Source organism: Pelodiscus sinensis, chromosome 1, assembly GCF_049634645.1.
Source record: "Pelodiscus sinensis isolate JC-2024 chromosome 1, ASM4963464v1, whole genome shotgun sequence".
NCBI classification, from domain to species: Eukaryota; Metazoa; Chordata; order Testudines; family Trionychidae; genus Pelodiscus; species Pelodiscus sinensis.
In genome coordinates, this window is record NC_134711.1 from 259,850,301 (window position 1) to 259,922,389 (window position 72,089).

General features: G+C 41.9%; 1 long non-coding RNA gene across 1 annotated transcript; it reads left to right on the forward strand.

Moving 5' to 3' along the window:
* Window positions 1–24,891: 24,891 nt before the first annotated feature.
* Window positions 24,892–49,038, forward strand: LOC112544045 (uncharacterized). Its single transcript, XR_003087362.2, has 4 exons — window positions 24,892–24,914; window positions 29,277–29,365; window positions 29,705–29,747; window positions 48,894–49,038. It is a non-coding gene; the product is annotated as an uncharacterized LOC112544045 (long non-coding RNA).
* The last annotated feature ends 23,051 nt before the right edge of the window (window positions 49,039–72,089 follow it).

A 72,089-nucleotide genomic window follows, 5' to 3' on the forward strand; every position in this document is an offset into this window, starting at 1 on the left:
GTCCCGCTCACATTTTTTTATACTGCATTCTCTAGGGCTTGAGCTGATCAGTCTCAGTCCTTCTTGCATTTGTTTCTTCTTCAGAAACAACTGGGTCCTGGTGTGCCACCTGGCATATTCTGCTCCATCAAGCAGCCTGCACAGGACAACCTGCCATGGCCTGCACATGTCCCTCCAGGCTTCTGCCTTGGAGGGACAGACCCTTCCCTTTTCCTGCAGTGGAACCCAGGAGACCCCCTCCTAAGATAGATGAGTGCCAGCAGTCAGTTTCCATCAGGGTCCCGTACCTATAGTCCCCCAATACTTCACATCTCCCCTTTCCATTGCCTTTTCTTCCTTCTCCCAACAGTGAGGGATGTATGAGTGAGGGAGGTGTCTTTACCACCAGGCTCTTGGCTAGGGGGTCAGCTTTAATCACCATTATCACCCCCAGCCTCAGGGTCCTCATTGCCTTTTTCAGCTCTCCAGCATCAGGCTCCAGCTTTAGGGTTCCCCTCCCTGTAGTACCAGGACCTAGGTTCCCACACACCACCTACTAGGGCTGGCAAATTGCAGACTCATAGACTTTAAGGTCAGAAGGGACCATTATGATCATCTAGTCTGACCCCCTGCACAGTGCAGGCCACAGAATCTCACCCACCCCCTCCTAGAATAATCCTCTCACCTATATCTCAGATATTGAAGCCTTCAAATAGTTTGAAGACCCCAAGATGCAGAGAATCCTCCAGCTGTGATCTGTACCCCATGCTACAGAGGAAGGCGAAAAACCTCCAGGGCCTCTGCCATACAAATAGCAGGGGGTTTCCACCATTTTATGAGCTTTAAAACTCAAACTTTCTAAGTTCTCTAAAATCTGAATGGTTACTCTGATTGCTTAGACATCTGCCTCCTGGGCATGCAGAGTAACTCTAGTGATCCAAATTAGTTGTCATTTGACCAAGGGACCCTGAGTTACAGGCTGCTCCCCAAGCCAGATTCCTTTCTGTTCTGTTAAACAGAGAGGGTGCATTTACACAGCAGTGCTAAACTTGAAATAAGCTACACAACTTGAGCTATGCTAATTGCATATCTTAAGTCAAAAAAGCTTATTTTGAATTTGGCACTGTCTACAAAGCAGTTATTTCGAAATAGAGCACTCTTCCCCACGACTTCCTTTACTCCTCATAAAATTAAGGTTACAAAAGTCAAAATAACTGCTTGCATTGTGTGCTTGTCATGTACTGCTTGTAGACTATATTATTTCAGAATAACGTTAGTTATTCCAAAATAATATTGTTGTGTAGTTGTACCCCATGAAATGAGGTTTATAGAAGTCAGAGTAAGAAGCCCGTTATTTCAAATTTATTTCAAAATAATGGGCTTGCTGTGTAAAGGTGCACTACCTTATTTCGGAATAACTGACTTTTTTTGAAATGAGGCTGCTGTGTGGACATAGCCGGAGTGAGGTCCTATGCCTTGATGAATCAAAGACAGATTTTACTGAGATAGATGGTGTCAACTCACCCCACCCTCAGTTAACATAACTAAGGATAAGTCAGTCACAATCCATTAGACAAAAGGAGTTTTGCAACTGACGCAATTTGTTACAATTTACGAATCACGAGTGGTGGCAATTTGATTTTGATGAGAATGTAATCTGTGTTGGTGGGGGGGGGGGGGGTAAATTAGGACTGTGATTTCTTCCTGGATAGGGACCAGTATTTGAAGTCAGAGGAGTAGAGAAATTAGAGGAAGAGTGATATGGGGTAAGGAGAGAGGAGATTGTGGGAGAGAGATAAGTAGGGATGAGTGGGAGGACCAAAAGACTGGTGAGGACAACATAGCATCACCCCATCTTCCAGTGCACCCCCAGATGCCCATATTCCTCATGCCTGCACTCTGCTGCTCTTCCAGTGCATCCAAGCTCTGCACTCCAACACACCTGCAGCTAGCACACAATAGCTAGCACTAGCAGGCACAGAGACAAATGGAGGAAACATAGCTTCAGGCGCTACAAGAATATTCATCCCGAGAAAACATGAATTGCATTTAAAACCCTTCAATTTCTTAAATCACTTTACAGTGCCTTCCCAAACACAGTAATGGCATAATGAATTTTGTTGACAACCCTAATCACAGTGGCTTCAGGGAAGAAAAGTTTTTCCACATTAAAATTGTTAAGAAATACCTATAGCCAACTATGTCTCAAGTGAGGCTGGGTGGACTTGACATTCTGTCCATTGATAAGGAAGTAGCATCAAACGTGGTTTACCATGATTGATAGCAGAGTTTGGTGCAAGGATGTCTAGAAGGATGGATTTCAGAATGTGGTTGTTATGACACTGTGATCAGTCGGGTTTTTTTAATTGTACAAGCTTCATTATAATTGTAAAGAGGAGGTAACGTATAACAATATTTTAATTATACAATTTGGGATTATGAGTATTTAACCTGCAGCTAACAGTTGCCTTTGAAGTTCACTGCAACTAGATGTCACCTGTATAAAAATGTTAATGATGTGGGATGACTTGCCCCAGACAGGACACCATCCCCCACCCCCCCAGGGACAGCCCTGCACACAGGTAGCCTAATGACTGGGTTGGTAGTTAGGAAACTTCAGCATCCTGGAGTTTGGTTACAGAGTAACTGGAGTAAACATATGATTTTCTTACTCTTGACACAGGCCTGGGAACAGTGCTCCCCTCCTGCTTCAGGACATTTAGCTGATATTTATATAGTGCTGAGACTAAGTAAAGGAAGTTGAGGAGGCCATTCTGTGGTGGTAGTAGCAGGAAGAGGACTGACCATTTAATAGCTTCTGAAGGTAAAAGACCCAGCCTCAGCACAGAATTAGTGGCTTCTCGGTTGAGATGAATACCAAGTACAAGTTTCCTGGACTCTTGTTGAAGGAAGAGAGTAAGAGATTGCTCCTCAAAACCCACTGTGGCTGCATTGTATTGAGTTGATAGAACAAAGCAACAATAATATCAGCTTAGGTGGCTATTTAGGAATTCATTGTGAATAAGCTTCAGAATAAAACCCTTTGGTCATCCTGTATATGGGGTACTGCAGGAGAAAGAGAAATTGATCATTCTGGCTATGTCTAGACTGCCACTTTCTATCGTACCTTTTTTTGATAGTTTTGTTGAAAGACGCTTTTCTGAAATTTGGCCTGTCTACACTGGGCCAAATGTTGGAAAAAACTCCTTTTTCAGAAGAGTCCTTTTTCCTCATGAAATGAAAGAGTGCTTCTGCTCTTCTGCAAAAAATATTGGAAGAGCAGACCTGTTCCCTAAAAAAATTCTGTGGTCTATTTCTATGCCCCAATACTTCCTGGCTCCCATAATTGTTTCTTGGATGTTCCATCAATGTTATTTTTAAAATAGCTAGAACAGGTGCTTAAAAGCCATTAAAAGTGCTTTTTCTCCCCTCATATTTTGGTGCACAATTTGTTACCCTGACAATGGTTACAAACTCTGCTCCCTAGCAAAAGGCAACATCCCACTCTGCAATCTCATGTTCAGATTTAAATTTTCCACCACAATAGTCTACAAATAAACCAGCAGATCAGCAGACATAGAATATGGAAGACACAAACTTCTGTCATTCAGCATATATACTGTGAATAACATATATGGTGAGGCATACTCATTGCTTTTTCTATCAGAATCAAGGCAATTGTGAAAAGATGGCCATTTTATAGTCTATATTGCATGAATCTATGTGGGCCATAACTTTCCTTGTACTATATTACCTTTCAGTGAAATAGAATATGCTGAATAAAGCAAAATATGTCACTTTTCAAGCAGCAGCTTTTGTGGTGAATTGGGATATGTATTGATTAATGATTTGCATGAATGCTTCTAAATTCCAATTACTTTAGATATACAAATGGCTTCTTTGTTTCCTTAATGACAAGAGCGGAAGTGTATCCTTTCCTTCCTAATACAATGAGATCACACAAAATGCATAGATAGATAGATAGATAGATAGATAGATAGATAGATAGATAGATAGATAGATAGATAGATAGATAGATAGATAGATATTTCATTTGCCATTGCTACTCCCCAAAGAGGCAATGAGAACAACAAAACAAAAAAGAAAGCCTTCCTAATCTGGTAGCCGTGAAAGCCTGAGTATTACATTTTTTCTATAATTTAATTTGTAGAAGATTTTATTTTTATAAAGAAAGATCATGTTCCCTTTATAAACAAGATAACTGCAGTCCCTAAAAAACAAAGTTAACTATGAATATCAGTTATAACTCTCAAATGCCATATAATAGGTAGCCTCAGCAGGTATGAATGAAACAATTCAGTTGTGCACAAATGTTAATTTAACTAAAGAAGGTAATTGTTATATACATTGTAACTCTTTTGCAATGGTCCCGTTCTGAGTGTATGATCAGTTGGAAAAAAAAATACAGTTTCCAAGGCCTGTGTGATTTTGATCAGTTTTTATTTAGTGACAATAATCTGGCATCATAGACATTATGTAGGTTTCTAAAGGGATTTAGAATCTTCTATATATTTGAGAGAGTTTCTCTATCTATAAGTGAGTGAGTGAGTCTGTCTGTCCATCCGTTTGTGCTAGGACTACCAAATTTGGTATGCAACTTCCTCTTGTCATAAAGCAAGGTAAGGGTTGGTTGTTTCAGGACAATGGGATGTGCCTGGAATGTGATTGTTCCTTATTAGATGGGAAGGGAGGACTCTGATGGCAGGGACAGCTTTACTGTAAAATAACAACAGGGGGCAGCAAAGGGCCAGAGGCGGGGTAAGGCAGTAGGGGGTAGGGTATGAGAAAAGGATAGATATCTAGTATATATTTATGAGAGTTTGTTTGTCCATCTGTCTGTCTGTCCCCAAGCTGTCCTTCTCACCCGGTCCTAATACTGTGGTGAGAGAGTTAGGGTAGTCCTCTCTCCCTGGGGCATCCTGGATACTGAACCCCTCAGCTGAAGCCCACCCCCAGCTTTCCACCCGCAAGGCAGCCTTCAGACTCCCCCACTCCTGATTTGCAAGGTATATGTCTGGATGCAACCATTCATCAGGGACCCAGAGGACAGTGAATACTTTGCTACATTCCTCACCCTGTCTGGGGAGCACAGGGGACAGATGAACATAGATTTGCCTGTTGGGAGACATGCACTTCCCTGTTGGGAGACATGCACTCCCTCCTCTGTCTGTGTCCACGCAGCCACCATGGAAAGGTGCCTCTTACTTAGCCCCAGGCTGCTATAGTGAGAGAGCTGAGGTAGTCCTTTCTCCCCAGGACAGCCTGCATACTGAACCCCTCATTCCCAGGCCTACCCACGCCTCTCAACTCCGAGGAAACCTTTTAGGAAGGGTAGGTGCCGAAACTTTCCCCCACCCCCAATTAATATGGGGACATTGCCAACCTGAGAAACACTGGGCATATCTTCTCATTAATATAAGGGAAAATATGTATCCCATTTGTGGGATTTAAGCTTTTTTCCCCAAAAAAGATATGAAGAAACTAAGACAGAACCCTTCCTTGGAAAATTACATATTACTCTTTTTTCTGGTCTGTGTTTAGTCATTTAAGTTATATCAGAGGCTTGCCAACAGCAGATAGGGAGGGTATATTTATTTTAAAAATCCTGATTGTGTGATTACATTCTGCAGTAGTGAATGGCCTCCACTTTATGTAAATCAATATTCTTATTAAATTCAAAGTATTGCCATTTTTAGATATTTTTTACTTTTTTCTGATGTCTTCATAACATAAAGTGTGGTATCATTTACTTAATATGCTCCTTTTCTTTAGAAAGTTATATGCCTAACAACAATAACTATATATCATACTTCTAGTATGAGGCAATCAATCCTAAGAAGTAATGACTCCAAAAAACACTAGGGGAATAATGGCACATAAATATCTGAGCATGTGCTCTGAGTGAAATTAAACAGCAGTTAACAAGAGTAGAAGATCAGGTACTGCAATACATTAACTACCCTTAAATGAGACAGAATGTGTATTGGTTTCAGGGTAGAATCACTCCATTGAACACACTTCTTCCATGGGGGAAAGGATGAGAAAAACAAACGTGAAAAATGTACTACATCAAGTCAGTCAGACAGTATGAAAATGAGTACAATATAAAAACGTATATAGACCAGAATATCATACATTCCAATATCAAACCTGGTCTATTTTATGTAGATTATTTTTCATTCATTGAGTTCCCCGATGTATTGCAGTATCAGAGTTTAGCATGATACTTTCCCTAGAATCATAATATTTTATGTTCCATAAAACAGAACATTATTTTTCCATTTTTATTTTGTGTTTCCACAATTATACAGGGAATATGATTACTCATTTTTACAGTTTTAAATTATAACCAACAAAATCAGTATTTTTAACACAATTACAACATCCAAAAAGTACTATTTTCCCCTCATATTCATCAAAAGAGATATGTTTTTAAGGAAGCTTACTGTTTATAACTTTTAAATGTGTGGTACAACACTTATGACACCTTCCAAATCTATTTTCTATGTTGCCTTGATGGTAACATGCTCTGAATTCTTAAATGTTTAGACAATACTTTCCATTTTATAGCTTCAAATCTTAATGCAAAACCATTAATAAATAAAAGATTTAGCTAAAATAATTAACAAAACCAAATGACTTGTTATATAATATAATTATTTTTACAATGGAAGTGCTAGTTTTGTTACTATCTTATCTCAGTATGTAGAAAATATTTTTTCCATGTTGATTAGGTGAAAGAGTGTGAGCTCAAATTAAAGCTCCTTGCAGCTGTTACCTTAATTATATTAAAATGATTAATTGCTAAAGCATTTGACTCTTAATTTTAATTTATGAATGTCCCTGGAACCTGTTCAGGGAAAAATAGAGTATGTCCAATTGTAATATGTTTTATTTTGTCTTTCTTCTCTAAAAATTACAGATGGTGTTAAGATAGCCTAACCTCAGTTCCTCTCAAAGATGAACCAGACAACAAAGCCATGTGATCGCATTCTCAGTGTTAACTTGTGTTTCCGCAGTTCTATTGGCTTCCATGCTTGGAAAGCTTTTGTATGTTTATTTGTGTGGTTTTTTTTTAGACTCACTGCACATCCTGAATCATTTAAGTATGGGATGGAGAGCAAGACTGGTCGGCAGAAGAGAACAGATTATCAAGCTCTGCGTCATTCATTCTCTGTTCGGTTCTAAAATAAAATAATATTACTTTGATTATATGAAGCCTTCCATGTGCTAACTTAGCAGTCCTTAATCTGTGGGTTTGGAATGCCAACATGGCCTGTGACCTAAGTTCCCTGTAAGCTGCTCAGATTCCAATATGTGCGTGTAGGGTTGTGGTGAAGACTGATGTTGCTTCCCCACTATGGATCTGTTATGTAGGTGCCTCTCCTCACCTGCCCAAGTATGGACCTTCCACATCTGTGGACCTCACCACGGAACTCAGAATTGACCCATTTCAGTGAGGAGATACCCCCCCTCTATTATCCCCAGCATGGACCATCCCCAGATCCACTGTGGCAAGGAGAAACACCCCTCTCCTGGCCTAATTGCAGCCCAGCATGGACCTGCCACAGCCAGAGGAGAGGCACCCTTTCCTGGCTCTCATACAACTGTTTCTGAGGGAGATGCACCTCTCCCACCTCAGCCAAGGTGCTGCTGCAGAGAGTGAGAGATTGGGGGGTGTCCTCTTTCTCCACAATTGCCCCCGAGCAATCTGCACAGCAAACTTCTCATCCCCGGCCCCGGACTACATTCTACACCCTCAGGCAGAGGCCTTTCCCCCCCTTCCTCACATACACTCTTCAACCTTCTGCTCCTGGCCTGAGCTCCCGTCCCACACTCCAAACTTCTCAGCTCCACCTGACCACATAACTTTTGATATGCAACTTTTTGATTCCAGATCAGTGCGCATAACAATATTCATTCTGCAAATGTTGAGAAAAATTAAAGAGAACACTAGTCATAACCTCATTTTACTTGGGTCACCAGGGTCAGCATTAGACCCAGGGCTGAAGCTGTAGCATGAGATCTACCGTCACCAATAGTGGGGTGGGGTTGGGCTGTGCCTCCTCTCCCTCCCCCACTTAAAGTGATCTTCACCCTCCCTCCTTAGGTCAACAAGTAACTTTGTTGTCAAAAGAGATTCGCAGTGCGATGAAGTTTGAGAACCCCTGTGCTAGATACATCATCTCTCTGGAAAAGTGCCAAACATTTTCTTCTTGCTTGACAGTGCTTAAAACAAGGATTCTTTTTTTTTTTCAAAACTTTCATATCCAAGAATTTTGGCTTCACATTTGGAGGATTTAACATGTTGGCAATAATTGTTTTGCTTTCCCTCCTGGATTAGTTTACTTGGATAGAACAATGGACATTATTTATTGTGTGTGTCAGAAATACAAAAAGCTATACATGGTGTTTCTAATTGGTTTGTTTAAGGCTAAGTATATTAGCTTCAAGCATGTTAGGTCTACTATTTGATCTTTTTGTCCATTTTCTAAATTGCTTAATCAAGTGTGGGTTTCAAAGACTTTCTCTTTCATAGTTGTGGTTGGTTTACTCAGAGTAGTCATTTATGTTTAAATTCTACTACTTTTCCATAGCTTCTATCAGATAATTAAGAGAACTGTTATATAAAGGAAATTAAAATAGATTTTGTGTAATTATCAGATGTAATGAATTAAGTGGGTATAATTATAGGATGTCCTACAGTAATTCCCTGTATATGAAGGAATATATCTTCAACAACGGGCTGCTTTTGCAAACATTACCACTGACCAGAATTGCTCCATTTAGGCCCCCCATATGTATCTAGGTTCCTAACTTCCTTTGAAATAAGCCCTTTTTGCAGCAATAATTTCCCTTACTATGTATTTCCTGAAGTCACACTACAGCACACACAGAGTTCCCTGAGTGAGTATATAAAGTGTGTGTATATTTGAACCAGAAGTGTCTGTTAAGAAGGAAGGTAGAGACTAGGCATTGAGGAGAACCTCAGAAACACAGCAGTAGATGGGGTTTCAGGGAAGTTACTCCATGGGGCTGTGTCTACACTGGGCCACTTATTCTGGAAAATCAGCCGCTTTTCCGGAATAAGCTGCGAGCTGTCTACACTGGCTCTTGACTTTCCGGAAAAGCAATGATGCTCTACTGTACAAAATCAGCCGCTATTCTGGAAAAACTATTCTGCTCCCGCTCGGGCATAAGTCCTTATTCCGGAGTATTGTTCCGGAAAAGGGCCAGTGTAGACAGCCCAGTAGTCTTTTCCGGAAAAAAGCCCCGATCGCGAAAATGACGCTCCTTTTCCGAAAATGCCAATGTAGACGCTCCTTTTCCAGAAATACTTATAATGAAAACTATTCTGTTTTAAGCATTTCCGCAAATCCATGCCAGTGTAAACACAGCCTATGTACATGTTGGTGGAGAATAGAGGACCAGGAGACAGATTAGATAAATGGGGAAGAATCTAAAGGGGAGAACAAGGTAAAGGTGTGCGGCAGGTCCCATTCCCAGCTCCAGCCACCAAAACAGGTCCCAGCTCTGCTGCCACGTAGCAGCCCCGGCCACTGGAGCAGGCCTCCCCCCCCCCTCCACCACCACCACATGGCCCAGGAGCTCCCTCACCTGCTGTGTGAGTTCTGCTGTGTGGCTCTCTGGAGGAGGTGGCCAGAGGAAAAAAATTTTGTCCACGACTGTGCAGGAGTACATCTTAGTGGGAACTATGCTTAGCACCCTATAGTATATATATAACATCCCTGTGAAGTAGATTTGTATTAGCAGCTCCATTTTCCAGGGAAGGACATTTTGGCACAAAGAGATGCAACTTTAAATTTTCAAAAGAAGAGACAATTTCATGGGTCTCAGTTTTGTAGTGCCCAACTATAAGATCCTTGTGTCATGATGTGCAGGTCACTAAAATCCTAATGAGGTAAATTAGAGCTGTGGGAGCTAGGCTCCTCTAAAAATCAAGTTTCTCACTGGATGCCCAGAATTATTGGACATCAGAAAATTTGACTCTCAGGGTATATCTACACAGTACATTTATTTCAAAATAAGCTATTCCGGAATAGTTATTCCAAAATATCTTATTTTGAAACAGCTCGTCTACACCACAGGGAAGCCTCAAAATTAGTCTGAGGCAGGTTTCCCTAATGTAGATGTGCTATCTTGATTTAGTGCCCTAGAAGATGTAACAATATGGGTTTTCTGTAGCCATATTGGAAGGCCTGTAGCCATATTGGAAGGCCTAAATTAAAACCTTCTTCTGCAGCCAGAGGATATGTCTAGACTACATGGCTCTATCGCCAGAGCCATGTAGTCTAGACATACACAGATGGAAGAACAGCAGCCATTAGCTGTAAAGCCTGAAGTCACACACTCACATTCCATCTAAATTGCATTAAAATAGTGTCACACTAGGCTGTGAGAAGTGTATCCTATCCTAACTGCACCCACTGTCACCAAATAAAGAAACAGATATCAAGAGGGGAAAAGAAAACTTAATTCACAGCATTTAATCTGGCAAGGAACTGTTTTCCAATAGTTGAGGCTGTGGAATCCGCATTCTATGATTATTGTCCTCTCTTTCCTATTGTTTGTCTGTGTGATCTCTCTCTGGTTTGTAACTGTTTCCGTCTGCTGTATAATTAAGTTTGCTAGGTGTAAATTAACTAAGGTGGTGGGCATAGGCATGCACAGCACATTTCATTAGGGTGTGCACCCAAAGAATTTTTTAAAAATGTACTTTGACCTCCATTAGCCACACCCTTGGCCCCTGTTAACCATGCCCCTGACCCCCATTGCTCACACCTCTGGAGGTAACACTCTTGGGGCAAGATGGACACATGACCAGAAGTAAAAGGTGTCATGTGACTCCCCCAAGGACTTTTCCCACCATCCCCCTACCAATAGGGATTTGTTTGGCCCCCACCAAACCCCCCTCATGCAACTATCCTGCAATTGCATTAACCCAATGTGTGTGACATTAACTCAGGGATGGAGAGGCTAGGAGAAGTGTTCCCTCTAAGAGTTTCCTCCCATAAGCAGAATGAATTTTGTGTTGTGCACTACTCCTGAGTTCATGTGGTTTGTTTGGGTGTGTCACTGTGGCACCCAAGTTATTAATACATATCTCATAAACCTCTACCTTTTCCCTCTGCTGCCATATCTCCTCCCCTTGCTCCATCAGCTCCCCTGGTGCCTGCTGCCCCCCAACCCCTCACCCTCCGCTGTCCTGACTCCTGCCCTTCTGATTGACTTCAGCCTTCCTGAGACCTGCCCCATTCCACAAGCCCTTCTTTCCCCCCTGTGCCCATTCCTCCAGTAGCCCCACTTTGATCATGTGAGCTACCCCGCTTCATCCCTTCTTCTAACACCTCCCTCTACACACCTGCCCTGCCTCTCTCCTCTGGTGCTGGTCCCTCCTCTGCAGGTGTCCGCCCTTCTGCTTTACCCCCAGAATCCCTGGCACGTGCACCTTCCCTTACCCCTGCACCCTCCTGGTGCCTCCCCCTTCCCTCACTGCCCCTGCCCCCTATTTCCCTGATGCCCACCCCCTCATCACCCTCTGCTCCCATTCCCCTCATGCCCCTGTGTCCTCACACATGACTTACTCCATCCCTGCATTCCTCATGCCCACCCCTTTTTTCAAGCCTTCTCCCAGCACCTCCTCCTCCCCCCTTTAGTCCCCAATATCCTTACCCTCTCCTCTCCCAGCATCACCCTGTGCCCCCTCCCACTGACACCTCCCCAGCTGCCCTTCTCTTCATTGTCTCCACTTGTCCCCATGGCATTTGTGTCTCATCTACCCTGTCCCTTGGTGTCTTCCCCTTTCTTCTCCTGCCCTGCCCCCCTCTCCTCAGCACAGGCCCCTTCCTCTCCCACCCCTTCCTATTATTTCCCCCCATCTCTCCCCTCCCTTACCTTAGGCTTCTGCCTTCCACTTTGCAGGACTGGAGTCAGAGCCGGCCAGGCCTTAGCCCGGGGAGCCTCAGGGGCACCGTGCTGTGCTGCCAGGCTGGGCGGGGGTGCCCCTGGGTGCATAAGGGGCACCGTGCAGTGCTGCGGGGTTGGACCAGGGCCCAAAAATGGCTCGGACCAGTGTCTGCAGCCAGGCCCCAGCTGCTTCTGGAGCTGGGCTGCACGGTGTTGAAGTCCTGGGATGTGACATCATGCCATGCCCGGGCGACTCCCCTCTCACTTGTTGCACAGCGTTTAAGCATGCCACGCATGCACTCTTTCTGCCCCACGGTGCCCCATAGATGGCCACGGGGAATTTAAAGTGAGGGGCTGCGGCACCCCGTCACAAATCCCCCTTCTTCTCCAGCAGCCACTAGCCAGCCCGAGACATTAGAGTGTGCTTGGGCACACCTGGCACACCCTGTGTGCACACCTATGGTGGTGGGGTATGATTGGTTAGGTAATTCTGTTCTGTTTCTGTTAGTAAAATTATACTAAAATAATTGATTAACATATAGCTAAGCAGGGCTCAAGTTTTGCTATATAAACTGGGGTCCAAGAAAGAGACAAACAAGCAAAAGGAAAGAAGGAAATGGGGAAAAGCAAGAGGAGCAAAAGGGAAGGAAAGAATGAAAGGAATACCAAAAGAAGGAGGGAAGACCTCACCTCCAAGACACAGCCTAAGACCAGAGGTGCCAGAACTCCTCTGCATAACTGTGATGTGCAGCAGCTAAGATCCAGAGAGACTGATCTTGCCTGGCCAACAGGAGAAGTCTGCCTGCCTTTATCAGGATTTGTGAGCATGACACTGTATGCTTAGCATATGTATTGTGCTTGCTTGGGGATTGTCAATAAATAGAGAATAAGAATTTTACTGTGTGAAGCTCTTTCAGTGGCAAAAGATCCTGCTAACCTGAAGGAAGTTACTCCCTGAGCCTTAGGAATTGGGTAAGGGTGGGTGTATAAATTAACAGGGTTGAACCTTGAGCCCTAGGAACTGGGTAAAGGTGTGTGTCGTCCCTAAAGTGTGAAAGGGATAGAGAAATATGTGCAGGTAACAGAGGCACTGTGGTGGAATAACTTAGAATGGCCCTGGTGAGGAGCTATTTCGAAATAGATATTTTGGAAAAGACATTATTTCTCGGAGAATGAGGTTTACAGATTTCGGAATAAGCCATTCATTATATTTCAAAATTATTTTGAAATAACAGAATGGCTATGTAGATGCTCGCATTGTTATTTTGAAATTAAGTTTGTTATCTTGCAATAACGATGCAGTGCAGATGCACCCTTGGTGACTTAGATGAGGCTAAAACATGCACATAGCTGAATTGTGAGATATATTGAAATCCATGCATCTGTTCTCTGCTAGAGCTTTCTGAATAATGAAGCATACATTTATTTTCTGTTCCTGTGTTTTATAAATTGTGGCCATTCTATTTTTATGCACACTGCCACGTTTTTACTGGAACATAAACATAAATCATGACTTATTTATTCATTTATGGGAAAATTGTTTCAAGGGCAATTCAGTTTGATTGTCTTATTTACCAGGCTGCCCTTCCAAAGCAGCTTCAACACACACACACACACACAACCTTTCCCTGCCGCCTCCACCATATCACTTGAAATGAAAAATATGGTTCAGAGTACAAGAAAAGACTGCCTTTTCCAATCTCTTCATTGTTTAACAAATTTAATGGAGCATATCAGAATGCCAAAAGACATTAAGTGTACTCGTTATCAGGCTATGAGAGCCCTTTTATAGAGGGCTGCCCTTATTCACACTGATTTAAAGTGGGGCTACGCATGAGTTCAGTGTGACAGATATATCAGTGTCTTGGCACATGCTTGGGAGACCTCACTGAATAAAGTGTAAATATCTGTAGGGTCCACTATATTCAATGAATGGTTTATGTATTATTGAGGTCTTGGATTGTACTATAGCCTCCATATAGGGGGATATAAGAGATATGAAGTGAGATAGTTCACAGGACAACATTGAAAAAGTTCTCATCAAGAATGGACTTTTAGGACAATAAGGGTGTATCTACTCACTGATGCTAGCTCAAAATAAGCTATGCAATTTGAGCACATTGCGTAGCTTATTTTGAGGTTATTTTGAGATAGTCTATTTTGAAATTTGGCATTGTCTACACAAAATAGATTGCTATTCTGGCAAGTCCCTTAATACTCATGGAACAAGGTTTAACAGGACATTGGAATAGCAGGCCCGTTATTTCAATTGCATTTTAAAATAACTAGTGTTCTGTTAAGATGCAGAAGACACTATTTCAGAATACCAGATGTATCGTGCAATAGTGCTGCTGTCTAGATGTACCCTAAGAGATTATCTTCAGGCATTCCTACAGAAAATTTAACGCAAATTCCCTATCTCTGCTTCACCTCTGTAGAAGAATGTGATTTTCTGGTGGTTACCTTTTCCTGGGAACTGGATACCAATGGCCTGAGATATCTAAAGAAACAGATACACTGTACCATTTCTATTCTGGTTCTGAAAAGGACAAAGCTATAAATTAGAAATTACACTGAAACCCTATTTGTGGGATTTGAAGGATTTACCAAAGACCTTGGTACAGTTGAGGGGTTGCCTCTGGTAAGCTTATTAGCATGTGTGTAAACTCTTTTGTTGTTTTAATGTATTTTCTCTGTAATGCTCTCATCTTAATGACAAGTGTACTTTCTTAGAACCATCTGAGTGGTGATGTGGCATAAGCTTATCATAATAAACTCCTCCTCCCTTATAAAAGATTAGTATTTCTTTTATATTGACACCATTGCACCTTCTTGCACTTCCATGTAAATTTGTCTTACAAAACTATTGATATTCTCTGTTCACTGAGGTTTTTAATAGTGTGAAAAGGAGTATTTTGTACAACTCTGCCCATCTTCTCATCCTGATTTTGGTTAGTTTTGGGCTTCTAATAAGCTTCATGTTCCAAATGTTAACATAGGCAGGCTCAAAAATGTACATTTGCATGAACTGAAGATGTATACACACAAACTATCTTATATGTCTACTCTATATTTGTCTACTCTAGAAAATGTCATGGAATGCCAGAGCCTTCTAGTTATTCAATACATTAAAAAAACACATTACATTTTTGGCTGGTTTGGCTGAAAGCAGAGTTTAAAACCAGTTCAAAATAAAGAACCTTTAACATCAACTCTCTCATCTTATGACCCATAAATAATGTTAGCTGCAGATTTATGTGAGTACAATGGACAGAGATACTTATTAGCAGCTTCCTATTTTCCACATTTCCTAGATATATTACACTTGCCATGCACAAATGGTGATAAACAACCAGAAGCTCCTTCAGTATGTTATTGAACTCCTTTTCTGAAAATGGAATTCAATGGAGTTGCAGGGAGTTCAAGTTATATAGAAATGATTATGGTTTCCAGCATATTACCTGGAACTAGGATTCTTGGATTCTGCAGTGATAGTAATCTATGATATATCACTATTTTTTAACTAAAAGGTGATGATTTCTTAGGGGTAGGACTAGTTTTGGACACATTATAAAATATAATTGATTATATTAAGGTTCTTAGTGACATTGGCAAATGAGGGCAACTCTAAAGAATAGTCTGAGTTTAATAAATTTGTGTTATGAACCTTTAGGGCAGTGGTCCCCAACCTTTTTGAGCTGCTGGATACCCGGGGGCGGCACCACGCATGCGTCACGTGCCCGGGGAGGGGGCTGCACATGCACTGGGAACATGGGGTCCGGGGTGCAAGAATGGCTCAGGCCAGCCCTGGTCACTAGGCAGGTGCACATAAATGCCCCAGCGGGAGCCATGGCGCCCGCGGGCACTGCATTGGGGACCACTGCTTTAGGGGTTTCTAATGAAAGAAGCATAAAAGGTATAAAGCTAAGGAACAAATCCCCATTTAATAAGAGAACATATTTTCTTTAGAGTTATTCAGTCTGAATACCTACTATGGCAGGAAATTGTTAGAAAGAAGATATTAAGAAATCTAGATCATAGGGAAATTCACACCATAATTGCATCCATCTACCCATCACAGAAGTCTCTAAAATATAAACTCTGTATGGTGGGCCAAATACAAACACAAGCTTACACAGTGTGATTATTGTTCTTCTAGACAGCAAAGGGCCAGACCTATCCCATCTTGTGTCGATAGTTTGTATAGAGTAACTTGAAAGATATTTTCTTCTATAAGTTTTTCAAGAGTGCAAATAGCCCAGAAACTGCTCAAAGATGTCTTGTAAAGGCATATAGCACAAATCTGAATGTTTATGCTTTTGCAATATAGATTGATGGGAGATGATAAAATATGTCACAGCCATAGAGGCAGCCAATCAGTGATGAATCCACATTTCTAGTAGTTAGTGCTGAAATACAAAGGCTATTTCATATTCTGAATGAAAGAGCAAGGCATAAGTATTCTGTATTCTCCAGTCACAAGGCTCATATCTTAAAGGGTATAGTGCAGTAAGAATGATGAAAAAATTAACATATTCATCTACTCCTGTGAACGTGGAGGCTTTGGCCTTTTGAAGTGGAATTATGTAATGTTTTTCCTTAGCCAGATTATGAACCCCCATAGTGTAAGAGCTACTCCGAGAATATAATCATAAATGCTGACAAAAGGGCAAGCAGACGTAGAGAACAGAGAGTAATGGAGCTAGAGTGAAGATTCATAAACTGAATGAGTGTTGTACTGCTCTCTTGTCCCTTCCATTAGAAATAGAATAAGATGCAGATTTGTCACATTGAACAAACATTTAAATTTGCCAATTCCTATGAGAATGTAATTTGTCTACTCAAGAAAATGTCATGGAATGCCAGAGCCTTCTAGTTATTCAATACATTAAAAAAACACATTACGTTTTTGGCTGGTTTGGCTGAAAGCAGAGTTTAAAACCAGTTCAAAATAGAGAAACTTTAACATCAACTCTCTCATCTTATGACCCATAAATAATGTTAGCTGCAGATTTATGTGAGTACAATGGACAGAGATGCTTATTAGCAGCTTCCTATTTTCCACATTTCCTAGATATATTACACTTGCCATGCACAAATGGTGATAAACAACCAGAAGCTCCAGTATGCTATTAAGCTCCTTTTCTGAAAATGGAATTCAATGGAGTTGCAGGGAGTTCAAGTTATATAGAAATGATTATGGTTTCCAGCATATTACCAGGAACTTATATTTTCCACAGAGAAACAGAACAGCAGAATAAACATTCAGATTGCCAAAAATATACTGCAGGATAAGGATCCATGTTAGCACGGTACAGCTATAGCATGACACCTGTGTAAACAAGAAGAAACAGTAGAGCATAATTGTAATCTAGTGGTCAGTGTGTTATGTTATCTATTCCTTTTGTATCCAGCACACAGAGCATGTGGTTACAGTGCTTAGTCATTTAGCTCAAGATATACAGTTATGCTTTAGTCACTGGAAATCCTCAGTTCAATCTGTGGTGCTAGTCTAGATGAAGGTTTATAGAGAGTAAAGGAAATAATGGAACAGCACAACTATAAGGAGGACACACTATCGTCTTAGAAACAGTCTACTAGCTTTGTTACTCTGATATCAAAAAGTTAATACCTTGTCCCTCTACAGACAAGATTTTATGAAGGTTATAACAATCAGATGAAAGAAATTAAAGGGCACAGATGGTGGCATCTGCAGGAGAGCTGAGATAATACACAATAGGAAACATCTCAGGATGTGTAGGCTAGTGTTTTACTCTGCAAAACATTGGAGGGTGAAGTCAACCATTAACTATTATCTTTGAAAAATCATAGAATATGGGAGAGAATCCAGAAGCTTGGAAAAGGTAAAATATAATATTCATCTATAAAAAGGGAAATTAAGACAACCCAGGGAATTATACACCAGCCACCTCAACATTTGTGCCAGGAAAAATAAAGAAACAAATAATCAAGTGTGACGGAGTGAAGCAACCCCGCCACTCGCGAACACCGCAAGCCACGGCGGACGGTGAAGGAACTGGCGCTGCGGCTGCAGCCGCTCCGGGGTGGCTAGGACCCGAGACAAAGGCACGTCTTCAAGACGCGCCCGGGGGGAGCGCCGACGTCAGAGACGTGCCCGAGCGGAGCAGGGAGGGGCACCCGGAAGTGAAGGCATCTGGCGGGGCCGGCGAGGAACCGGATAAAAAGGACCCAGGGTAAGACAGAAGGAGGGCGTAGGGAGAAGCGTCACGAGAGGTGAGGAGGATGAGAACACGAGCCAAGAGGCGGGGTGAACCAGACCCAGGGCGGGCCGTGGAACCCGGGAACGGGCGTGTTTTGGGGGTGCACCCCTGCCTGTTACCGTCAGGAGGTTCGCTCCTGATGTTAGGGCCCTGGGTCAGGGTCCAGAGAGAGGGTGGGCCTGGAACCCTCACCCCGCCAACACGGGCTATAATCGTTGGGGTGGGGCATAAAGGTGGATGGGGGGGGCCCGCCGCTTGACACATGGTGGAGAATGTGGGTAGTGATCGGGGCCCTGAACTAGGGCCCAGTGGCAAGGTGGTAGTAGAATTTGTTGTTTAAAGGCACGAGAGCGATGGAGGCGGATAAAGTTGTGGAGTGGCTGGTGGACAGTCAGCGCCAGTTGCAACAGCAACATACCGAGGCTAACGTCCGAATTCCGGGAGCAACAGCAACAGTTGGTTCGTGAGTTGAGGGACGGAGGGGGTGTGCTGGGATCCGCCAGCAGCGAGGACGACGGGACCATAAGCCCCTGCCTCCCGATCAGGTTGTCCAAATTGGGGCCCGAGGACGATGACATTCGAGCGGGTGGCGACAGCAGCCAAATGGCCACAGGAGCGTTGGGCCACAATACTTGCCCCGTACAGCACAGCTGGCCTACCGGAGCCTGGCAGACCGGGACGCTCTATGTTACTACAAGGTACAAGAGGCAATACTCGACCAATTGGGGATCTCACCGGAAACCTACCGCCAAAGGTTCCGAGCGGCCAGGTACATGTTGAGCAAACGCCCACGGGCGGTGGTCCAACGGGTGAGGGAAACGGGGTTGAGATGGTTAGAACCAGCCACCAAGATGGCGTCCCAGGTGGCCGACCTGGTAGTGCTGGAGCAATATGTATAGGTGCTCCCCCCCGAAGGGCAATGATGGGTCCGTCGCCATTTGCCGGGGACGCTCGAAGAGGCGGTAATGCTAATGGAACATTTTATGACCGCAGAAGGCTCGGAAGAGCATAATAGGGCCAACCTGGTACAGCGCGGAGGCCCTGGAACGCGGGGAAAGGAGGGGCACCACAACAGAAGGGCAGCCCCCAGGGGTGCCCTGGGATGGGGCCCCAAATGATGGCTATCCCCGGTGTGGCATAGCGCTGAGAGGAAGGAGGAAAAGGAGGCACGGAGCAAAACAGAAAGGGGCCCAGAGATCAAGACAACACCCCCAGCGAGACCAGTTTGCTTCCAGTGCGGACAACAGGGCCATTTCCGCAGAGAGTGTCCTGTGATGGATTGTACGTTTGGGCAACCCCTACCCAGGAGGGACCTGCGACGAGAGGTAAGCCAGACCTGAATTATGAGGAGGGTATGCCTGAATGGGGAGACGGTGGAGGCCGTATTAGATTCCGGGTGCGGGCAGACGTTGGTGAGGGAGGATATCTTAAAAGGGGGCCGGCCCACACAAGCCCAGGTGTGGATTAGATGCGTGCATGGGGACGCACGGCCCTACCCAACGGTACAAGTAAGCCCTGCATGACGGACAGAGAAGGGGGCCGCTGCGCGTGGCGGTGGCATGGCGGTTACCCTGTCCAGTATTGTTAGGCCGGGATTGGCCGGGATTTAAGCAACTCCTGCTAGAAGGGCACTGCACCCGGGGAATGGAGGTGGAAGACGTGTGGGCGGCCGAGAAAAAGGGGGACGCGCACCCAGCCCAACAAAGGACAGGAGAACCGGAGAGGTGGAAGCCTGCGACAGCCCTGGAAATGGACTCGGGAGACTTCCTGATTCTACAGAAGGAGGACCCGACACTCCGGCATGCTTGGGAGAACGCACGGACCCTCACGACAGAGGGAGGAGGAACCAGCAAGAAACATAGGCAAGGCCCGTATTTTGAGATCCAGGGGGATCGGTTATACCGAATCCGGGGGGACGCAGGGTTGGGAGAAGAGGACGCCCAGCTGATCGTGCCTAGAGCCTACAGATGGCGGATAATGGAACTGGCACACGATAACCCATGGGCGGGACACTTAGGGATGGAGAAGACCCAACAACGGGTACTCCAATACTTTTATTGGCCCGGTCTTTATCAGGACATTAAGAACTTTTGTGCCTCCTGCCCGCAGTGCCAAAGGACGGCAGGGGCAAGGGTGCCATGAGCAGAGTTGATCCCCATGCCTCTGGTGGCGGAGCCCTTTGAGCACGTGGGTATGGATTTCGTGGGGCCCCTCGAGCGCATGCGGAGGCGACACCAGTACATATTGGTGGTGGTAGACTACGCCACGCGCTACCCCAAAGCTGTCCCTTTGCGTAAGACTATTGCGGCCACGATCGCGGACGAGTTGATGAAGATGTTCGCATGGGTCGGGCTCCCCAAAGAGATCCTGAAGGACCAGGACCAATGACCGAATTGTGTAGATGGTTACAGGTGAAGAAGATCCGCACGGCGGCATACCACCCCCAGACGGACGGGCTCATCGAACGTTTCAATCAAACACTGAAGGCAACGTTGAGGAGGCTGGCCCAAGACGACCCACGAGACTGGGATAAGCTGTTATCGCACCTGCTCTTCGCAATACGTGAAGTGCCCCAAGCCTCGGTGGGATATTCCCCGTTCGAGCTGCTATATGGGCGGCGGCCCCACGGGATCTTAGACCTGGTAAGGGAGGGGTGGGAAGAGCAAACCTCGTCGGTGTTAGGGGCTGTCCAATATATAGTTAAGTTACAAAATAAGATGCAGATGGTAGGGCGGTGGGCCCAAGAAAATTTGCAGCAGGCACAGGAGACGCAAGCCCGCTACTACAACAGAGGGGTGTAAACAAGAACCTTTAACCCAGGGGACCTGGTTTTAGTGTTATTACCCGTGGGGGACTCCAAGCTATTAGCCAAGTGGCAAGCACCCTACCAGGTGATGAGGAGGATTGGGGAAGTGGATTACGAAGTGCAGGTAGGGGGGAAACGGCGCAAGAGCCAAGTGTACCATGTAAACTTATTAAAACGCTGGGTAACTCGGGAGGCACCCCCGGTAGAGGCCCTTAGCACTGATATCAAGTTTGGGCCGTGGGGGGAGGAAGAGGTAACATGGACAGCCAGCCTCGTGGAGGCAGAATTGAGTTGTACCCAACAGGAGCAACTGCGGGAGATCTTACGATGCTCGGCGGCCAATCTAACGAGCAAACCCGGAAGAACGACCCTGACATGCCACGAAATCGACACCGACACCAGCCAGAAAGTGAGAGACCCGGTACGCCCCATCCCCCGAAAACTATGGACCACCGTACATAAGGAACTGCAGGATATGATCCGGTGGGGGGTGGTAGAAAAGTCGAGAAGTGACTGGCGTAGCCCAATCGTTATAGTCCCAAAAAAGGATGGGACCATGCGCTTTTGTATTGATTTCCGCAAGATAAATGCAGTGTCCAAGTTCGACACCTATCCCATGCCGAGAGTCAAAGAGCTCCTAGAACGATTGGGACAGGCCAAATATTTGTCAACCATCGACCTATCCAAGGGTTATTGGCAGATCCCGCTAGCTTCCGCGTCAAAAGAAAAGACGGCGTTTGCCACCCCCTTTGGCCTATTTCAGTTTGTTGCCATGCCGTTCGGATTACATGGCACGGCAGCCACCTTCCAGCGGCTGATAGACCGGGTCTTGGAGGCTCACCGAGACTACGCGACCGCCTATATCGATGACATCATCATTTTTAGCAATTCCTGGGAAGACCACCTATGGCAACTGGAAGCCGTGCTTCTGGTGCTTCGGCGGGCAGGTCTCACCGCGAACCCGAAGAAGTGCCAGTTCGGGAAAAGGGAGGTATTGTATTTAGGATATACGGTGGGCAATGGGCAGTTGAAACCTCTACTAGATAAAGTACGGGCAATCCGGGACTACCCCCGCCCTCAGACAAAGTGACAGGTCCACCAGTTTTTAGGCCTGGCAGGATACTACTGGCGCTTCATAGAGCATTTCGCCTCGCTGGCCGCCCCCTTGACGGACCTCACAAAAAAAAGCCACCCTCAAAAGGTGATATGGACACCCCAGGGGATACAGGCGTCTGAGGTGTTATGCAAATTTTTAATATCAGGGCCGGTGTTACAACCGCCCGACTTTGAAAGACCGTTTGTGCTGCATACAGATGCACCGGAGGTGGGCCTTGGGGTGGTATTAGCACAAGAGGAGGACGGGGTAGAAAGCCCTGTGGTGTATTTAAGTAGGAAGTTATTTCCCCGTGAAAAACATTACGCCACGATAGAGAAGGAGGCGCTGGCCATTAAGTGGGCAGTAGACTCTTTACGATATTTTCTCATAGGAAACCACTTTACCTTGATGACTGACCATGCGCCGCTGAAGTGGATGCAAACTATGAAAGAGACAAACGCGATGATACTCTGCTGGTATTTAAGCATGCAGCCATATCATTTTGAGATAAAGCACAGACCAGGTAAAGAGCACCTGAACGCTGATTGCCTCTCTACTGCCGGGTGATGAGCAGGAGACAGCGACAGGTATAGAAGGACAAGGGCAAGAGGACGCAACGGAGGGAGGGATGCGAGGCCTCTGCTGAACAGATCCGGGCAAGAGGCAAAGGGGGGAGGTGTGTGACGGGGTGAAGCAACCCCGCCACTCGCGAACGCCGCAAGCCACGGCGGACGGTGAAGGAACCAGCGCTGCGGCCGCAGCCGCTCCGGGGCGGCTAGGACCCGAGACAAAGGCACGTCTTCAAGACGCGCCCGGGGGGAGCGCCGACGTCAGAGGCGTGCCCGAGCGGAGTGGGGAGGGGCACCCAGAAGTGAGGGCATCCAGCGGGGCCGGCGAGGAACCGGATAAAAAGGACCCAGGGAAAGACAGAAGGGGGGGGGGGGGCGGTAGGGAGAAGCGTCACGAGAGGTGAGGAGGGTGAGAACACGAGCCAAGAGGCTGGCCGGTAACGGCCAGGAGGGGTGAACGAGACCCAGGGCGGGCCGTGGAACCTCAGAATGGGCGTGTTTTGGGGGTGCACCCCCGCCTGTTACCATCAGGAGGTTTGCTCCTGATGTTAGGGCCCTGGGTCGGGGTCCGGAGAGAGGGTAGGTCCGGACCCCTCACCCCGCCAACATGGGCTATAATCGTTGGAGTGGGGGCATAAAGGTGGACGGGGGGGGCCCGCCGCTTGACATCAAGGAATTAATTTTAAATTTCTGGAAGACAATAAGGTGATAAGTAACAGTCAGCATGGTTTTGTAAAGAACAAATCACATCAAACCAACCTGATATATTTCTTTGACAGGAGTGCAAGCCTTGTGTATAAGGGGGAAGTTTTAGATGAGATAATTCTAGATTTCAGTAATGGGTTGTATACAGTCCTATATGAGCTTCTTATTAACAAACTAAGGAAATGCAACCTAGATGGAGCTACTGTAAGATGGGTATATAACAGGTTGCATCAGTGGTTCACAATCATGCCGGAAAGGCATAACGAGTGGGGTTCTCCAAAGTTCAGTTTTGAGACCAGTTCCGTTCAATATATTCATTAATAACTTTGATAAGAGCGTATAGAGTACACTTATAAAGTTTCCTGCAAGAAGTTGCCAGTGCTTTGGAGGATAGTTTTAAAATTCTAAATATGATCTGGACAAAATGTAGAAATAATTGGAGGTAAATAGAATATAATTCAATAAGGACAAATGCAGAGAACTCTACTTAGGAAGGGACAATCAGTTGTAACATATGAAATGGGAAACAATGGCCTAGAAAGGAGGACTACAGAAAGGGATCTAGGAATCACAGTGGACCACAACCTAAATATGAGTCAACAGTGCGATGCTGTTGCAAAAAAAGAAAACATCATTCTGGTGTATTAGCAAGAGTGTTGTAAGCAAGACTAATGAAGTAGTTATTTCACTCTACTCCACACTGATTAGGCATCAACAGTATTGTGTCCAGCTGCGAGTGCCACATTTCATGAAATATGTGCACAAATTGGGGGAAAAAAGTCCAGATAAGAGCAACAAAAATATTAAAGGTCTAGAAAAACCTAACCTATGAGGGAAGATTGAAAGAACTGAGTTTGTGTAGTTAGGAAAAGAGAAGACTGAAATGGGACATAACAACCAGTTTCAGGTACCTAAAAGATTGTTACAAGGAGAAGGAAGAGAAAATGTTCTCCTTAACCTCTGATGATAGCTCAAGCAGCAATGGGCTTAAATTGCAGCAAGGGAAGTTTAGGTTGGACATTACAAAAAAAAATTGCCTAACTATCAGGAGGGTTAAGCATTGGAATAAATTGTCTAGGGAGGTTGTAGAATCTCCATCACTGGAGATATTTAAGAGCAGGTTAGACAAACACCTCACAGGGATGATCTAGAACAGTGGTGCACAACCTGTGGGATAAGGGGGTCACGGCTGCCTTCCTGGGGGGTCACAGCACTTGGATCCAGCTGGCTGTTTATCTTGGCTTCTCGGCTTGGCTTTCGGCATACATGAGGCGGAGGGACTGGCAGGAGAGCGGCCGCGGCCCAACAATTAAAGGGGCCATTTCCTCCACTAAATTCAGCAGCTCCTATGGGGGGCCTCAAATGAAAAAAGGTCTAGAACATTGTTACTCGAAGTGGTCCAAGAAACCGCTTTGAGAAATTTGATTACTGGCCGCTCCAGAGTGTTTACTTACCGGCACCATGGCTACGGAGCCTCAGCCTCCTATTGGTTCTAGTTTGCCGTTCTTTGACTGCAAATGATGAACAAGAGCCAATGAGAGCCATGAGGCTCCATAGCCACAGCGCCTGTAAGTAAAGAACAAATCATGTCAAACCAACTGGAACAGCCAGTTAGCAGGTTTCTCAAAGTGGTTTCAAGGAGCATTTTGAGAAACACTGGTCTAGAATATGGGGTTTGTTCCTGCCATGAATACAGAGGACTGGAATCGATAACTTTTCAAGGGCAATTTCCAGTCCTATGATTCTATGTTATTTGTAAAGTGCTCATACCTGAAAACACTGCCTCCAAAGCTCCCATTGGCCATGGTTCTTGCCTAGCCAGGACTCAAGGCGGGGGCAATGCATGAAGCCCTAATCCTAGGAGTCAGATATGCTAATTTCCTCTAGGTGATGTGCAGAGTTAAGGCAGGCAGAGAGCCTGACTTAATCCTGCTGCACTACCAACCAGACTTAGCATCTTGGTCAGTAGTCTGCCCTCTCTGGCTACATCTACACTACAGGGCTTTTGTGCAAAAATAGCTAGTTTTGTGCAAAAACCCGTGGAGCGTCCACATCTCAAGCGTGTTTTTGCGCAAGAAAATTTACAGTAGAATGGAGAACAGAGGGCTTTTTGCAGTGTAGGTATACCTCTTTCTATGAGGCATAACTCCTTTTTGTGCAAGAGTTCTTGTGCAAAAAGGTGTGAGTGGATGCTCAGTAGGGGTTTCTTGTGCAAAAAGAGCTTATCAGAAAAAGTACAGGTGCTCTGATGGCCATTCTGTTAATGGCAATCAGAGCTTTCTTGAGCAAGAGTATCCATGCAGTGTGAATGCTCTCTTTTGCAAAAGCACATCGCTATTGCTATATGCTTTTGTAGTCTGGATGCACTTTTGCGCAAGAAGTTTTTGCGGAAAATCTCTTCCACAAAAAGCTTCTTGCGCAAAAAGCCTGCAGAGTAGATGTAGCCTCAGTCTGGTGTGGTTTCCTGGTTATTAAAGGTACATCTACATAGCAATATTAATTCAAAATAACTTAGCCTGCATCAAAACAGCAGGTAGTTATTTTGAAATAATGTTGAAATACTGTCAAGCAGGAGGACTTCTTACTCTAACTCCTATTATTGTATGAGGAGTAAGGGAAGGCAGAGGAAGAGTGCTCTATTTCAGAATAAGTGCTGTGTAGATGCTCACTATTTTGAAATAAGCTATGCAATTTGTGGCTGAGCTGGGAAGTAAACAAACTGGAGTGGCCCAGTAGCAGCCACAGCCTCTCAAGGTAATTTATTCCAGTGCTTATCCAACCTGTGTCCACCCATCTGACATCCAATATAAACTCCCCTTGTTGAAATTGAAGCCTATTGGTTCTTGTACTTTCTCATAGGTTAAAGAGAGTATTTTTTTCTTCCTCCTGTTTGCAACAACCTTCTATGCACTTGAAAACTATTGTCTCATCCCTCCATCTGTCTTCTCTTCTGTAGATTAAAGAAAGCCAATTTTTCAGTCTTCCCTCATAGGTCATGTTGTCTAGAGCTTTAATCATTAATATTGCTGCTTTTCTCTAGATTATCCCCAATTTGTCCTAATCTTTCCTGAAATGGGAATTTTGGAGGATTTCTCCACAAATACTGAGAATGACATTATAACTCCAGAAGTTTTCACCAATATAAATATTTAAGTTGCGATTAACCTGATTTTTACTAGTATTTTTATTCTTGAACTGAATTTGCAAGTTGGGAGCTTGACTTTCAAGCTCTATTGTTTTTTATTCGGAAATTCTGAGGACAGGGAGGACTGTACTGATATTCACAAGGTGAAAAACAAGTAACGTACATATATTTAAAAGGTGATTCTCTGCTTGTTGAAAACAAAAGTGGCTTCTCAGCTCAGGAATAGTAGATCAGATGGCTTTCGCTCATCATGAAAAATGAATATTTTCATACTTGGGTGCCTAAATATAGGATCCTAAATCCATATTTAGGCACCTAAATATACTGCCTGATTTTCCATAATGCTGAGCACCCACAACTCCTGCATCAGGCCCCATTGTACTTTAACTAAATCTCACTGAACCTAATCTCAAGCATCAAGTATTGGTGCCTGCACTGGAAAAAGTTATTGACATAGCACCCTCTTTGGATTGCAATTATTCTCAAGATTCTTTATTTCACTGATGACCACAATGAGCCAAAACTTTGTTCCCACTCCTGGTGAGCTTAAACCAGACTCAGCATTTCAATTGATCCTTTATGTCATTAAAATATATAACATAATGAGTTTGCCACCAGTGTGTTAAATGAATGTCTCCTCAATCAGGAAGGCACGTGGCAATCATTTGAGAGCCAGGATTTTTCTCGCCCAATTGCCCTTCCTTCTGGTGCCAGACACTCTTTCTACAATCTGGCATTATGGTTTTTTTGTGGAGGATGACATTTAGATCTCCGGGGCTCAGATATTTGGAGCCCTTATAGAACAAAAGGCAGCAAATGACTGGGTAAGGAATTCCTATTTCTGTCGCCTTGAGATAACTGTTTGTGGAGTCTCCCTACTTGCACTACCTCATAGGGTGATGGCCCAATTATGCTCAGCAAGTAAGACTCCACATACAGTAAGACGATTCAGTTGTTTTTATCATGCACATAAAGCAAGAGCATTAAAACATCTCACTTTCGCCACAAGACAGGAAACTATTAGCATGTAAGAGAAATTAGGGTCAGCAAAGAGACTGCTCCAAACTGACCTTCTCGCTCTGCCTTTCCCCTCTTTTCTGCATTTCTTTCATAAGTGTAGGAAATAGGGGTGGAGTGCTGCCACACACTCCTGACTAGAAGAGGTTTCCAGCACATAACTGGGTTTACAGATGGACTCAATGGTTCACAGCACACCCACTATACATTGGTGCCAGCACCCCTGATTTTTATCCCTTTCTTTGCAACTGTGACTCTCATCTTCATCCATTTGATCTCTTCTTTATTTCTCTCACTTAATTTTCCTTCCTCTCAAGCAGTCTGTATTCTGTATTTCTCTCCTCTATTTCCACTCACAATCCTCCTTAGTCCCCTTACTTCTGGGCCTGGATGACTCCTGGATTCAACAGACGTTTCTTTCCTCCCCCACTGCCTATAACAAATCTTTCTGTCACAACCTGATTTGTGCCCCAGCTCTTACATATTATGGACAAAGTATTTAACCCTGGGGAGCTTTAGAAAATCCTTTTTATTGCTAATGTGTGGGGAGAGGGATATGCTATGGTAGTATGGCACATTCTTTTATGCCACTTCAGTTAAAGCACTATTAAATAAAACTGGTAAATACCTATCGAATTTACAATTAATTTTTGCCTTCCACTTCAAGTTCTTCTCATATTTTCCCCAGCATCACAAGAGCCCATCTGCTTTTAGGAAAATAAAAAATAAAAATAAAAGCATGTTAAATCAGCTGGAGAGGTGCTCATTTTGACTCCAGTTTTATATAGTATCCATTCATTTTGCTAAAAAAAAAAATCTGAAGCTTAAATGTGTCTTTAAATTGCTTGATTTGGAACAAAAGTACTTGTATTTATTTGTCTTTAAGTTGCGATCTCCTGGGAACAGAGGATGTCCATCTGCCCTGTTTGAAACACACCTTGCACAGAATGGACACAGCTATAAACAAACAACAATTGTTATTTGTCCATATGTTAGAGACCAAGGCTGCATTTTTTTCTCTGTGCATTGCATCTGTGCACAGCATGTTACACTTCTTTTCTGCTGATTTTTGCACTATTGACTTCTATATAGAAAATCTTTAGTAAACAGATTTAAAAAAAATAATCCAGATTTTGTTGCCTAAAGGCCAAAACCTACCTGCGTCTCATTTACACCTGTTATTGGAGCGCTGAATTTATTTTTAACTACTGATCCTAGAAAAAACAACAACTTCCATCTTATTTGGAGATAACAGGTGCACTTCCCTCATAAAATGGCAGTTGTCACTTCTGTTTACCATTTGTTTAATTAGGAAACAATGTCTTTTTTGCTACCTCAGGCTGAGACAATGCTGCCACTTCACGTCATCTGGGGACATTATATGTCACCGCCACTTTACCTTGTAACTGCTTTCTCACTGTAAATACTGAAGGAAACAGATGTCAACTGTTAAAAATCTATTTTTAGCCCTAAAACAAGACTCTAGGTCACGCCATTGAATACACGCTATTTACAGCAGGTCTTTGAGTGCTTCTTAACTCTTCATGGTTTAAAACTGTCACATCTCAGGATTCTGGTGCTAAAAGAAATTCTGCCACAGATGTGACACCCATTATAACAGCCAATTCACTGTAAGTGCTTGTCAGTTCTTCTTTCTTCCGTTTACCACCTCAGGCCCAAGCACATCCATGTGGCATTTAGAGTAAATATTGGATTCCCTCACTCCTGCTTTGTTGTGCCAGTCCTGATAGCTTCTGCATCTTTACAGGTAGCTGCCTGCATTTAATCTGACCTTTTCAGCACAGCATGGAGAATCACAAGAGTAAATGAAGGAGCAAATTAAGCTGCATGGCTTTAGTAAGTTTTGTGTCATAATGAAGGATTTGACTGTGTAAAGCTTTGATTGTTTCTTTAATCTTTGACTTTGAGCTACATTTGCTGTGGTGCACCAGGGATACAAGGGTCTTGAAATAACCTTTAGTAACATGTAGAGATTTTCTACAGTTAATGAATCATACTTTCATTTATCAACACTTCATAAATTGAATTGTTAGAGACACTCTAATCTAAAGGCTGAATGGAGGGTAATTTTTAAACATACAGGAAAGAAATAAATTGGTTTATTCAATGCTATAATAATGTCTATCAAATTTCAGTTGCATGCATTTATTAAATTATAACATTCTCGGCTTTCAGGTAAAAATAATGATCAGATTTAATCAGTAGTCAGGAGACAAAGGTAAGAATGGCATTCAGTTCTTAACTCACATAGATAACAGGGGAAGACAAGGCTATAATGACATGAGTTATACTCTTAATTTAGCTTCAAGGGGTAGTCGAGTTAGTCTATAAAAGGAAAAACTTAAAAAACAACAAATAGTCTAGTAGTACCTTAAAGACTAACAAAACATGTAGATAGTATCATGATGGGTTCTTGGATCAGTCATCTGGAGAAGTGGGTTTTGCCCACGAAAGTGCATGGTACCATCTACGGGTGTGTCTAGTCTACAGGGTTTTGTCAACAAATGTGGACAAAACTATACCTGCATCTACACTACCACCGAGTTCTGTCCACAGTTTTGTCAACGGCAGTAAACCTCATTCTACGAGGAATAACACCTTTTGTCGACAGAGTTCTGTCGACAGAAGGCGTTATTGCATCTACACTGTCCTTTGCGTCTACACTCTCATGTTGACAAAGTGGCTTGCTTTGTCGACAGAACTGGATGTAGTCTAGATGCTCTCTGTCAACAGAAGCTTTGTCAACATTATCTGTCGACAAAGCCTCTGTCGACAAAAGCCTGTAGTCTAGATATACTCTATATGTCTTTAAGGTGCTACTAGACTATTCATTGTTTTTTTAAATATTTCCTAAACTTAACTTATAATTTCCTGATTTTCTTATATTAAATAAGATTTACTGAAACTTGAATGTAACATTTTTATACAATTCCAAAGTTATTAGAATGTATTCCCAGCAATCTGGCAAAGTTTAACAGCTTTTTATTTACATTTTTAAAGCATAAGAACATAAGAATGGCCTTACTGGGTCAGACCAAAGGTCCATCTAGCTCAGTATCCTGTCTTACAACTGTGGCAAATGACAGGTGCTCCTGAGGGAAAGAACAAAAGAGGTAATCATCAAGTGATCCCCTCTTTGTCACCCATTCTAGCACACAGAGGCTAGGGACACCATTCCTGCCCATCCTGGCTAATAGTCGTTGATAGACTTATCCTCCATAAATTTCTCTATGCAGACATCTATTTTATTTTCATAAATATGTAGTCTGAAACCAATAAAGGTTACAGAATCAGATTTGAGAAAAAATCCTAGAAGGTCATTCAGGACATGTCTACACTACAGAGAAGATCAAAGCTGCTGCAATCAATTTTCCGGGGTATGAATTAGTGGGTATAGTGAAGAATTCAAATTGAGAGGGCACCTCCGTCAATGCTGGTAGTCTGGATCAGGGAGGAGTAAGGGAAGTAGAAGGAAGAATGTACTCCCTTTGACTTTCTGCAATGTGGACAGCACCAAAATTTGATTTAAGGTACTTTGACACAGCTAAGAAATGAATGTAGTTGGAGTTGTGTATTTTAATTCAAATTATCCCCTAGTGTAGACCTAGCCTCAGTCCCAATCAATCTAGGATTATTTCCATTATACATTAATTTTTATGAAGTTTTCCAGATGGTCAATTAAAACATTTCCTTTCTTAATTTAATTTTATTAATATGAAGTGTCACATTATTAATTAATTCCTCTACATTTTTAGAGTTGATGAATTTTAGTTTCCTGATGACCTAGGTCATCTCCCACCTATATTGACCACTTATCCAAGCTACACATATGAAGCTTATTTTTTATGTTTGCGTCTCTCTAATCTTTTGTTGCCAATCTTGTAATTCACAATTTTAAAAAAATTGCCAGTGTTAGCTAGACACTGATGATGCGTAATATCCAGCTGCATTTATTTCTACATTTTAAAGTTCCACAAGTATTTACTTATCTGTAGTTCAGTTTCCCCTGGCATTTTTGAGACATCATTAATTTCAGCGGCCTCTTTATTTTTGTCTCAGTCCTGGAAAGTACTGAACACTCTAGTTCCAGACCCAGCCAATCAAATAGGTCAACTAATGTATGGAAAGTTAAGCACATGGTTAAGTGGTTTCCTGGATCTCTGCCAGACTGCTCAGTATTTTGCAGAATTCAGCCTTAGGATCAAATTCTGTTCCCAACTGACTTCATTTGTACAAGCTCAAACTCCTATTAATAGGTCAAATTTGTCCCATCTATTGAATATCTATGTTGAAGATTTTTGCAAGCTGTATATGTTTGGGTTTTTTTTCCCAATTGAGATTCATTTTGCTATTTCCTGACATATTTCTAATGTTTATAGATCAATTTCTATATCAGTACAATTTGTCCTCAGTAGTATTTGCAACACTGGATATACAACATCACTGGTGAATTTTATTAGTGTTCCAAAAGCCTGACAATGCAACTGCTAGTGCACAGGAAGACTGCTGTGTCTACCCAAAACTTCCCAAAGTCTATGGGCTCATGGAAAAGATCATTCATGAAGATGATAAATAAGTTCAGTCAATGTTGATATGTGTAGGATCCGCCTTAGATATCTTCCTCCCTTGATAGCCATCACACTTTCTCATTACCTTCACTTTCAATCACCTTCCAGCCTGAAATGAAACATATTACTGTTGTTATTATTATTACTACAATTATTTATTTGTATCACTGTAGTGGGTAGGGACTCTGGTCATGGACCAGAACCCCATTGTGATAAGAACTCTACAAACACAGAACAAAAAGCAGACCCATGCCCAAAGGAGCTTACAATTTGATTAAAAAGACAAGAGAATAGATGATAAACACAGACAGGGGAGTACAAGGAAAAATGAGGTCCTATTAATCATTGTGATAGGCAATGGTGTCAGTCTACTAACAGTCTAACCACTACCAAGATTTTTTTTTTGTGAGCATCACCACAATCGAGAGTTTTGAGAAGGTAAATGAAGGTGGCTTCTGAGGCAGGTTTGTAGAGGAGCACTTCCTAAGCATATGGATCAGCATGGAAGAAATCATGAAGGTGTTTGTTTGAAAATTTAAGAAGGCAAGCAGGTGCTATCAATGGGCTGATCAGAAGCTAGCACTGACAACAAGATAGCAAATAAGAGGTAATGGGCGGGATTAAAACCTTGAAAGTAAACACAAGAAGCTTATGTCTGAGATAGTAAAAAGAGCCAGTTAGGTGTTCAAAGAAGGAGGTAACTTGGGCAAAATGACAAGCTAGGAAAGTGCATTCTGAATGCATGTGAGTGGCTCAAGACTGCAATTGTCAATGCCAGAAAGTAGGATGTTGTAATAATCAGAGAACATGGATGCTTTCTTACCTAGAGCCACAATGAGTTAACTTTTTATAATTGGATGACAGTTTCAAATACATTCATCAAATTCAAATATGTAGATCTCCTGCTTCCTTCATCCACTACAGCACCAATCTTGTATTTCTAATGCATGCAAAACTTCTATTAAAAGAGTGCAATATTGGGCCCTATTTTTGTAATCCAGTCAGAGAATAATACAACTATTTGAAAATAATTAAGAGAGACACTGTGATCAATTGGTGTAAGGGTGAATGTCTAGAAGAAGTGCTGACCTCACAGAACCTTCTTCAATTTGTGGTGGTGTCTTACATAGTCATAATCACTGAATTCACCTGATTTCAGGGACTTCACTTAGCTAGCCCAGATAACAAGGGCTCACCTCCTTCTCCACAGAATAGTGGAACTGGGCAAATTCACTGAACACAGGAGAGTTTGCAAAGAGGATGGATGTTGTTGTGACTGTATGACACTATTTCTGAATTTCCTCACTCACACACCAGTGTGGTGAAGGGATGATCGATCCTTTATTGTTTACAAAGTATACTTCATTACTGCAAACACTTTCAATCTATTGAATAAATAAAATATTCAGGCAATTTGCAAATACATTTTAATGAGGCTCCAAATCTGTATCAGTGATTGTGCAAATAGTGCCTTAATCAGGGATTTTGATCCATTTAAAATAGTATTTGCATTAGGAAATTAACAAAAAAAAAGTTCACTGTGCCTGAACTGAAATAATTTTGCACTCTAATATCTTGAACATTGTTTCCTCTTTAAACAAATCAGCAGCTGCTTACATTTTATACTCTCGCTGCTTGTCAAGTTCATTTTACAGCACACAACTTTGTTGACAGGAAGAACAAAAATATTTGAGAAGGCAAAAAATGGTGAAAAATATTTCAAGGGTTTAAAGACAGAGGGCCTGATGTGGCTTAAGTTAAAGCCCAGGTGGGTATGGATGCATAGGATACATGTTTATGAGCATTATCATTGCGTCTAGGAGCCCTAATCATGGGCATTATGTTAGGGGTTGTGCAAACACACAACAAAAAGTGGTCCCTGCCCCTCGCAATAAACCTCACACTCTAAGTATAAAACAAGAAATAAATAGAAATATACAGATAAACAGATGGACTAACACAAGGAAAGAGTGAAAAATTATCCATCCACAACATAGGGAGTGGTCTTTGCACACCAGCAGCATTGTATATGGTCCGAATAGGAGAGGCAGACTCCACAGAGAGTGGATAGATGATATAGTAGATTGGTGCGGATATAGTCTACAGAAACTAAGCCACTCTGCACTGGACAGGGAAAGATGGAAGGAAATGGTTAGGGAGGCATCAGACACCAACGGGCATTGAGCCCATGGTTGTTGATGATGATGATAATGATGAGAATTGTATATGCCATTTGTTTGTTTTTTAGCAATCATGACAAAGAAGAGATGTGAGGAGGTATTTGAAGCAGGTTAATGAGGTAATTTTATGGATGTTTACGGAGATCTCCTCTGAATCACAAAGGGGAGCAATAGCTCAGAGTACTAGTTTTGGTCGAGTCTAGGATGTTTTCTGTCTGAATGCCCAGGCGTGCATTCTGTGGTGGGTCACTTTCCTCACCAAAGCCTAGCCATCTCTGAAAGGAGACAAAATCGGAACCGTTGCCCTACCTATCCTACTGTCAGAAAGGTATACGATCTATGTCAGTGGTCCCCAACGCGGTGCCTGCGAGCGCCATGGCGCCTGCCGGGCCATTTATGTGCGCCCGCCAACAATGTGGGCTGGCCCCGCCCCGGGCACATGGCACATGTGCTGTGCCGGCCCTGGGCACGTGGTGCATGGGCAGCCCCTGTCCCAGGGTCGCGGCACATGCCGGTGCTGGCTCTGGGTGCATGGGTGGCCCCTGCCTGGGGTCATGGCACTTGCCAGTGCCGGCACCGGGCGCACGGCGTGTGTGCGGCCCCGTCCCCAGGCACCTGGCAGCCCCAAAAGGTTGAGGACCACTGATCTATGTTCACAAAAAGGATCATGTATGGCCTCTATGCAGAGGGTTCTGACAGTCAGTCTCTTTCCTTGTGTGCCAATGTAGAGCTAGGAATGCTCAAGCCAAAATGGCAGAGTCCTGCAAAAAATATAATCTGACCAAAAAAATACACAGAAACAAAATAAATCAATAAAAAACCCTGGCTTCTAGTGTTAGACAACAGTTAATCAAAAACTTGCAGAATGAATACAAAGTCTGACACAAAGATCAACAGTGATTTGTAGGAATAATGCTTCAAGTGAAAGTGGCAAGAGTTTACTGCTAGCAAGTGCCTGACTGACATCTCTTGTGAATGAACCTGTCCACATAGCAAGTGCAATACAGCATAGACAGCAGCATTGCAAACTGGTCAAAAACATCTTCCCTTGCAATTTGCTTCTTTCCTGGCATTTGCCCTTGGCCTGTCTTGAAAGTACCTTGGATAGTAGTGAAAGGATAGCATGCAGTACTCTCAGTGCCTCGTCAGGACTGGACCTCTCTTACTATGGCCAAAAACAGAAGTGCCAAATTGTGTCAGCTGCCAACTAGGAAATAGTCTAGGATCCCTAACTTATTTCACATAGGCCAATGAATGTCTCTTAGATACCACAATTCATCTAAGCCACTTACGTGCCAGTGACTTCAAGATAAAGTGTTCTGTGTTGCATTACTAATCCTTCAAGCCATCCAACCACTCAATACATTTTCAAAATGGGAAATAAGAAACTGTCTAACCACCTTATACATTAATCCCCCCACCACACACAAAATAAAACAAAACATTAATAACTGTAGTGCTGACTTCTTCATCTCTAATCTGATATGAAATACATTTGAAGTTAATCCTTAATGGGAACATTATGAAATTCACAGTTTGACCCAAAAGGACAAGATTTTCTTCTACTAAATGCCCAGTACTAGATTGACTAATGTGCTGGTATTCGTAAGCCAGGTGCATTAGCTTGTTTGCATTGCTAACCTAAAAGCATTCACTACTCCATTAATACAACATAGGAAAACCTCACCTAAGGATAGTCAATATTTCATGACCAAATAATGAGCCTCCTATTTCTTTACTTCACTCTGTCAGTCACTCACTGACAGCTGCTAGTACATGCTGTTCCAATGGGACTCAGAATAAAAATGGTTTCATCAAAAACAGTTGTCAGAGAATTGGCTGTTACTCAGTGCTACAAAAACTATGTTGTCCACAGCAGTTCTTTCAAAGCAAAGTGCAACCTGCCACTTCTCCTTGCTTAAGGTTTTGAAGTGCTTGTTCATACTTTCATTGTAGGCTTCTGAAACATTTTAACAAATATCTCTCATGTCATCAGGAATGAAAGAAAAAAGCCTATTATTTTAACTATATATAATCAATGTCTTGCTTTAACAGTTTTTCAGTATAAGAAAAATGTATAGCTGAAATAGTAGACATATTAGCTGCAACATATATGCAATATATTTAAGACTTGATTCAGAAGGTACAATAAGTACATTCCTAATTTACATGCAACAGTAGTTTCATTGACTTCAGTGAAAATGGTCACATGCTTCAGGATCTTGCCAAATTGGGGCTTGAGAGGATCATGGACATTTCTGTTTTAACTCCATTAAAAGTATTGGACTTACACTTGAGATGAATTTGGCTCACATGGGCAAATCTTGTTCTCATTTCCCTTATTTCAGGGCAGAATCTAGACAGGTTATCTAATTAAAAATCTGGAGTAATTGCAGTGATGTCAATGACAAATTCCAGATTTCCAGTGATATAGATGACAGCATAGACAGCTCTGGCACTGTGACTTCAAAAGGACCGCCTGGGTACAGCAGAGGGGAGATTTTTACAATCAACATCTCCATACTATATCAGTAGATGTTTTCTGAGCTTTCGAAGCCTGTACTTCTGATAAACCAATAAAGCTGAAAACATGCATGAGAAGTGGATTTAAAGCTATTAATACGACTTCTCTTGAGGACGCTTTCGGCACAATTCTTTTCTCATTTTCCTTAGTAGGAATTTTGAGGAATTATTGCTTTCATCTGAGCTACACAAGATTTATGCCAGTTTAACATAAAGCATTTGGACCATAGATAACTATGAATACTTAGTAATTTATTATATATTCATTCAAAGGCACTAAATCACTACACTGTACACTACTTTAGTGCTATCAAAATATTATTAATGTGCAAAGCTTTGAATCGAATGTAGAAAATACTTAAAATATCCAGCAGATATGATACATGCTATACCACATTTGTGATTTCATGTTACATTACTACAAAACGAATGTACAGAAACTCTCTTTTTCTGCTGTCTGTTTGCTCTAATTGTGAGCAGCAAATTACCGAATCAAAACATTTTTCTAGGTTCAAGCAGTAAGACAGAGACAGTTATTGGCAGCTCTTTTTTGAATGTCCTAAAACATATCTGATTTTAGTGCCCCTGTCAAAGGTGACAGGTATAAAGTAGACAATGAATTATTCCAAGTGAATTAACAGATGGAAGAAATCCTCTGATTCTGACACCAGTTCAGAGCTTGTTAGCTAACATATCCTTCATTAGATGTCAGACTGTCACTGGATGTCAGATTGGATTTTTGAGCCTCACTACTCTCAGAATATGTTAAAGTAGCCAAGCAACACCTTTGATTGTATACATTAAAATCAACACTATCAATAATTGAGACAATTACCTAAGTTAGAATCTTAGGTGTTTAGCTGAGATTCTCTACAGCATTCCAAGTTACACAGTTCCAAGGGCATAATATAGATGTTTTGCATGTGACAGGCCCAGTTTGGCAGAGAAAACAGATTGTGGTACATTGAAAACAACTCTCCTTTCAGCTGTCCCCTCTTTTTGTCTTTCCTGCCAACATCCTCATTCCCAAATCAAATGAAATCAAATCAACCATTAGGATTTTTATACATGTTGAACTCAGTAGGGAAGGAATGCATGAAAATAACCTGCCATTCTTTCCATGCTAACTGTTGCTTGACCTGAGTTTTTGTTCTTTGGAGGCCTTTTTTTAAATTCTGAAGGTTTTGTGGAGAGAATGTGAATTTCTTCCTTGATCACTGAAAAGCCCAATTAAAATCCAGCATAGTGAATCTGATTCCATTTCTAATCCCCGTTCTGTTTGTGTAGAGGAAGCCTCTTTCTTTGCTTTCCTTTTGTTCAGGAGATGGGGTTAAAAAACATGAACGCCTTCATTGTGTACTTTGGTATCAAGCATGTAGTGATCAGAGAGGTTCTACTTTTAGAGCCAATTTTCAACACAATTTTAGGTCCTCCCGCTCCACTGGATCCCTGAAACTATGACACAGGACCTGACCTATCTTTGGCCCTTCCTCTGGGCTGCTCCCTCCTATACAATGTGGCTGCGTCTAGATTGGCATGATTTTCTGGAAATGCTTTTAATGGAAAAGTTTTCCGTTAAAAGCATTTTCGGAACAGAGCGTCTAGGTTGGCATGGACGCTTCTCCACAAAAGCACTTTTTGCGGAAAAGCGTCCATGCCAATCTAGACACGCTTTTCCGCAAAAAGGCCCCGATCGCCATTTTTGCGATCGGGGCTTTTTTGCGGAAAACAAATCTGAGCTGTCTACACTGGCCCTTTTGTGCAAAAGCTTTGCTCAAAAGGGACTTTTGCCTGAACGGGAGCAGAATAGTATTTCCGCAAGAAGAACTGATTTCTTACAGTAGGAAGTCAGTGCTTTTGCGGAAATTCAAGTGGACAGTGTAGACAGCTGGCAAGTTTTTCCAGAAAAGAGGCTGATTTTCCGGAAAAACTGGCCAGTCTAGACACAGCTTGTCTGTCCGAGGCTCAATTTGGCTGCCATTTGATTAGTCTCTTTTTCACCGTGTCCTCACAATTTCAGGCTAATTCAAATATCTCTCTGGTGTGTCACGGGTGGTTCTCCCTACTCAATGGACTTTCCAAGGAGTGGGGGATCGTATTGCAGCTCAAACTGCTGCTATAAGAGAACTTTCTGTGAGGAATAGCTTATTTCCTCTGACATTGGCCTGAACTGTTGAACCTTCTTTTTCCCTTACTGCTTCTTTCCTTGGGAGCATGAGGGACAGATCATTTCCAGACCAGTCCTCCTCCAGCTTTTCCCCAGCCTTGGCCTTAGTGAAGGGTTTTTTTTTAATTCCATCATAGCGCTTTCCTCACATCAAGTGTGTATCTACACAGCAAAGTTAGTTGTTCTGAAATAATTATGCAAGAATCTACACAGCAATTCCATTATTCTGAAATTATTTCAAAATAACAGATGGCTTATTCCATCTTCTGTAAACCTCATTCTATGAAGAATAATGCCTATTCCAAAATAGCTATTTTGAAATAAGGCGTGTGTAGACACTCCACTTCTGCTATTTCGAAATAGCCCCTCACCAGGGCCATTCTAAGTTATTCCTACTAGGGCTCTAAATTGTCTACATTAGGGGACCCTACCTCAGACTAATTTTGAGGCTTCCCTACAGTGTAGACAAGATATTTCAAAATAAGTTATTTCAGAATAAGTATTCCGGAATAGCTTATTTCGAAATAACTGTACTTCTAGTGTCCCGTTAATCTGATAGCTGATTAAGTAACTTCTCTGTCCTTAGGAAGATGGTAGACTGGACTGCCTAATTCTGTATGTCATTGCTCCATGACAGGGAAAACTTCCTTCATCCTATGATACTGATTTAGGAGGATCATGACACTTCTGTCAGCCAACAGCCATAGAAGTGAATTAGGCCCAGTAAGTACAGTGTCTCTACATGGGAAGTTAGTATATTTTGTATAGAAGTGGTCTATGCTGAGACTGTTTCCAGCATAGCTAAGTCAGATAAGGTATGAGTATTTTTCCACCACATCCTCTGGCTGACATAACAATGCTGACAGAACTTAGTAGTATATGCCTGGCCTTACATATTAACCTCTAGCCATACCAGAGAATGTTAGTCCACAATATGAGTGTCCACATGGGCAATTAGTGAGGAGTTATTAATGTGCTGTAAATTCACAGCCTAGCTTGCTGTACACTAACATCCCTAAGGGTGCATCTACACAGCACAGTTATTTCAAAATAACAATGCGAGTGTCTACAGAGCAATTCCGTTATTTCAAAATAATTTCAAAATAACAGATGGCTTATTCCAACTTCTGTAAACCTCATTCCATGAGGAATAATACCTCTTCCAAAATAGCTATTTCAAAATAGCTCCTCCCCAAGGCCATCCAAACTAAATACTCTCCAGTGCCTCCTGGGGTTCTAAATAGAGATAGCACATCCACATTAAGGAAGCCTGCCTTGGACTAATTTTGAGGCTTCCCTGTAGTGTAGATGTGCTATTTTGAAATAAGCTATTTTGAAGTATTTCTCCAGGAATAGTTTACTTTGAAATAAGTGTGCAGTGTAGACATACCCTGAGTAGACAAGCCCTTAGTTTGTGAGCAAATTTTGTACTGTTAAGTGGGCTATGATTATGGATGTCAAATAACACTGGAGATAAGCTAGAAATATTTCCTGGGCCCTGCCATTACTCATTTCTTATCTAACACATTTACTGGAAACTGTGGTACCTTTTCTTAAAATAAAGACAAAAAAGACTAAATAATTAAAATACTGTTTGTTTAAGAGAGTGTTCTGTTTCCACAGAACCCTAATGTGTTATGTCATTTCAGGGCTGCTGTTCGTTATAGCAAAAAATGGGTCTTCAAAATGTGATAGTTAAGAAAGCAGTGTATAGTACAGTGCCCTAAATTTTGCATGTACTTTGACCTGAAAGACACAAACCAATTTTGTTATCGAAATGTCAAGTATCATAGTCCTTGTTATCTCTTTCAAGCATGAAGTTAATAGTAAAGATTTTTTTTTTAAAAAATTCTCTCTCATAAACTCATTAGCTTTTTCTCTGTTACTTGACAGTTTTATTGTTCTAATGCTATCATGAGAGGTCAAATTCACAGACAAAATGTTTTCTTAGCTAACTAGAAACAGTCTCATGGAGGGCTTTGAACATCAGGACAAAGACCTTGAATCAGATTTTGTTTTCAGTTGGAAATTGCATTAAGACAATGCATTAACTCCAATATTTGTTAGTAAACAATTTTTGTACCAGTTTCACCTCCCCCAGGGGTATATGAATTGCAACAATAATTAGTAAAAGAAGTCACAACTGCTTGGCTCACCATGGTCAGATCTGTCTATGATAGGAAGCTGAATATTCTTCTGGCCATTTGAAGATGGAAGTGGCTTTTTGTTTGCTTTGTTTTATTTTCTTTGCTTTTGCTATTTGAGCATACAGTGGCACTGAGGCAAGCCCAGTGATCCCACACCTTCAAACAATTAAATCTGTCACCAGACTTTCCTTATAGTGAGTGACGTTAGAGGAGGAGAGAAGTGCAAGCCCTTGCCTTATCCTACCAGAATCACGTCATTCTCATATCTCCTCAGCTTTAGCCACCTTCTCTTCATCTAGAAGCTGATATCAGACAAACAGAGGAGAAGCTGGGATATGTCATTTGCTTCTGACCTACCAGATAAATGTAACTGCACTGAAGGCAGCAGAGTTCAGGTGGAAAATCTAGTGTATCACTGTAGAGTTAAAACATACACACAAGAGGGCTGAAGTAAGGTTGCTTGTGCAGCCTTAATTATAGAATTTTTAAAATGTGAAATACTTGACTTTGTAATACAAATACTTTTTATTTAATGTATGGTTTGGAGAGGGGAGTTTGGTAAATTATTTCAAGATAGATTAGTTCCAATTTTTCAAATGGCTTTTTAGTCCAAAGAAAAAGTGATACTACATTCAAAATAATTTAATCTTTCTTGAGTATTCAGTATGTATTAGATCAGACCCTTTGCCTATTAATCTACTCTGTGATACTCGGGTTGTGCAATGCAGGCTTAAATTTTAGTTTAAGGATGTGCATAGCCCTTGAAAGTCATAAACATGCCTTCACAGCTCCTTGACATATTCCCTCCTTCAAAGTAGGAAAATTGATGGACAAAAGGGTGAAGGTTAGGTTACTCCAGTTGTGACCTGTAACAGCTAGCTTATTGTAGAACCACCTGAAGGATGCTTTAAACTGTGTCAGAAACAAATACTTGCACAGAGTGGTCTCGGGATCAGGGAGTCACAAAAGTGTCTATGAAGTTACCGTCATACCATTGTCATCTCTACCATTCAACTGTACCAAGCATTGCTCTGATATAGCCAGGGATCAACCCTGTTAGTCATAACAAGAAATCATATAATATAGGTTGACCTCTCTAGTTTATAACTTTCTGGTCGAGAAACGGCGAGGAGTCCTGAGGCACCTTATAGACTAACTGAAGTGCTGGAGCATAAGCTTTCATGGGCAAAGACCCACTTTGTCAGATGCATGTAGTGGACATTTCCAGAGGCAGGTATAAATATGCAGGCTAGAATCAGGCTAGAGATGACGAGGTGAATCCAATCAGGGAGGATGAGGCCCACTTCTAGTAGCTGATCTGGAGGTGTGAATAACAAGAGAGGAGAAGCTGCTTTTGTAGTTAGCTAGCCATTCACAGTCTTTGTTTAATCCTGAGCTGATTGTGTCAAACTTGAAGATGAATGGTAGGCCTGCTATGCTTACCTGCATGCCTCGAGCTTCCATCCCGGACACACCACACGATCCATTGTTTACAGCCAAGCACTAAGGTATAACCACATATGCTCCAACCCCTCAGACAGAGACCTACACCTATGAGATCTTCAACAAGCAGTGGGCCTCATCCTCCCACAGGACTCCTCGCCGCTTTTGCAGATTCAGACTAACATGGCTACCTCTCTGAAACTGGTCCGGAAACATCCATCATCCAGAATTATTTTAGTTAGGTGGGTGTCCAATTTCCATGGGTATCGCCAATGTTAACATAGTCCCATAACATGTGTGTATATCCACCAGTCCTAGCTCTCAGTGCTCTGTGCTGTAATTTAGCTCTAATTTACCCCTAAATGTCCTCTAACAGCCCAGTAAACAGTGGAAGTGTTGGTAATTCTGCTAAACAACATTGACCTCCTGTGGCCCGGAAAATTCTCTGGTTCAGAACTGGTCAGGTTCCATGGGTGCTGGACTAGAAAGTTTGAACTTGTACTTACAAACTATCGATCTGTAATTCTTAAAGTTCAGTGAAGTTCCCTCTCTAATGGGTTACTAAAAACACACAATAACAGAACAACTTGGCTATTTTAATTTTGTTCTCTAGAAATATTATAAAGACTTCATGCATTGTGGGCTAATAGCCTGTAGAGGATTTCAATTTATAGATACAGGGGAATATTAAATTCATTGGAGTTCAAGCCAAGTAATTTTGTTTCCCTTTGTTTTATAATCCTTCACATGTAAACATGCAAATATATTTTTTCTGAAAGTTTATGAAGAAAAAAACTTAGGACAGAAATCACTTCCAGGTTGAGTCTAAGTATATTAAATGTTACTGTTTGAGGTTAAATGCAATATCATCTCAACATGTACAGATATTCATAACTGGAAAGCAGAGGCCATTATCTGTCTTTCTAATCTTTGAATAAATTGCTATAGTTTATGTGCTATAACCTTTCAAAGGGTTGATTCTATCTATTTCTTGTAAGTTTAGAATTATCTAGCCAAGTTAAGAATCCTCTGCTAATAGAAGCATATATCCTGAAATACTGAACCTTGATCTTGAACTTTAATAGACGGAAAACAGTAAAAACCAAAAGTATTAAAATGAGAAAGCAGATCAAGATAAATTATGGTACTCTGGATGTCAGCATGTATTACTAATATATAATCTCATTTGTTTATCTCATATATATTTGCAGCTGTTCCATTCTGCATTTTAAAAGGATAAACCTTTAATTCTCCAAAACCAACCATAAGTATAAAAAAACCCATGCTCTTCAAATCTCCAGATTTTAAAAGTTTTATAATTTCCCTTACTGACTTTCTGGTTTTGTATAGGGTCATCCTGTCGGATAGCTTAAATTCAAGAATCTTTAAGAGCTAGAATTCTCCAGTTAAAGAGTCCTATGGTTCAGTATTTCTTGGGTCTCAAATTCTTCATGTGTTCTACCTGTTCTGCATGGATCACCACTGAGACGTAGTCATTAAGATGACTATGAAGTTGTTAGGCAACACTATTATTTTGATCTGGTAGCAGCTCATACCCACTTTGTGCAGGTATAAAAGGCTATACAAAGTGCACTGGGAAGGAAGGCCACCTTGTGCTGTGCACAATCACCTTGTTCACCTGAGCAGACTGGCAAAAATATGTCCCTTAATGAGTTTCTGGGCCTATATGCACTGTGCCATCATTTGGACTATAGAAATGTGAACAGCATGACTTAAAAAGCATTGTTTGGGTACTGTGTACAGATGTGGTCTCCTCACCTCAGAAAAGATATTTTAGCATTGGAAAGTGTTCAGAAAAGGGCAACTAAAATTATCAGAGGTTTGGAACGGGGTCCCATATGAGGAGAGGCTAAAGCAATTGGGACTTTTCAGTTTGGAAAAGAGGAGACTGAGGGGGGATATGATAGAGGTATATAAAATCATGAGTGGTGTGGAGAGGGTGAATAAAGAAAAGTTCTTCATTAGTTCCCATACTATAAGGACTAGAGGACACCAAATGAAATTAATGGGTAGCAGGTTTAAAACTAATAAGCGAAAGTTCTTCTTCACACAGCGTATAGTCAACCTGTGGAACTCATTGCCAGAGGAGGCTGTGAAGGCTAGAACTATAACAGAGTTTAAAGAGAAGCTAGATAAATTCATGGGGGTTAGGTCCATAAAAGGCTATTAGCCAGGGAGTAGGAATGGTGTCCCTGGCCTCTGTTTGTCAGAGGCTAGAGATGGATAGCACGAGACAAATCACTTGATCATTGTCTTCGGTCCACCCCCTCCGGGGCACCTGGCGCTGGCCACTGTTGGCAAACAGGCTACTGGGCTAGATGGACCTTTAGTCTGACCCAGTACGGCCATTCTTATGTTCTTATGTTCTTTCACATCTCCATGTAGACAAAAACTAAAAAGTTACTACTTTAAATGAATATAATCCCCTTCAAACAGGGCTACATTCATATGTAGTAGAACCTTTTTATTATGTGCCTGAAGTGTCTACATGGAGAACTTACAGCACAACATTTTGGTGTGAATTCTCATTCACACACTCCTAGTCCAAACAGTTGGCTTGTGCAGCCACACTCTCTGTCCTTGCTCAGTTCCTGAAAGGGCTCAATGAACAGATATAAAATAATTAAAGAAGTATATTTAGATCATAATTTCAGTAGTTTAATATTCTTAATTTGCCTCACCAGTTGGTTAGAACTGTGTCATAGAAGTAAAACCTAGAATTTGTGAATTTATAACAAAATAGCCTCTATTATTTTCATGCAATTTAGCAACATGGTATTATTGTTGATTAGTTCTGGAATGATGAACCAAAGATGTACATGGGGAAGTTATGCGGCAGACTTGTTTTAAAAACTAGAATTAAACTCCATTTATTTTCACAGGAAGCACTCTACAACAACCTGCTGAAAACTTGTGTTTAGTTGTTTTGCCATGCAACTTTTATTCTGTAAATAATTCTGTTCTATTTCTATAAACAATGAACAATCCAGAAATCATCAACAGTTTGATCTGGAATATTAATCTACAATATATTTTAGAGAGTTTGTCTGTTTGTCTGTTTGATCAAGAACTCCTCTTAAATGGTAATAGCTAAGACCACCACATTTGGTATACAGCTTCCTCTTATCATAACTTAAAGCAGTGAAAGTGTTTGGTTATGCCAGGAAAACAGAATATGCCTGAAATGGGATTGCTTCTCATAAAACCAAACAGAAAAGAGACAGAATCACCAAATCAAATACAGTCCTCAAAATTAATATAGGTGAGTGAATGTCGAGAGACTGAACAAAGATGAAACAGCAAAATAGGATGAACCTGTAATTGAATTGCTTCTCAATAAACTTTAGAAAAAAGAGATAAAATGGAGAAATTTGAAGTAGTGCTTTTTTTTTGACACAGACAAATCAATGTTTAAGGTTTGAAAATGAGAAGAGACTGTTTTTGAAAACCAAACTGACTATAGTCCTTTTTTGTTAAAAGAGAGAGAATGATAAGCATGTATAGGTATAAGTTACAAAAATTCACTTTATGGATTTCCCATTTTTAAAAATTACTTACAAAATTAAATGGAAAAAAATTTAGAATTGCTTTATTTAAGAAATCTGAAATAAGAATTAACTTAATAAAATTAATATTGCATTTTTAAAAAATTCAGTTATTTAAATAAATCATACACATTTTTCTTTAATTAAAAAAAAAATAGTTAAGGACCTAAGCAAAATTTGGTAAATATGCTAGTTTTAAATGCTTTTCATCCAGCAAAGCACTTTTAAATTTTCACACAAGAGGGGTACCATATTATTATAAATGACAGTTTTTAATCTAAAATAATATACACTTTACTTCAGCCTTCCCAAGATCCCATCATTTGCATAGGTTCACTTATAGCATCCTGACTTATTAGAAGAAAACTGGCTTCTCTTCCTGCCGGAAAAATAAATGCCAGAGATTACCAATCATTATATCATCCTAAACTAAAAAGAGGCAAAATAACTTTTGCTAGGGCCCATAGGAAGTCAGTGGCAGTCATAATTAGTTCTCAAACTCTTAGCCCCAGTGTCCTTTCCACTGAAACCCACAGCAAACTACCCTGTTCCTTAAAATGAGTAAATTAATCCAGAGGTGGGGAACCTCAGGCCCAGTGACTGGATGCAGCCTCTGGCTTGCCTGGATATGGCCCCTGAGGCTCAGGGATCTTCCCTGCATTGGAGAGCCCTCGCTAGTGCTCCAGCCCCTCTGCTACCCATCCACAGGGCTGGATCATGCAGCATCTACTAGCCTGGGCCCCCTAGGCTCTGGAGTGTGAGGGGAATATGAGGAACATCTTTTCCCTTCTCAGTCAGGGGCTTCTCACTTTGCTTCTCATTTGTGTGCATCCCCCAATTGATTTTTCTTTGGGTCAGCAACCCCCAACCGCAAAAAGATTCCCCACCCCTTCATCTCAAATATTTATAATTTTGTCTAATAAGGCCCCACTCTTGCATATTGCAATGCAGAGGAAAGAGAAGACTAAGGAGATCATTGTGATTGCACAAGAAAGCTTTTTAGCTATCTAATAACCAAAAGAGATACACCCACACAAAATGGAAGGAAGACCAAAGAAGTATACATAGGTATAGTTAGGGTTACCAAGTGGCTTCAAAAAAATACTGGACAGACTTGATCTCAGATGGGAGGGGGGGGGGGGACACCGGCCGGGAGGGGAGTAGGGATGGCTGAGAGGATGTGTGTGTGTGTGGGGGGGGGGGGGATGTGGGCTGGTGGGAAGCAGGGTTGGCGGGGAGGAGGGGACAGGGGCAGTGAGGCTGGCCGGGGAAGATTGGGAGGGGGACCAGCTGGTGGGAAGCAGGTCTGGACGGGAGGGGATTGGAAGGATCAGAGATGGCTAGGGGAGATTGGGAGGAGGGGAGCAGGGAGAATTGGCCAGCGGGAAGCAGGGCTGGTTGGGGCGAGCAAGTCTGGCCGAGGGAGACTGGGAAGAGGAGTGGGGGAGAACTGGCTGGCGGGAATCAGGGCTGGCCGGGAGAGGGTCAGGGGGAGTGGGTCTGGCTGAGGCAGGGAGAGCGGGGGGAGAGAATTGGCCAGCGGGGAGTGGGACTGACCCAGGTTCATGCAGATCCCAGGGCACTGCCTGTCCCGCACATGGTCCCGGCAAAGCACGAGCAAGTCCAGCCCCGAAGATTCCCTCCTGCCCCGCCTCCTTCCCCCCGCCCCGTGTAGTTGCATAGTGCCTGGCTGGTAGATATGCTCATGCAGCATGAGCGTGTCTACCAGGAAGGCAATTCACAACTAGGCACTGATACTCCTAATAATAATAAACTTACCTAATTAGAAAATACTGGACATTTTATATGTCCGGTATTTTCTTAATTTTTTTCCCGGGGCAGAACCCTCAAATACCGGACTGTCCAGTTCAAAATTGGACACCTGGCAACCCTAGGTATAGTACAAAAGGGTGGGGTCCTGGGTAGAAGAGGCAAAAATCCCTTAGCACCACTTGTATCTCATGTGCCTCCTCCTCCCAGCCCTCAGACCTGTATGGAGTGGCATTCTGATGCACAGTGGACCAGGGCCAGCCACCACCACTCCCACTGTCTGTGGGCCTGATAGTACCACTATACTGAGCACTGTACTCAGCTGAAATACTGTGTCCAAGTTCAGTCATTAATGTATAGAAAATATATAGAGAAACTGAAAAAAAATCCAGAGTCAAGCAACAAAGTTGATCAATGGGATGGAATGCAACCCACACGAGCAATGGCTGAAGGAACTGGGCATGTTTAAGTTTGAAAAGGAGGAAATTAAGGTAAGGTATGATGACAGTCTTCTAATGCTTGAAGGGCTGCCATTAGTACAGATGTAGAAAAGTTGTTCTTTTTTTGGCTTGGAGGGCAGGACAAGAGGCAATGGGTTCAAAATGTAGCACATCAAATTTAGACTAAATCTCAGGAAAAATGTCCTAATTATAAGAACAGGAGGGCAATGGAACACACTGCCTTGAGAGGTTATGGAAGCTTCTTCACTGGAGTTTTTCAAAAGGAGGGGGATCGCCATCTGTCCTGGATGGTTTAGACACAACAAATCCTATTTCTCAGCAGGTGGTTAAACTAGCTGACCCCTCAAGTTCCTTCTAACCCCATGATTCTATCAGTTTACATTCATGCTTATGAAACATATTTACTTTTAAGCCTATGAAATATCCCGTTGACTTCAAAGGGCTACTACTGCATTTAAGATCAAGCACATATGTTTGCAAGTTCTGATAATTAATCATCCATGGAATGAGTAATGCTCTTTCACTCCTCATCCTTTCAGGCATTGCAGCTGAATGTGGTGAGAATTCTCTTTTTGAAAGGAAGAGGAGGGGGTATTTTTTTAAGGACTCCATTGCCTTTTAGTTATGAGGGAAGGAAAGGACATCTCACCTGAGTGGAGTCGAGAGGAGAAATGGAAGTGTTTGGATCAGGTGAGAATTCTGACCCATCATGCACAATAGGAGGTAATATTTGTACTCTATGCTCACCAAATTGAAACCTCCACCAAAGAGGAAACGATGAACCCACCCTTCCATCCAAGGGTTCAGAGTATGACTGTTTATTGTTGTTATTGTTCTGGGCACCATGCTAGTCTCCCAACCCTACTATTTGTTTATGGAAAGTAATTCTTCCCTCATTTCCAGACTGGCCAAGATGAGGTGGGGTTTTAAAACTTTCCCCACAGCTGTTCAGGGACACAGAGAAGTAGGTATGGAGGCTATGTCAAGATGCCACAAGATGGTAAGCATGGGAAGAGAATAGTGAGGACACTCATTACAGAGAGTACAGACTCAGAGAAAGAGGGATGGAATATGGGGAAAGTATATCTTAAGGAAACTAGGGGAGCCATAGTGTCTCAACAAACAGGGACTGTCAATTCTAAGCACTTATTCAGGGGAAGACAGTCCTTGATAAACCAGAACAGTAGCAAATACAATATTCAGTACTTTAATATCTGGGTGCTTAGATTTAGGTTCCTAAATCCACATTAAGAAGGCTACTTTACAAGTTATTTAAGTACTTACCTCTGGACTGGGGAGCCTACTTTTTAAATTGTTGTTTATAGTTGTGTCCTCGGAACAGCTGCATGCTTAATATTGAGTCTATTAAAGCTTTTAAAGTGTAATCTATTTCTCACTAAGGCAGAGAGTTCTTCTGCTAAAGTCTTGTAGTTAAAACTGTATCACTCCTTAGAATGCAGATCTGCAGCCTCTGCAGCAAAATTGCAGAAAAGCAGGATTTTTGTATTCATTTGTTTTCAGTTCTTGAGATAATAGAGATTCCCCCCGAATGCAGATAAATGAATATTTTATCATTTTGCATAGTAAATAAAATCAGCTACATTTCTAGAATTGTGTAACATTTATCTTTGTAGCTTTCTCTTATCTCCCAGTGAAATATAAACCATTTTGCAAAGGGCAATATCTCTTTCCATTGCCAATTGTGTGGATGGAAAAAGCAGTCGTATTACTGCCCCTTTTTTCATATACTACAGATAAAAGGCTTTTGTCATAGACAAAAAGGGCTGAGAGTCCAGGAGCTGGAATCTTCACTTACCTCATGTGTTGTAAGCAATAAAATCATATGACATGCGGTAACACTCTAAAAAATCTGAATTGAACATTTTCTGCACCTATCCTTAATGGGATTATACATGGTGGAATACACTGGAGATTCAGATATCAGGAATAAATTGCTCATGGCCAGGTCCTGTCTAGGTAAAGCATCAATTTAAGGAAGTAACTTTCAAAAATGATTTAGTTTCATTGGTCCAAACCCATAATATAAGCAAATTTAAACTGTCTTAAGCATTAATATTGATTTAGCTTATATTGGTAACTTCCCAACACAAGTAGCCTTTTTAATGAAGACAAAGCCGTCATTTAAAGTGAAATGTGCTGAATATAACAAGAGGCTTTATCCTAGTGTTTGCAATATGTAAACTCTGGGCCGGGAACATCAGATCGCACAAATTGGAATGTAGAAAAACTTATAAGAAAGAACTCCAGAAAATAATTACATCAGAACCCCATTTATCTAATTCTAATTGGATCTGGGGACAGGTAGGATAATCAAAAAAAATTAAAGAATCTAGAGAATGGGAAAGTATGAAGTTGCAGAGCTAGCTAGTGGCCACAGGAGGGATCACCCACTTCTTGACCTATGTGCACTGGTTACTTGGGGTATGTCTACACTACCCCGCTAGTTCGAATTAGCGGGGTAATGTATGCATACCGAACGTGCAAATGAAGCCCGGGATTTGAATTTCCCGGGCTTCATTTGCATAAGCCGGCCGGCGCCATTTTTAAATGCCGGCTTGTTCGAACCCCGGCATGGGCTAGATAGTTCGAACTACCAAGCCATTCCGAACTATCTGTTCCACGAGGCGTACAGACAGTTTGGAATGGCTTGCTAGTTCGAACTATCTAGCCCGTGCCGCGTGTAGCCGCGCGGCACCGGGTTCGAACAAGCCGGCATTTAAAAATGGCGCCGGCCGGCTTATGCAAATGAAGCCCGGGAAATTCAAATCCCGGGCTTCATTTGCACGTTCGGTATGCATACATTACCCTCCTAGTTCGAACTAGGAGGGTAGTGTAGACATACCCTTGGTTAATAGAGTCAGATAAGCGAGGGTCTGGTAAATGGGGTTTTATTTCACTTAACATTTCTAGCTACATATACCTAACATTCTCCTACATATACCTAGCACTCATACAGAATATTTTAGCAAAAGGTAAGCATCATCGTTGCCACATTACAATTGGAGAAACTGAGGCACATCTCTCCAGCACAAAGTCCAACAGCAAGAGTAGGGCAACAACAAATACAACTCAGGCAGCTGCAGCAAACTTCCAGCCGTTACACATGTTGCTGCTAGACAGTGCTGGACCAACCATAGTTGCCTCCCAGGCAGCGGGAGCACGGTACATGCGCAGCCCGGCCCTGGGCATGTGGCGCATGCACAGCTCCGATCCTGGGTGCGCAGCGCCCCTTACCACTTCAATCAGGCACCCCCCATAGGTTAGTGCCCCAGGCAGCTGCCAGGTTAGCCCCCCCCCTTAATCCGACCCTGCTGTTAGATATAGCAATCACCCACACCCAACAAATAACACCTCTTGATTCTCAGGTGGAAGAGAGTAAAAAAACAGGCAGATTAGTTGGCATCTCTTTTTTCCCTATGTACCTTTTCTTTGGACACAATATTAAACAGCCTGGCTGTGTCCAGACTCAGGGTTTTTTTCGAAAAAAGTAGCCTTTTTTCAAAAAAACATCACCTACATCTAGACTGCAGCCGCGTTCTTTCGAAATTAAATTGAAAGAACGCGGCTTTTCTTTCGACGGCGGTAAACCTCATTTCACGAGGAAGAACGCCTTCTTTCGAAAGTGCTCTTTCGAAAAAAGGTGTTCTTGAATGCCAACAGGGCTTTTTAGAAAGAGAGCATCCAGACTCACTCGCTGCTTTTTTTCGAAAAAGCGGCTTGCTTTTTCGAAAGTACTGCTTGCAGTCTAGACGCTCTTTTTCGAAAGAGGCTTTTTTGAAAGATACTTTCGAAAGAGGCTTGCAGTCTAGACATAGCCCCTGTGTGTTGGGAAGCCAATGGTACAACTTGCATTGGCATAGTCAGCTCCCCTCTGCTCTGCTATCTCAGACTGTCTGCATTCAAAGGAAGCTTGGTCTCTAGTCATCAGGGCTGTGTCTAGACTGCAGGGCTTTCAAAAGAGGCTTGCAGTCTAGATGTAGCCCAGGTTATACTGACTATTGGGAGTAATTTAGTTGTTAAACAGTAATTTTAAACCAAGATATTTCTAGGAAAGAATTGCCAATGGTCTCGTTTTTAAATTATTTGAAAATATTTGATCAAATGCAATTGACCTATCAAATCCCCAAACCAAGAAGTGTGAAGGTCAAATTTTAACTTTTGACTTTGGAGCTGCTAGCATGCTTCTGTGCTACAGTCCCCTCATACAGATTGTTATTTTTCATTTGCAATTCAAGATCCCTCTCTTTTGGAATTTCTGCTACACAAGGTGAAAATCAAATGGAGACCTTTGTGATAGTTTTAAATGCTGACAGTAGAAAAATGAGTGATAATAATCTAGGCTACACAAAATTCCACACATTTATATTTATGAAGACCACATGAAGGTGGTTTATCAGGGTCTGAACTAAGGGCCCAGCATTGAGCCAACACATGCTGCTTCTATTGATAGAATTTGTTGTGATTCTGGGTCCCGCAGGCACACTGGAGTCTGTGTCTCTGGTTTAATAGAAGCATTGTGATGTTTCTGGTAGGCAAGTCTTTGTATAGTATGAATATCTAGAGACCACTGATGGACATAAAGATCGATCTTTATGAACTTGAGCTGCAAAATATGAATATTTGGTTGCCAAGCTCAGGGCCTAGCCATCTTGCATGTGTGCTAGCAACAGCTCTTCGGGATTTAAAACAGAATATCACATACAAATTCCAGAGTGAGTCTCCAAAATAATTTTATTCAATATAAGGGTTAAAGTGTGGGCTTATTCTATTGATAGCAAGCCCAGTTCAATGCAGTTTCTACTAAGAAAGGAATCAAAAGGAAGTGCTTGCTGGGATTTTGATCATCTGCTCGTCAGCTTTAAACACTTCTGCATATTTGAACCCCCAAAACTTGTCTAAATTTCCTCTAACCTCTCTGGAAGTCCACATCTCTTTCTAGTCCCAAAAATTGTTGATTCAAAAGGTGTAAGTTTTCACAGAAAAAAATGTTTTAGGGAAGAAAGTATTTGTCAGGTCTCCTAGGCTATATCTACACTGCATCTCGATTTTAGGATACTGGAGTATCCCGAAATAGCAATCCTGCATCTTCACAGCAAACCCATTATTTTGGGCTCACTATTCTGACGTTTCTGTAAATCTCATTCTATGGGGAGTAAGGGAAATTTTGAAACAGTGCTTTATTTTGCAATATTATATTTAGAATAAAATAGAGCTTTATTTGCGTAGCTCAAATTGAGTATCTTATTTTGAGTTACAGTGCAGTGTAGACTCACCCATACAATGCTGAAGAGTTCAAGTTATTAGTTTTAGGAGATTGCTTAACATTGCTTGTGACCCCAGGAATTCATATAATAAAAAATGAATGTCACTGCAATTTCTGCAAAAAAAACCTGAGAAAAAAAATGTATGGATTGAGATTACTGTCGGCAGAAGCCTAAGGATTTCTAAAAAAAAATGTAATTTTCCATTTCTTAATGTAGAGAAACAAAATAAAATAATTATATGTATGTATGAATTGTTACTCTTCCTGTATATTCTCTACTCAAGGTCTATAAAACCATGACTAGTGAGGAAAAAGTGAATAAGGAAAAGCTGTTTTCTTGTTCCCACAGTACAGGGGCGGGCAATAATTTTTGCCCGGGGGCCACTTCAAAAATTTTTGAAGTAGCCCCAGGCAACCCTGGAAGAGGTGGGGCCTAATCAGGAAGGGGTGGGCCTAAATAGGAAGGGGTGAGGCTACTCCACCCCAAGACCATGATTGGTCTGGGGGTGGGGGAGCCCCTTTACCCTCCCCTTCACACTAAGCACCCATGCCCTGGATGAGGCTTGGCATGCTCCCCCACCCCCAGGCCAATTAGGGCTTGGAGGCAGTGGAGTGCAAGAAGCCTCTTCCTGCTCTGCGAGAAGCGCATGGAACTTTGAAGTGTCGTGGGATCTTTGCAGGGCCAGGGCAGGGCAAAGGAAGTTTCATGTAGCTCCTTCACCCCCAGGACCTGATTGGCCTGGGGGCAGGGGAACACACGAAGCCTCCTCTGCTCTTCCCCACCCTGCGAGCAGTGCGTGGTGCTTCAAAATGCCACATGCTCTTGGCAGCGTGGGAGGAGGCTTCAGGAGCTCCTCCGCCCCTAGGCCCTAATTTGCTTGGGGGTGGGGAAGCAGCAGAGCCTCTGCAGGCTGGATCTTGCCCGTGGAGGCCCTTTTGCCCACCCCTACCATAATATAAGAACTAGGGGTCACCAAATGAAATTAATAGGTAGCAGGTTTAAAACAAAAGGAAGTTTTTCTTCAGCCATTCCACAGTCAACCTGTGGAACTCCTTGCCAGAGGATGTTGTGAAGACTAGGACTTTAACAGGGTTCAAAAAAAAGCTAGATAAATTCATGTGGGTTAGGTCCATCAATGGCTATTTATTTGGAAATGGATGACAGGAGAGGGATCACATGATGATTACCTGTTTTTTTCACTCTCTCTGGGGCATCTGGCATTGGCTACTGTTGACAGACAGGATACTGGGTTTGATGGACCTTTGAGCTATCCCTCAATGGCCGTTCTTATTTTTCTTATGGAGTAGCAGAGGCAGCACAGGTCTTGGTTGCACAACAGGAAAACTGAGTTTCACTACAAAGGAGATATCTGTCTTAAGTTTCACCTGGCATTAGAAAGTAAAACATCATTTGAATGATCTGAATGAAATTGGGACATAAATAAAGACTAGTTAATTGAAGTTCAATCTTGATAAAATTAAGTTAATGCTGGAAGAATAGGGAAGTAGTAATAAATCAGATATCTACAACATTTATTTTATTTTATTTATTTTTACACTGTGGTTATTGCACTAATTATTATTAGGTGTGCATCTAATGTGTTCTGCATATTTTAATGCAAAATAAGGTGACTACAGGCATTTGCTTTTTCTCAGCAATATTCAATTTCCAAAAGCTTGACGGACAGGTTAGATTTTCTAATCTCTCTAATGTTTTCTTCACTAATGTTTTGTAACTAATTAACACAGCACCACAAAAAATATTAACAATTTTTTTTCAAAAAGGACTAGTAGTTTTTGGTGCTTCAATCTTAATTAAGGACACTTAAAGATTTTCAGTGAGTGCCTCCTTCCTGGAAACATAGTTCTAGTCTTCTTTAAGAAAGTAAACAACATTCTCTCTCTGTCCCCACCTCAGTCACCTTAATAAAAACAGGTAATTGAGATTCCTTGTTCCAGAAAGAAGACTTGCTATTGTAGGATCTTTAAATCAAACAGTTGGGCCCCTAGTTCAGTCTATTACTGAGGACATACAATTAACTTTATGTTTGTTTAAATGTTTAATTGAAGGTAATGGGACTTAAGCATGAGATTAAGTGCTTTCTGAAACTCAGCTGATGTAAGATGTTATTGAAGTGATATTTACAGCATAAGTAAAGGATATGTTTAGAAAAGGACAATTTAATAAACAAGAGTCAATATAAATGTTTGAAAGGTAAATTGTGTCAGACAAATTAAATTACTCTTAATGTAATATCTAAAAGTCTGTTTAAACAAAAACAAATACATTTAATATAACTCAATCTTCAGAAAACTTGTTTACAGTTTCATACAGTGGAATTTGTAATAGAAGCTGTCTAAATAGTATCAGACAATAATTGTTGGTGAATGAGGAATTGGTTAATTGGAAAATAAAAGATACTAAACTGAACTAAACTAAACTAAAGTTATGTACCCTTCTTGTTAGTGAGGAATGAAGTGCCACAACGTGCTAAATGAGAACTAGTACTTTTAGTTGGGCTGATGTATTATGTTATTATTATTTTATTATTAAATACTCAAAAGTGTTACTTGGAGAGAGAGAAAAAAGAACCAATGTATACTGGAAAACTCAGTATTTAAAATTTTGGTTAAATAAACAGTAGGAGTGGGGAACCTAAGGCTTGCTTGGGTCTGAGGCTCGAGGCTCATGCTGGTGTTCCAGCCCCCTTTCCCGCTGTTCCCCCTGCAGGGCTGCAGCACACAAAATCTACTAGTCTGGGCCCAACTGATTTTTCTGTGGGTCAGAGGCTCCTGTTCCAAAACAGGTTCTCCACCCCAAATATACAACATTAACACACAAAGATGTTGACTTCATCAAGAAAGATGCAAGCTACAATACATTTGAAGGAGTTTATATGTGGGTGAATGAGTGAGTCTGTCCGCCTGTTTGTTCAAGAACTCCTCCTAAACAGTAAGAGCTAAAACCACCAAATTTGGTATGCAGCTTCCTTTTATCATAACTTAAAGCAAGGTCTATATTTGATTGTGCTAGGTCAATGGGATGTGCCTGGAATGTGATTGTTTTTCATAACCTGGAAAGGGAGGATTCTGCTAGCAGGGACAGGGGGGCAGCAAGGAGCCAGAAATAAGGACTGAGACAGCTATAATCCCATTGGGACAGCAGGGAACAGGGGTGGAGGTAAAGTTCTCGTACTTGAACTGGGCATGGTTGGTCAACCCCTCAGCTGGAGCCTAAGCCACTCCCCTTCACACATGCCCCCTCAGACCCAGCTCCAGACTGCAGGAGGTGGGGAAACAAGGCCCCAGCACCGGTGAGCCTGAGCCAGTATGGTGCAACACCCAAGCCTGTGCGTGGTCACCCAGGCTTCCAACCCTGAAGCTCAGGTGGCTGGAAAGTGCAGTTGCTCCCCCAGTCCCAGGGATCTGGTGGTCAAGTACTGCAGCCCTCACTGCCCTAGCCAGCTCTGGGGAACCAACACCCCATTTCCCTGGCCAGTCCTACTGATCCACTACTCCATCAGTGCAGCCCCCACTACTCCATCCAGGCCCATGCATCTAGCTCCAAGGCAGCACAGCCCCTGCCTCCCTGTTCAGCCTCAGAAAACCGCTGCTATAGCAGCATGGTCTCTGTTGTGATGATACCTTAAGGTAGTAGCAGAAACATTCCCTTGCAAACTAGGCATCTCTGAGATGAATTCTGTCTTCCAGATTCAGAATTCTTCCTGAAACTTCCTTTGAGACAACACAGCTCTGCAACACATATAGGCCTGCCCCTTAATGGCACAGTGAACTCCAGGATGTTTAGAAGGGTAGCTGAGTTAGTCTGGGGGTAGCTGAGTTAGTCTGTTCAGGATAAACTTAAAAACAACAAATAGTCTGGTAGCACTTTAAAGACTAATAATACATGTAGATATTATCATGAGTTTTCATGGGCACAACCCGCTTCTTCAAATGACCGGAGTGTTGGATGTCCAGGACCAAAAATATGTTAGTCCTTTAAAATATGTTCTCACGCTATTAACTTTGCTTCCACCTTAATGCAAACATGACTGTTGACACTGGATCCACATAATATACTATGAACTAATCTCCCATCAAAAGAGTGAGCTATATCTCATGACATGTTGCATTAGTAGGAAATGATGGCTGCAATCCAGAATTCAAGTTGAGATTTAATGCCATCAGATTTTACATTAACTGCACCAGTAATATACAGAGTGACATATGACTTAAATATGACAGACATTGTGAGGATAATCTAATGAATCTGGAGACTGAAAAGCAACTGGAGCTCTATACTGACTTCTGTAGCACTATTGCCATGGTTAACTTAAAAGAGAGTTCTATTATATCACAAGAGCTCCCTCTATTGGTGTTAATGCTACTGTACTTGCTATCTGGAACACATTCTGAGTAATGAAGAAAGATGCCCCCACATGGTGAGCATCTGCTCACTACTCCTTAATGCTGGAAGGTGGTAGCCTAAAGATGGTGCCTAAGAATATGTGCTAATGGGGTGAGCGGGGAACAGGTATTAGCAATTTAGCTCTGTGTAGAGTTTGTCCTTTATCTTTTCCTCTCCTCCCCTATCAAGAGTTGTCTTCTAGAACATCTTTATTAAGGCTCTGATCCTGCAAGCCATTCTGCACTGACAGATGCTATTGACTTCTGTGAGGCTCCACGGGAATCCACTTGCATCCAGCAGCATCTAGCAGTATCTTTTTTTTTTTTGTGACAGCACTTCTCACAAAAATATTTTGTTTTTTTTGTTTCTATTATACTGTGAGTACATTTGGCAGCATGAAATATTTAAGTGGCAGTTTCTCTCTCTTTAGATAGCTTCAGAGGGGTATCCAAGTTAGTCTGTAACAGGAAAAACTTAAAAAACAACAAACAGTCTCGTATCACTGTAAAGATTAACGAAACACTGCTACTCGCTGTCTTTTTTTATTCCTCCTCTTCAATTTTTTCCTTCTCTCCTCCTTCTTCCTTCCCTTATTTATTCTTGGATCTGGACTTCGAACACTACAGTCATCTGAAGAAGTGAGTGGTTCCCACGAAAGCTCATGATACCATCTACATGTTTTGTTAGTCTTTAAAGTGTAACTAGTCTATTTATTGTTTTTTTAAGTTTCTCCTTAGATAGTTATTTGATTCCAGGGCGCTACAGTGAGAATTCTTACTGTACCATTTTTGTTTGTTGTCTTGTGTAGGAAAGGATGGAAAATGTATCCACAGAATATGAGGAATTGATGAGCTAGCTGAGGAGCAAGAGGACTGAGCTACAGGGATGGGAGATACCCTTTAGAATGACGCTTCATGAGGGACATAATCATCAATGATGGATGCAGGTGCCTTGATGCAAACTCTAATAGCTCTTGGCTTGGCTGAATATATATATTAGAGTGCATCTATCTGTAAGTCTGTCTGCAAATCCATGAACTCCTTGAAATGGTGAGATCCAGGGTCATCAAATTTGGCATGATGCTTCCTCTTCTCCTAACTTAAACCAAGGTCAGTACTTGGTTATGCCAGGACAACTGGAAGAACCAAGAAAAAGACAGTTATCCATTACATGTAAAGCAGTGGTGGGGAACCTTTTGGGTTGGGGGCCACAATATGAGAGCCATTCTGCAATGTGTCCACTGGGGCAGCTGTACCACCACGGAAGTGGCCAGCAGGGCTGGGGATCTGCCATCTTGACTGCTAGCACATGGGTAAGTAGCTCCCCTGCTCCAAACCCTTCCCCCGCCCCCACCGCTTGAGGAGGGGAGAGGAAAGGCCCCTGGCAGCTGGGGTTGGGGCTGGGGAGAACAGAACAAGCCCCTGGTGGGCTGGGGTAGACCTAGAGGGAGAGAACAGGCCCCTGGTGGACGGGGGAGACACCCCTGCCCTGAGTTCCTCCCCAGCCGTCACTCTTGCACCTCTCTGCTCCCAACGTCCTGCACCCCCAGGCTCCACTGGGTAAGTCTGCTTCTGTTTTTATGTTTTAAAATAAAATAAAAAGTTGGTATATTTTTCATTTACTACAAGAGGAATGAGAATATACTCTTACATATAGAAACCCAGAACTATTTTTAAGTAGGAATAAGGGATCTTCCGGAAAAGGGCTTATTTTCTGGAGAATCGCGTCTAGACTGGTGCTTTTCTCCGGCAAAAACCCCGAGCCGGAAAAAAGCGGCAGCCATGTAAATGCAAATGCCGCGGGGGATATTTAAATCCCCCGCGGATTTGCAATTCCGAAGTGTCTCATTAGCATCCCTTTTCCGGAAAGGGATGCCAATGTAGACACAGCCTTTTAGTTTATCTTTATTGTACCTTATATTATTTACCCTGAGATTAATTAGGTGTTAGATTTTAATTTAGGGACAGCTGGAACTGTGACTTCCTAGCATGGTTCCATAATATCAGCCTTTTAATTTCCCCTCATTCATATGGAGCTTCAGGGGAGGAATAGCAAGGGGAAGTATGACTCTTCCCACTCCCCCCACACACACCATACACACACCAGAAATGGAAATCAGATTTACTCTAAAAAAATTCAAATGCCTCATTACTTTTTCTCTTTCCTCACACTCTATACAACTCCCCACCTCCACACTCCCCCTCAGCAATTCAGCAGAGTGATCACATCTCAGGCTACGTCTAGACTGCAGGGCTTTTCCAGGATACCAAAGATATTCTGGAAAACAATGCTATGTCTAAAGAATTCATCCTTTTTTTTCGGAAATTTTTTTGAAAAAGTAGACTCACTCTTTCACCATCACCTCATTTTACGAGGAAGAAAGGATGTGTCAAAAGAGTAGATTTTTCCAAAATTTGGCACCATGTAGATGCGCAAAATTTTAGAAAAGCCACTTTTGACACAAAAGCAGAAAAAGATACGCAAATTGTGGTTCACAATTTGCATATCTTTTTCCAACTTACCTTTTTAGACTGGACGTAGCCACAGGAAATGTCTGCCTCTCACTCCTAAAAAATAGGAATCTCTTTCTGTTTTGTTGAATTTTTGTCCAAGCACTGAATTACATAACAGTCTGTGGTAACTGGAGATATGATAGCATCATGTAAATGCAGTCTGACGTATGCTACAGGAGACAAAGGACTACAAAGCAGATCACACTTAAGCCAAAAGAACATACAATAAATGAGACAGACAAAACGGATTTCTGGAGTCTCGTCGCATCTCTGGCTCTGTCAAAGCTAAGCATCCTATTTCAGTGACTCCTTGCTCTGTGGCTGGGAGTTCTTTTCTCCCTTCCCAATAGATTAGGACAAGGAAGTGAAATTTCAAAGATATTTCCTGTCTTGGACAGATATTTTTTCTCTCGACACATGGGGAGACATATGGTGCATTTTTAGATAAGGTGCAGGCTGAAAAAAGAAGCTGTTCCATTGGCCAAGTAGTAGAAGTGAGGAAAATGGTAGTGTTTTATCAGAAAGAATAGTACTTGGGTAGAGGAAGGTGAGATGTTTTTGGGATCATTCAGAGAAATGAGAAGTTCTCTCATTGCCCACCCTATAACATTGGGGTCCTTAACACTACATTGTGAAGGCTTAGAGTTTTGACATCAGCAAAGAATCTAGAGAATCTAGAAGCACAGAGTTCTCACCGTGGCTACTGCAAGCTTTGTTTCTCTTGCAGGGTGACCTCAACAACTTTCTAGTCTCAAGTCTATCCAAATCTTTCTACTCTAAGTTCTAAACTACCAAACACTCAGTTTTTCCCACTCTGATTTGTCATTCCCAAAGAAGTGAAAACTGACCCCAGTGATCAACAATTTTGGTGCACAGTGTTCGTACATCACAGCTAGTTAATGTAAATACCTGGCTTGGGAGGGGCCCCTTTGGGTGAAGTGTACTTGAAATTGCATTGTCAGTCTTGAGCACATTACTTTATAAATACATAGATTTACAAACACTGTCTGCGTACATATCTCAAAATGTCCATTAGAAGCTTGTCAGAACATGCCAAGCTTTCATAATAGACCTTCCTTAGCATATTTTTATACAGAACAAAATATTTACCCACCAGCAGATTAAGCAGCTTATTCTTTCTTCTCTCAGTGTATCTGGACCCTGATTATCACATCAGGGATAAGACATTAAACTCTGTGGATATGTCTACACAATATACAAAATAAATTGGGCTTGCTATTCCAACATCCCTGTAGGAATAGCGATTTATTTCAAAATAAGTGCTGTGTAGACAGCACCAAATTTCAAATTTCAAAATAACATTGAAATAAGATATACAATTTGCGTACCTCAAATTAAGTATTTTATTTTGACCTTTGGGGCAGCATAGACGCACCTGTGGGTAGAAGGGTAGAAAGAAATAGGGAAGGGGCACATCAGCAGGAAGAGTGGAATCCCGGAGCAGTAGTGGAGATAGGAAGAAAACATAGTAGGACTTAGGTTCGGAAGAGAGGCAAAGGAAAGACAGTTGCACCTGAGAGACGAGAAACCCAGGTAGGTTAGTTTGTTGGTTAGTTGGTTTTGTCTCCAAATATATCTTGTTGCTCTATGTAAAATATTGGCATGTATTTGCTGTAGGTCTAATCCTCATTATTGTAGTATTTAAGTACTGCAAACTCCCACACACACCCTCACACAAAAAAAACCAAAAATTGCCCCAAACTCTAAATTCTAACTAAAAAACATTGTGGTTAAGAAACAAAGTATGCACGAGTTAGGGAATATCATTTTAAGATGACCCAGGGTCATGTTTATCTTTCTGCTAGGGAAATAAAGGATGAAAATGAATAAAATTATTAACACGGGGAAGCTGAAATGTCCCTTGAAATCTACCTACCCTTTTCATAAGCCAAAGGTCATTTTCATGGCAGAGAGCTTCAACAGCAATTTTGTCTCAGTCCCAAGATCTCAAAGGGCCTGGTTAATGCAGCTGCTTCAGGAGGCTGAATAGGACTAGGAAGCATGTCCTTCATGGATGTGAATTGTCCAGAGATTTTAGCAGCAAGCTTTTAACAGGCATTTTGTCACTACTTAGCATGTACAAATGATATTTTCTATGGTTTATATCCTGACTAGTTCTGAATGGATTTTTATTGCGACATCGAAAGGCTGTCTTTGTTCTCAGACATATCCCTCTGCCAATTTCAAAGTTCAGCTCCAAACCTCCGAGGTGTTAGACAGAAGAAATGCTCAAAGCAATGAAAAAGTATGAATGCTATTTTCTCCTTCATGTGTTTCTTGAGTATGACTTCTTTTTAACTAGAATACAAAACATGAACCTAAGGCAGAGACCAAACATGGAAAATTTCAGTCCTAAGGGGGCTAGAGATTGGAAATGTTATAAGCAGTTCAACACATGGTTAAAATTGAAAGTGTGAGGTAGTCTTAATGACAGTTGTTACTAGTATCCAAGGAAGAACTGTAATTCAGTTCTTTCTTAATAAAAACTAATGAAAGAGTTCAGATGGCAAACTATGACTACATGTTTACATTTTCATTGCAACAAGACAAGCTTGTTAATCATAATCAGGGCTTGACAAACAAGAGCCGGAAGAGCCGGCTCCCAGCGATCTGCTCATGCGCAGAACGCCAAACCGCGCAGCTGGTGAGCGGGGCTCACTGCGGCTCAGTGAGCCCTGATCATAGTTTTGCATCATTTTCATTCTAACATTATGAAAATACTTTAGGATGTCACAGTACAATACACCAAAATCTTATCCTATCATTGGGTGTTTGGTCCTGCTACAAGGGCAGGAGACTGTACTTCATGATCTTCCAGTTCTAGTACTCTATGATTCTATGAATCACATTGATAAAACCTCATCTATTGACAATGTAGTGTTATACTATAACATTCTGCAGTTTCTGTGGCATCTTATAGACTAACAGATTTATTGGAGCATAAGCTTTCGTGGGCAAAGAACCACTTCATCAGGTGCATCTGATGAAGTGGGTCTTTGCCCATGAAAGCTTATGCTCCAATAAATTTGTTAGTCTATAAAGTGCTATAGGACTTCTCATTGTTTATGCAGATTCAGACTAACACAGCTACCCCTCTGATACTATTCTGCATTTGAATAGCTTGTTTACTTCCTGAAAAATAGACTTTCAGCATGCAGTCACTCTAATATTCTGGAATTGAAAGACTCCTATGACCTAACAATAATCATAATTACAATATTGTCAGCAAAAATAGGACTTAATCATTATGCAACAACATTTCTTCAAAGAACTGTGAAATTATCGAAGGATTCTGTGGAAATTTAATGTTATTTACTTAAATTTAATCAGTTTAGTAATCTTCTAAATTTAATTTTAATAGAATAATATGATTTAATTTTTCCTAATCATATTTCTCAGCATTATTCTGAGAAATATTAGATATATTTGTGCATCAAAATGGAGGGATCACGTATGCCCCAACTACAGTTGTAATCTATGGAGTGAACAAAGCATATATAATGCAAATATATACAGGAAGAATTGTGTAACTAATACATTCATTGTCTCCTTAGAATAACATCCTCTTCCTTTCTAATACATTTCACACAGGAATTCTATTTATAATGCACTGAACTACTTCCCACACTAAAAGCACTGTGCTGTTTTCCTAAGGACTACCACAACATGGGTTGCCAAGTGCTCTGTGTTCTAAAGTAGGCCTTAAAATGTCCTCTGATGTTATCTGAAGTGTTTACATTATTTCAGTCTATCTCAGAACAACACCATTTCCCTTACTCCTTATCCCTCCAGTTTTTTTCATACTTTTGAGATTATTGCTCAAAAGTGTAGGTGAAACAGCAGCAAATACTCTCTGTTCTGTTGGAGAAACATGCTGTCAAATAAACATATTTTAAGATAGAGAATGAGTTCCTTAATTAGCTGAGCTTTCAAAGCGAGCTTTCAAGATAAATACTTCTCATTCTATGCTTGTAGCCTCACTAATGTCAAAGGAACCACATTTAAGAGTAAAGTGAAAAAGATTTTTTCCACAGGACATACCCAGGGCTGTAACACATGTTTACTATATAGCCTTTCAAAGAAGGTTCAGCTGATCATTATTTTAATTGATTAAAATATTGCTCTAGTAAAAAAACCATAGGATTTAATTGGTTTCTAATTATATGCAGCTCCTATTATAACTAAATAACAAACACACCCATCTTTTCCAGATAGAGTTCTACACATATGCATATTTTAGGTGTTAATTCACCATTTGTTTGATATTTTTACTATCTTCTTCCCTTTGAGAATTCTTAAAGAAAGGTAAACCAGGGTACACCTAGTCTGTGGCTCTATTTCGGGATACCGGAAGTATCCTGAAATAACAATGCCACATCTTTAAACACTCCCTCTATTTTCTGAAATAGAAGGCTTGCTATTCTGGAGTCCCTGTAACCCTCATTCCACAAGGGTTAAGGGATTTGTCTAAACATCCCAAATTTCAAAATAAGCTCCTTTGACCTAGACTTGGAATAAGCTACACAATTTGCCGTATCTCACAGAATTTATTCTCACAGAAGGTGCTGTCTAGACACATACTATGTATCCTCCAAAATCAACTTTATACTTTAAAATCATAATCCATCAATAATGTAGGTTTGCAGTATGCACATTTGCTCAGTAAGATGGAGTCAGAAAATAACTCAGTACCGATGCAATGGCATACAGTGCAAGAAAAATGTAAACCTTCAGCCATCTTTAAAGTTTTTCTAATGTGTTTTGGAATTCATATTGAAGCTTGAATAGTAAGACAGAGTTGAGGCTTTTCTATACATAATAAATGTTATCTGGAATTCTGTCTTTCCCTAGACAAAGAGGCAAGATTCTAAAGGCAATAATCTACTCTTACTCATTCTGAGAAGTATTTTTTACCTATGAAAGGCTCATTGACTTCAGTAGAACCAATTGTAGGAGTAAGCACCTACCAACAGGAATTATATTCACTATCTTGCTTGAATGTGGCATTTCATATGACTGAATACTATCAAGAATATTATTTTCCTTTATTCGGTTCTTCGTCATCTTTTATCATTCTCCCCCATTCAAAATACATTTTTGCAACTATAATATACTCTTAAGTATAAGATAGATCATGGCAATAGCAATAGGTACAATACCTTTCAATGTAATTTTATTACTTGTCTTAGACTGTCAATTCTTTGGTTCAGTGCCGTTTTGTGTTCTCTATGTGTACAGAACCTAACATAATGGGTGGCCTTATCAGTGTGCTTTGTGCAATGGCATTACCTTGTCCCCACCCCAAGAAAACCCTTGCCACCAACCAATGTCTTTTGCGCAATTTACATATGTTATGAAAATACTGATATGCTTAGTACCTGAAGCAATTTATTTTCTCTGATAAAAACTCAATACTGTTTGGTTTTAAAACTGAAGATTGGAGCTTCTGGGTTAAGCCAAACTCCCCAAAACTTTGAAGTATTCAGTACAGATGCATATATTCTGTCTTGATCGTCTATGTTATCCAAATGGTTATGGTAATTTACTTTGTGCTTCTTTGTTGAAGCCATTAAGGAAACACCAAACAAAATGTTTACTTAAAATAGTCAAGTTTTGCCTTTTAACTCTTAATTTATCAAAACCAGTTGGAGTTTGGTTTATATTTGTGACATTAGACTCCCATATTGACAGTGTCACAGATATAACACCTCTTTAAAGCCAGCTGGCTGCTTTAAGCAGTCTGAGAAATGCCAACTGCTGTTCCAAATTATGACCCAAATTCTACCCTCAGTGATACTCCAGCAACCCTACTGAAATTAAACAATCATATTGTCTATTAGATCTATCCACAATTGCAGCACTAGTCTAAATATAATTTGAGGGAAAAATCTTCCTTTGATTGTGCATATTACTCTTAGCCTTTGCTGTGTCTTCAACAACTTTTTTTTCATGTTTCACAGTGTTACATTGCTATTCTTCACTGCCAACATAATTATTTCTTGACATTTACCATATTGGACGTAAGGTAAAATGATCCTATGCAATTCCAGTGTTAGGGTCCTGCTCCCATAGCAGTGAATCCCCACAGGGACACAGAGAGACAGTTCCCATATTTAAGGGATATTAATGATAATGTGCAAGCAATATGTGGAAGATTAAGCTAAGAGTATTTTGCACAGCTACTTGCTAGTAATAAATACATTATACATCATATTAAATTGTTATCCAATTATTTTTCTTTTTGTTTAGATTATAATCTCCCATTGTTTGTACCTGCAACTAAGAAAAATATGGTTGGAATAGTTTTAGTTATACTTTTAGTCAAATAACATTTGTGAATGATCATTTAAGACATTTTAACTTAACATACACTTGTTTTAATTTTTTTTCACATATATAGGCAAACTCAGTATGTTTTCTTGGCAGGAAATTCTTATTTCTACTGTACTTTCATACAGACATATGCACTTCAGCATAGCCTTGCTTCCCTTACTTTCTTTGATGATTAGCTGGAGAAATATTTGTTCAGCAGTATGTATTCCTCACAGAATTAGATTTTAATGCAGTGAGTAGTCTAATGGCCAAAGGCATTGATTACTTTTAGGGAATAACTAACATGGACTATCAGATACCTTATTCTGGAGGAAGAAACGTATTAAAATTTACCATTTGAAACACCATGAAATCATGTACTGGACAAGCTTTTACAGAGTGTGTTTAAAATTGGGATATTTGTTTTTTTCTAATAAAATAAGAACTAAACTGAACCTTTAGAAAAACCTCTGAATGTGTTTGTCAGCCAGTGGCTCTAGCACAGGAGGGGGCAATAAAATACCAGAGGTCTACCAGGGTTATCCCATGGTTGGCCTTTGCCACTACATTTACCTGCACCTCTGCAGGCCCAGATGATTGCAGCTTCCATTGGCCAGGAATGGTGACCTGTGCCCAATAGAAACGTTGATTCTCTATACATGCAGAGGCACAGGTAAATACAACAGTGTTGGGTGCTGCCAGGATCTAACCCTGGCAGATCAGATCAGGCCCACGAGCTGGTATTTGCCCACCCTGTTGTAGCAAAATTCCACTTTGGGTATTCACTTTGGGATAAAGCATGTGGTCACCTATAGCATGATCAAGGGAAAGACCATGGGGGAGAGGCTGCAGTAGGGCAGAGTATCAGCAACTTCCCCTATACTAGGACACCAGCAGGTCTCCAGGACAGACCCAAATGTGGCTGATGCTGGCTGGGGTCTAGCCTTGCTAATTGTGGCTGGGAAAAGCCTCCAGCTATCACAGCCTCTCAACATCTTCACACAGCCGGGCTTCAACTGAACCTCTTCTGGAAATTAAAGTTGTTTCCCTCCCCCCACACCCAAATGAGCCATCCCACCACTCACCCTCCTTTGGGCTGCATGTGTTCTCCTGGCAGGGCTGTGTGCGTTATCAGCAAGTGTCATGGGAATTATGCACTTTGCAGGATTCAGCTCACAGTACAAAGAGGAGGTGGGTTGGAGGACAAGGTTTTGAGCACCGTGGAGCCTGAGGAGGACATGGTACACTCAGAACAGCCTATTATTAGAACAGGTACATTCAGGTGCTGCATGTTCCGATCATCTAGATATCACTAATTGTACCTGGTCTGAAGGTGTTTTGCTTTGTCTGGTCAATTCAACCATTCCAGCTGCTGCTAGGTAGTCCATTCAGGTTGCCCCATGGAGCATGCACTAAAGGCACTCGGGGAGTAGCTACCTGGGGAACAGTGATTTGCTGCTGCTGCTGCAGAGCCCAGGAGACATCCCCTCTATTTCTCAGGGCTTCTGGCAAGGAGGCTTCAGTCATTGGTTTGCATAGAGTCTTTAAGGGAAGATGGGCCTTCATGATTTGTTGGGATTTTGAAAACAGACCCTATGGGATTTGTCATTTTGTAAGCACATCACTAGCTATGTTCATTTCATAAAGTGCTTTGTTAATATGGTATGTTAATGTCATTGACGTAATTGATTCATCACACCTTTTACTATATTTTCCCCGCGCGATGCCAGCTATTTCTGCTAGAAGTTAATATTTTACATATTTCCTCATTTCTTTGAATTCACTAGGCCTGATTTTACTGAGGGTACGTCTAGACTGCAGGCTTCTTTCAGAAGAAGCTTTTTCAGTAGAGATCTTCTGAAAACACTTCTTCCGAAAGAGAGTGTCCACACTGACAAAACGCATAAAAAAAGCTATCTGCTTTTTCATAAAATAGCATTCACACTGAATGGATGCTATCTCGCATTTAAGCTGTGATTGCTATGGATGGAGTGGCCACCAGGGCACTGGTGCTTTTTCCTGAAGGCCTTTTCTTTAGAAAAAACTCCCTCTTCCATGTCCACACATGCCTTTTTCCGAAAGAGCTCTTCTTCATAGAATGAGATTTACCAATGTTGGAAAAAACCCTGCACTCTTCTGATTTTCTTTGAAAGAATACAATAGCAGTGTGCACATAAATGAAGTTTTTTCAGAAAAACAGCCATTTTTCCAAAAAAAATCTACAGTCTAGACATACCATCAGTGTGAAAATTACAAGAAAAATTTACCCATAGGCTGTGTCTAGACTGGACAGTTTTTCCAGAAAATTAGCCGCTTTTCCGGAAAAACTTGCCAGCTGTCTACACTTGCGGCTTGAATTTCCGCAAAAGCACTGACTTCCTACTGTAAGAAATCAGTGCTTCTTGTGGAAATACTATGCTGCTCCTGTTCAGGAAAAAGTCCTTTTGCGTAAAACTTTTGTGCAAAAGGGCCAGTGTCGACAGCTCAGATTTGTTTTCTGCAAAAAAGCCCCGATCGTGAAAATGGCGATCGGGGCTTTTTTGCAGAAAAGCGCATCTAGATTGGCACGGACGCTTTTCTGCAAAAAGTGCTTTTGTGGAAAAGCATCCATGCCAATCTAGACGCTCTTTTCCGAAAATGCTTTTAACTGAAAACTTTTCCGTTAAAAGCATTTCTGGAAAATCATGTCAGTCTAGACGTAGCCTTACATTAATTCCTACACAGTTATAAGAGTGTGTCTATCGAAGAAGAACCTACTCACAAAGCCTTTGTAAAGGTGATCTTACCTCTATCTTTTCTTTTTAATTTTTTCAGTTTTGTCTCAGCATGTTACTATCTAACCTCTTTGCCTCAGCAAGAGAATTTTGCTTGTGGTTTGGTAATGTGTGAACAGGGCCATCTATAGGATTTATGGTGCCCTATGCAGAGGTGGGAGGAACAGAAGAGCAACTACTATATGGGATAGATGCTGCGCTCAGGACTGTGGGGGAAATAACATGGCATGGAAGCATTGGCGCAGGAACTGCTCAGGCTGCAGCACCCCCACATTTTTGTGGGTTCCTAGCTGACACCATTCCTGCAGCCAGAGTCCTGACTGTTGCATGGGGTTCTGTTGCTGGCCCCATGCTCAGGTCGCCAGCTGCCACCCAAGTCTCTGAGTCCATGCCCAAGATCTCCAGCCGCTATGTGGGGCTCCATCACCAGATATCCACTTCTTGCCCCGGATCTGCCTTGAGCCTCAGTCCATTGCCCTGTTGGGGTCCCTCCCTCCTAGAGACATGACTCTGTTCCTGAGCCCAGTGAGGTGGAGCAGATGAACAGTGACGGGGAAAAGTCAGGAGACAGAGCTGAGTCTGGCTGCCAGAGCCAGCACTGCCTGCCGCTTGCTGTCACATCCTTCAGTTGTGGTCCTCGACAAATGCAGCTATGTATTTCGTGTATGCCTAAGGATGGCACTATGTGTGAGCTTCCTGCCACACCAGAATGCTTGCTTCATCAGCAAACTTCTCTATAAGCTCTCCCAGCACTGACCTAACTTAGCAATAGGAATTTGCTGATGAATAAGGCCAGAGGTATCCCAAAATAGCTACCCTACATCTACCCAAGCTGCCTCTTATTTCAAAATATTTTTTTCAAAATTACAGGTGCTCTATTTCACTATCCCGGTAAACCTAATTGCCCAAGGGATAAGAAATAGCGCATTATTTTGAAATTTGGTGCTGTGTAAATGTGCCAAATTTCAAAATAATCTATTTTGAAATTTATTTGAAATAAGATACGCAATTTGTATAGCGCAAATGTGTCTGTGTGTCTGTCCTTCCATCTGTGAGTCCATTTGTTCAAGAACTCCTTCTACAAGGTAAAGAGCTAGGACCGCCAAATTTGGTATGCATTTTCCTCTTACCATAACTAAAGAAAGATTAGGGTATGGTTGTGCCAGGATGTACAAAGAATTTGGTTGTCATAAAATGGAAAGGGAGGGGTCTGGTAGGAGGGTGTGTCTGTTTGTCTATGTGCCTGTCTCCTAGCATGGGGACATGCACCACTCCCCTATCTATGCCTGGTGCAGGTGCAGCTGAAGCTGCAATGAAGAAGTTACTCACCTTCGTGCAGTAATGATGGTTCTTCAAGGTGTGTCCCCGTCTGGTGTTGGGCTCGCCCCAGAGCTGCGAATCGGAGGCTTCCCAAAACTGTGTTTGGACGGACCACGTGTGTGCAAGCACTCGAGGCCGTTCGCACCTTTCCTCTCCAAGCGCAGTCTGGCCTCTGCCTCAGTGCCTCTCACCTCCTCATCTGAAACAAGAGAAACAGATGAGATTCCGTAGTGGGGAGGAGGGTGGGTCGTGAAGCACCTATGGGGACGCACCTCGAAGAACCATCGCTTCTGCACGAAGGTGAGTAACTTCTTCTTCTTCAGGTAGTCTCCGTGGGTGCTCCACTTCTGGTGACTCCGGAGCAGTGGTCCAAGCTAAGGTTGCCCTACGGAATCTGTGTTACAGCAGCGTTGGAGTACTGCCGAGGCTACAGCAGAGTCTGAGTTGGAGTGTTGTAGAATTGCATGTTTCATGAAAGTGACATTTGATGACCAAGTAGCTGCCTGGCAGATGTCACGCATAGGGACTTCTTTCAGGAAGGCCATCGAGGTAGCCACTGCATGGGTGGAATGTGCTCTAGGTTTGATGGGAGGGACTCGTTACACAGATTATAACAGATGGTAATGCAAGCGACAATCAACTTCGAAATGCGCTGCGCAGAGAGTGGACAACCTCTAAATTGATCTGAAACAGATATAAAAAGACGGTCTGTCTTTTGGATATCATGAGTTCTATCAATATAAAATGCGAGGGCTCGGCGAGCATCCAGCATATGCAAAAGAGCCTCTTGAGGAGAAGTGTGAGGTTTAGGACAGAAAGAAGGCAAGACAACGGGATCGTTAATGTAGAAGTTTGAGCAGACTTTTGGCAGAAAGTTCGGGTGCGACCTCAGTATCACCGAGTCCTTATTAAAGATCGTATATGGGGGAGATGCCGTAAGGGCTTCACCAGGACCACCCTGCGTGCCGATGTTATAGCAATAAGAAAAACAACCTTGGTCATAAGTAGTTGGAGAGATGTAGTCGCAAGCGGCTCAAATGGTGGCCGTGTCAACGCAGCTAACACAAGGTCGAGGTTCCACGCAGGAGGTGAAGGTCTACATG